At 41.6% G+C, this 72,089-nt stretch overlaps 2 protein-coding genes across 2 annotated transcripts in view; both read right to left on the bottom strand.

Annotated features, from left to right (window-relative positions):
- The window catches only part of LOC311117037 (NLR family CARD domain-containing protein 3-like), a gene marked incomplete at its 3' end in the record, with an annotated part of 3,092 nt that extends 2,979 nt beyond the window's left edge, over nucleotides 1-113 (bottom strand). The window contains exon 1 of the mRNA XM_084192032.1: nucleotides 58-113. The remainder of the gene's footprint in view (nucleotides 1-57) is intronic.
- Nucleotides 114-26,959: 26,846 nt separating this feature from the next.
- Nucleotides 26,960-68,202, bottom strand: LOC311117035 (NACHT, LRR and PYD domains-containing protein 12-like). Its single transcript, XM_084192031.1, has 16 exons — nucleotides 68,096-68,202; nucleotides 58,292-58,396; nucleotides 55,872-55,970; nucleotides 51,112-51,228; nucleotides 45,430-45,546; nucleotides 45,070-45,154; nucleotides 44,712-44,940; nucleotides 42,460-44,243; nucleotides 41,899-42,183; nucleotides 34,352-34,533; nucleotides 33,170-33,343; nucleotides 31,678-31,851; nucleotides 30,185-30,358; nucleotides 28,688-28,861; nucleotides 28,302-28,348; nucleotides 26,960-27,739 (listed from the first exon to the last, which is right to left on the bottom strand). Exons 3-16 carry the CDS (start codon nucleotides 55,952-55,954, stop codon nucleotides 27,183-27,185), a joined length of 4,182 nt encoding a protein of 1,393 aa, XP_084048157.1. The 5' UTR covers nucleotides 55,955-55,970; nucleotides 58,292-58,396; nucleotides 68,096-68,202; the 3' UTR covers nucleotides 26,960-27,182.
- Between the last annotated feature and the right edge of the window lie 3,887 nt (nucleotides 68,203-72,089).

Below are 72,089 nucleotides of genomic sequence, written 5' to 3'. Positions count from 1 at the left end.
ACAGATCAACTTTACTTGAGGTAAACAAAAACAAATGTACATAACAGGACCACATACACTGAATATGGAGGCCAGGTCTGTTTGATGACTCTGGGAAGACTGACCACTGAGAATCTCTGACTCTGATCTCTCCTGTTGGTTTCTGTGGACAAAACACGAGATTACATCTCCTCATCCAGGGAGTGCACACACACACACACACACAGACACACACACACACACACACACACACACACACACACACACACACACACACACACACAGGGAGGGAATGTTGTGTTTGTTTAATATTGTTTCAGGACTATGAAAATGGAAAAAAGGATTAGCCTATGGATTATGAAAACAACAAAAATTAATTGTAAAATGGGAGAGGAGAAATTAGTAGAGACAGTGTTGTTTAACTCACTGACCATGACCCATGAGTTCTTCTTACCTTTGTTCAGTAGAAGAGTCTCCCTCTCTAAAGTTTATAGGTGGATCCATAGACCAGTCACTCTTCATGGACACACAGCTGGGTACAGGGGAGGCTGGTCTCTCCTGCTTGATTGGACTTCAACACAACAGAGACAAACATTACGTCTCTCATCTACTCTGAGCTCAGATGGGGAAACATAAGATGAGTTTCATTCCAAAATGCTTTATATCCATTTTCAGAAACACTGAAATGGTAAATTAGCTTTTATTGTTTAAAGAAATTATGAAAAAGATTGGTGTTTTCATGGTATGTGATTGTTCAATGACAGACATGTATTTGTTTAAATCTATCACTTGATGGTTTCATTTCAGAGAGACAAATAATCATGTTTTTTTGCACAATGCTATATATCTGCCTCACTCTCAGAGAAATAAGTAGTACTGCTAGGTTTTACACAGTAAAAATATATATCTGCCTCACTATCAGAGAAATAAGTAGTACTGCTAGGTTTTACACAGTAATAATATATATCTGCCTCACTCTCAGAGAAATAAGTAGTACTGCTAGGTTTTACACAGTAATAATATACATCTCCCTCACTCTCTGAGAAATAAGTAGTACTGGTAGGTTTTACACAGTCAAATGTGACCGACCAGCTCGATTCGGTCTTATGTAGAAAAATTTGAAATTGTGTTTTTTTTACATTGGATAAAAGTAGAGACTCAGATAGAAAAAGGTATATCATACACTATAGATGAGGAACAATGGGAAAGTAATTTTGCTTTGAAAGATGATAAACTTGTAACCTCACTTTTGAGAAAATGGCCTTTAAATGTTTTGGTACACCTACTGGAGAGCTCTTCTTTATCTACAGTGGTGTTACTTTGGCAGATAAGGTCACCCATCTAAATAAATAGTAAAAAAAAAAAAAGTTTTATAATTAACTAAATGTATGTTGTTTATGTCAGTTTCATTGTTTGTTATGCTATAAATGGTTATTTTATGGTTGTAAGTGGTACAATGAACTAGAAAATGTCATATTTTGCAATTCTGAGTAATTACTACTTTAGTAAGGATATACACGTTATTCAGTACTACTGCAGTTACTAAATAATTCCAATAGATGGCAGCGTAAGACCATGAATGACATTTCAGAAGCTCAGTTTAGTTTTCTCCCTGGATACACCACCACTCCACCTCACAGGAAAACTCCTGCCCACGCTTTTTACTGTCCCTTTCCACACTGCTAACGCAAGAGGAACGACTGAAAAAGCATTTAACAGATTACTGTGAAGTAATATAATAATCTTGAAAAAGAGGACAGTTACATGCGTTTTGTTTAGATCGTACACTTTTTTCTGACCAGAAAATGTTTAATGTTTGATGGCTATGTGCCAGCCATCTCATCTTCGAATGTGGCTCACAACAACATATACTCAGGTGAAAAGTGAGCGCGCTCATCAAGTAGCCGTAACCTTGTTAATAATAAGTTACCTGAGGTAAACCTACAGGGTTAACGCTCACCAAGTAGCCGTAACCTTGTTAATAATAAGTTACCTGAGGTAAACCTACAGGGTTAACGCTCACCAAGTAGCCGTAACCTTGTCAATAATAAGTTACCTGAGGTAAACCTACAGGGTTAACGCTCACCAAGTAGCCGTAACCTTGTCAATAATAAGTTACCTGAGGTAAACCTACAGGGTTAACGCTCACCAAGTAGCCGTGACCTTGTTAATAATAAGTTACCTGAGGTAAACCTACAGGGTTAACGCAGGCAGGTCTCATTGATAACAATAGTGAAGCTGGCATTGTGACGCAGAACAATGGGCTGGGAATAGAACGTTCTGAAGGCGAGTCGGTGTCACGGAGCTCAATAGAACTAATTGTAGCTGGTAGGGTGAAAAATTACCTAAAATAAGGCCTGTTTTTTCGCGATTACGTCATAACCAGGGACAGAAGGTAATATTATGAAACTGGGCTCCATGGCGGATGCAATGAACTAATTTTATCAGAAATAAACGTTGTAAAAAATGTCACTTGAGGCGCCCCGAAAATAATATTCAGAAGTTCAGTCCTTGGACACAGAAGGGTTAAACACTAAAGTTACCGTCCATCTAGTGAAGAGAGGAGAACCGGACAGAGGGATGGTAGGTAGCCAGCATCCATCAACGAGAGAGGGAGAAGCCCTCCACGGTATTTAACAGGTGGAAGAAACAACCAGGGAGCTCCATCGGTCCACAAGAGATGCAGGCAGCCGGTGATGATGTAGTGGTAGCTAGGATAACTAGGATGCTGCTGGTAGAGTAGCTAGCTTAGCTAGCTGTACCGACTAGCTTGGCTAGCTAGCAGGTCGTTCGTCTGTCCCTCGAGGATGATGACGAATCCGGTGAACCCCACAATTAAACAAGAATAGCGAGTGAAAAGGATCTGGCTACACTCATACTGTCTCTGACCATTACGCAAAAAAGCAAATTGAACAATAAACTTCGGTGTCTCAACACTGTAACGAACCACTGACCTCCGTCGTTGTTCCCCAAGATCACCTCAGACCACTCTGCGCGTAACTGGACAATATGCTTGGCGCCAAACCGTACGTGGACGCGGACAGTTCCAGAACGCGGACATGAGCAGAGCAACACAATAAACTAAAAGCAGTCTTTAAAGTCGGGTACATTAGTAATATTCATTTTTTATTATGTCAAACAAAAAAAAATTGTTTTTTAAAATAAGATTTTGAGATCTGGGCATGTTTCCAAAAAGCGTCTCAGAGTAGAAAAATTGGTCCTCTCTCTCCCCAGAGAGACTCATTTAATACTGGGTCGTTACAATATTTTGAGATCTGGGCCCATATCCAAAATGTGTCGTATAAGTGCTGAGAATAAAGACTTCTACTCTTATGGGTATAAATTAAAGCTATGCATGAAGCCTCGTTATTCATAGGTGTCCCACCTAGTTGGCAGATATTTAGGACACCTCATGAGCTGTACTAACCAGTTAAGAGGTACCAGCAGGTGTCTTGATAATAGAAACATGCAGCGAGTCAGTGGTTCCTGTGCAACATGTAATTGCTTTGGAGCAGTGGTGACCTGTCATTCAGGGCAGAGCCCCACCTGTTTAGCAGATGCTCTTACCCAGAGCTATTTACAGTAAGTGCATTCATCTTAAGATAGCTAGGTGAGACAACCAGATAATACAGTCAAATATACAGGATACGAACATTCAATTTCAGCTAAACAATGGATATATAGCGTTTTGCAATAAAAATAATAATAATGATATACATCTAAAATCTATTCATTAAACATTTGAGAACAGTAATATTGAAGGTACCCATAAGCAACCATTTCTGATTAAAAAACACATTACAAATTGTGGAAATAGCATTTAGGAAATAAACTCTTAATAATTCTTAAACAAAATTGTCATTTCACCTCTTAGCTTTGGTGTCATGTTCCCCAGAGAGACTCATTTTAGAGGCAGGGCCCCACTCCTCTCTCTCCCCAGAGAGACTCATTTTAGAGGCAGGGCCCCCCTCCTCTCTCTCCCCAGAGAGACTCATTTTAGACCACTGACCCCTAAACAGAGATCCAACATGTTGGTTGTAGTTAACACAGTAATTCTTGAATGTGAATTGTTATCATTTATTAATTATCTCTTACAAAACATTTACTAACAGACATATCGAAACAGTCAGGTGATTTAATGCAATCACATGAATATGTAGTTGTGACATCTCTTCACCATGGCCATGTCACACACTTATTTGTATTCATTAAAAGTCGGCCATTTATTATTTTTGAATCTGTTCTTTTCTAAACATATCTGAGAATGTAGACAGAAGGGCTAAAACAGGCTTGATTGATCTGGGGGGGATCAGTGATCTATACAGAAAGTTTTTTGCAACAATTAAGATATTTTATATTATTTAAAGTAGGCTAGGTTATAATGTATAACAGTTTTTTTGTTGTTGTGTAAAGCAGATCAAGGTCTATACCTCAGCAAGTGGCGACCCGTCATTCAGGGCAGGTGGCCTTTCCTGTTTTGCATGTTATTGTGGCATTAATACATGTCACATATCAGTTTGCTAACAATGTAAAAAATATATACACTACCGGTCAAAAGTTTTAGAACACATACTCATTCAAGGGTTTTTCTTTATTTTGTACTATTTTCTACATTGTAGAATAATAGTGAAGACATCAAAACTATGAAATAACACATATGGTATCATGTAGTAACCAAAAAAGTGTTAAACAAATCAAAATATATTTTATATTTGAGATTCTTCATATAGCCACCCTTTGCCTTGATGACAGCTTTGCACACTCTTGGCATTCTCTCAACCAGCGACCCGTTATTCAGGGCAGGTGGCCTTTCCTGTTTTGCATGTTATTTTGGCATTAATACGTGTCACATATCAGTTTGCAAAAATTGCAACAAAAAAAAAAAATATCATTGAGTTAATATAGCCGCATACAAACATGGTCTCTTTTTTGTTTTCTTGAGTAAGGCAGCTCCAAAATGCAGGTGTTTCAGCCTAGCTCAGTGCTTTCTGTGGTGGTGGGGCAAGCCAGAAGAAAAGCAGAGCGTTGCTTCGTGATTGGCTCAGTGTTCTGTCACTCATGGGGACACTACGTCACTGCCAAGTCTAAGGGTAGAGCTAGAAAATTCAAGCCCCTTGGGTGCTGCCACAGAGTTACATTAGAAGTGCCCATCCAAGAAGGTCATTGGCCACAGATAAAATGACGTCAAATCACATTATATCTACAGTAGCTTTGATTGGACTGATCATGTCAACATCATACTTTCAAAATCTTAGCCAGCAGTCATCATCACGAATCAGGTCGACAATCTACAGGCAAATCCTTTTTAATCCTTGTCATATGAAGAGAAATAATGAAGAGAAATTATAGGACAGCTGTTGGGACTCTGCTGTTGGGACTCTGCTGTTGGGACTCTGCTGTTGGGACTCTGCTGTTGGGACTCTGCTGTTGGGACTCTGCTTTATGTAAGCCCTAACAGTTTGTGGGCACCGTTTCTCACCGTTATAGTGCAATGAATGTATTGTTTAGTGTTGTGTTGTGGAGTGGCTTTGCTGGCATGCATCCCCCTTTATTTATGTTTTGCCCCACCAAGATTGACATGCTAAAATCACCACTGACCTCAGCTATAGCCTAGATGACCAGCCTAAACCTGTTCAGATCAGTTCCCATAACGTTATAACAGTAACAGTAGCAGGAGCCTAGTCCTGATACAGATGGAGGTCTATACCTCAGCTATAGCCTACATATCCTAGATGACCAGCCTAAACCTGTTCAGATCAGTTCCCATAACGTTATAGACCTAACAGTAGCAGGACAGAGCTTGTAGCCTAGGCATGGTATTTTACACACCATTTCAAACGGAGACCATCAGGTTGGTCAGCATGATAAGTGATCATAGCTCAAACCTACTCTGACTATTGAATGTCTGACGTCGACCTTATAATAGTTTGTAGTTTAGCCTAGACCTACGAGAGTCTGCCCGTCTTTCCTACATATCAACACATTTATCCGACTTCTAATGTTACCGAGAAATACGTGCCACAGTTTCAACAGCCATTGTGTAACTGCGTAGGCTACACACTTACTTTCACGTTCATATGAGGAAATCACATAACTTCTTACAGTCGCTGGTGCAGCCGCCTGTTCTCTTGCAGATGAAGTAGCTTTTATAGGCGACTCATTCAACCAGCCTAAACAACAGTAAATAAAAGATGTCAAATGGTCAAAAGTCAATCCTGATATAGCCATGTACATCAAAGAGAGGTGTATTGCTACAGATGTAGGATCTTAATTTTAGCCAGTTTGCTACAGCAGGAAAATAATCCTGCAGCAACAGGACATTTTAATTATTATGTGGATTATAATTAATGAACAATTCTTTTAATAGAAAAGTGGAATTGATCATCTTCAGAAACCTTTTTTAAAGCTTAAATACACTCAAATACACTACAAGTTTTAGTTATCCTGCAACAGGGTGATCAAATTAAGATCCTACATCTGTAGAGAGATTATGTTTTTCTCTAAATAAGGCAGTTTGAGTTATTAGCAATAACGTTGCAACTGTCAGCTGCTGTAAACCTATGTGATTGGATGTTATAGACCCCCATCTGAACAGTTTCTTTCCCCATGCTGTAGCCCTCACCAACTGGTCATCTGGCCCATAGAGACTAAAGGACTATACACTCTATGCTGCACACCACATCAAGCCATCTCTGAACTGTACACTACCATCTGGTCCATAGAGACTAAAGGACTATACACTCTATGCTGCACACCACATCAAGCCATCTCTGAACTGTACACTACCATCTGGCCCATAGAGACTAAAGGACTATACACTCTATGCTGCACACCACATCAAGCCATCTCTGAACTGTACACTAAATAACTGAATTATACTGCATTAGCACTCTGTTCATCTCTCTTAGATATATTTATACTGGTACTGTATATGTGGACATCCACTGTATATCAACTGTATTCCCACTGTACTGTATATCTGTATATCAACTGTATTCCCACTGTACTGTATATCTGTATATCAACTGTATTCCCACTGTACTGTATATCTGTATATCAACTGTATACCCACTGTACTGTATATCTGTATATCCACTGTATTCCCACTGTACTGTATATCTGTATACCAACTGTATTCCCACTGTACTGTATATCTGTATACCAACTGTATTCCCACTGTACTGTATATCTGTATACCAACTGTATTCCCACTGTACTGTATATCTGTATATCAACTGTATACCCACTGTACTGTATATCTGTATATCAACTGTATTCCCACTGTACTGTATATCTGTATATCAACTGTATTCCCACTGTACTGTATATCTGTATACCAACTGTATTCCCACTGTACTGTATATCTGTATACCAACTGTATTCCCACTGTACTGTATATCTGTATACCAACTGTATTCCCACTGTACTGTATATCTGTATATCAACTGTATTCCCACTGTACTGTATATCTGTATACCCACTGTATACCCACTGTACTGTATATCTGTATACCAACTGTATTCCCACTGTACTGTATATCTGTATATCACTGTTCATTATCTTATAGCTCTATGCTCACTCTTCCTAGTTGTGTATAATGTTGTACAGACATTTGTTTAAACTCTTCTGTCTGTATTCTGTCTCTAAATGTTGTCTGTCACTATCACCATGTAGAATTATGTGTACAGATGTAGGATCTTAATTTGATCACCCCCCACTGCAGAATAACTTTCCAGCAATGCAGGAAATGTAAAACTTGTAGTGTATTTGAGGTTTTAAAAGGCTTCTGAAGTTTGTAATTTCCACTTAGAAATGTCAGACTTGAGTTTCCCTTAATAGAAATGTATCAACCGCTACAAAAATGTCCATTAATTATAATTCACATAATAATTCACATTTCCTGTTGCTGCAGGAATATTTTCCTGCTGTAGCAAACTGGCTCAAATTAAGATCCTACATATGTATGTGCAAATGTACTTGGCGAATAAAGGTGATTCTGATTCTGCAAAGGTTGAGTCTCTAGATTCCCTTGCTGCTCTGGGGAAATAAAAATGGACACCATGGGCGATTTAAACTGGGACTGATTATCTCCAAACTCTGAGGTCATGTCATTTGTTATATTTCACCCTATTGGTAAAGGAAGCTAGAAGGCTGAACCCAGAAGACAACTCTAAATAAACACTAACTGATATTATCCTAAAATCCTTCCACTCATATTGTTGTGTCTCTTTGTTCAACGGACGTCGGGTAGCCTGTGATATTAATATTGTAGCAAACAGCGGGGCAGGGCAGTGAACCCAGGTCGCTGGCCAAAACTAGGTTAACCCTATTGCTGCGATGGGAATTGTAACCTGTCTCACACTGCCCCCTATAAAAGCAAGTCTCGTGCTTCGACTACTCAGACCCCTCACACATCCGGGCCGTGCAATCTGATGGCCTCACAGACACCATACTACTTCTGACACCAATGTAGCAAACAGCGGGGCAGGGAAGTGAACCCAGGTTGCACTTGTAAAAAGGCAAACAACCTACGCATCGCGCCATTGGCGCCAATTGGGTTACTTGGTTGGAATTGCATCATAGTACATGGGAATAATGATGCATTTTATTTAGTAAAGTGGTTTCTTGCATCAAACACAACAACATTTTCAGTCACCTCCTCCTTGTGTGAAGGACAAGTAGATAAACAGGTTAATGTCAAGCTCTTCATGTTTTTTGGAATGTCTCATGGAATGTAGGCTTACATTGAACACCACACATTGGCTGCTACTGTAGGCTGAATGATAGAACAGCCAGTTCCATGTTAAATGTTATTGGAGGCCTTTTTTACATTATGATCAAATAGCCTACTTGGTCTCTGTCTAAACTATAACTTAAAGTGGGTACAGCCTCAGTGTTCACAGTAAACTCACGCCGGAAGTTGCACAGATCGCTACACTATAGTAGAACTATGATACAATTACATGTATCATACGAAATGGGAAATGTAGAACTATGATGAATGACTATTGATATATTGAATTCACAGGAGGTTGGTGGCACCTTAATTGGGGAGGACGGGCTTGTGGTAATGGCTGGAGCGGAATAGGTGAAATGGTATCATTAATATGAGCCGTCCTCCCCTCAGCAACCTCCACTGATTGAATTTGACTTGCCCACGTCCAGTTAGCACCATTTTGTATGATTAAACTTTCAAGTCATTATATATTTTCCGTTCTGCTGAGAGAGCACCTTCCTGATGACTAACGCTCTGTACATTCCTATGGATGAGGCCTGAGCTGGAATGTGAAGCTAACTGAAGCTAACTTTAGAAAACCAGTATATCTAGCTTGCATCATAGTACACCCCTCATGCTAAGTTCAGGTTTCAGCATGAGGCAGGCATCAACAGCCGAGTTGTAGGCTACTACCTGGGTCGTGTTCATCAGTTTACTCCGCAGCCAACAGTTTTAAAATGTTGCATAAACAGTTTACTCCAAACGCTGTACAACGTGACCTAAACGGTTTCTGTTGCCAAACGTTTTGCTACGGTGGGCACTAATGAACACACACAACCTGTTTTGAGGAAGTGTAAGTTGTTGTTAGTCTTTCCACAGTATTTATTAGTCTCTCTTTCACACAACATACCTTCCTGAGTGAAAAGAGTTAACAGTAGATTAGAAAGAGAAAATGTTGTTGCTTGTTGTGTTTTAAGCCTGTTTTGAGAAGACAAGTCTATAGACCTATGATACAGTACACTCTTAGAAAAAAGAGTTCCAAAAGGGTCCTCTGGCTGTCCCCATAGGAGAACGCTTTTGGGTTCCAGGTAAAACCCTTCTGGCTTCCATGTAGAACCCTCTGTGGAAAGGATTATTCATGGAACCCAAAAGGGTTCTACCTACGACCAAAAATGGTTCTACAAAGGGTTCTCCTATGGGGACAGCCAAAGAACCCTTTTAGATTCTAGATAGTGTAGGAGCGATCACCCTGGGGCACTCAGATGGAAACAGAACGAATTCATCCCACGCATCTAATTTATATCCAAAACATTTTAAGGAGAGTAGGCCTATTATAACACTATAACAATATCATCAACTATATTAATACACATAACAATATCATCAACTATATGAATACACATAACAATATCATCAACTATATGAATACACATAACAATATCATCAACTATATTAATACACATAACAATATCATCAACTATATTAATACACATAACAATATCATCAACTATATTAATACACATAACAATGTCATCAACAATTTGAATACACATAACAATCGTCGTCTTACCTTTTATATGTCTCTCAATAGAAGTAGAGTCTGGAATGATCATTCGGTGGTGGAAAGTCCCTTTAGTTTGTTCGGCTCATTTCCATATCAGGTTCTACCTGTTCTCTCTCCCACTCCCTGTCTCTTTATAGCTCTTCCAATGTGCCTTGGCAAACATTCTACAAGTGTCTGGAACTCCAAATGTAGTTCTGATTTAGTGTTCTAAAAGAAAACAATTTGATTAAACTGGTTAATATGGTTAAAATACATTAAGACTGAGTAATGCTGTGATTGTTTTTATTATTTTGTATTGAAATGTTTGACTTTATTTTCCCTATGTCCTTTCAATATAGGAACAATTTGTGAAATGACAGCCTTCTGTAAATATGGACAAAAGTCTATGGATTAATTTGATGGTATGTGTCTTGCAACATTATGTAAAATGACAGGTTGAGAAACACTGCATCTTCCTAGGTGCATATGTGATGAGGAACGCAAACTGTCTCCCTATGTGTGTGCCATCCCTAAACATCAAGTGTTTGTGGTTCATTAAAATGTTTATTGTCAAGGTAAAAAAAAATAAAAAAAATATGGTGAATGAGACGGCCATGGCATATTGTGAAACATCAGCAAGTTCAGCAGTTTTCATCACTGAAGCTCCTGCCAAACGTGCCCCAACAATCACCAATCGATAAGCTCTTCCCGAGCAGGGTTGCAGTCTCTCTTCGTAACAGCTCCTCTCTCCCCAGGGGTAGCAGCTCCTCTCTCCCCAGGGGTAGCAGCTCCTCTCTCCCCAGGGGTAGCAGCTCCTCTCTCCCCAGGGGTAGCAGCTCCTCTCTCCCCAGGGGTATCAGCTCCTCTCTCCCCAGGGGTAGCAGCTCCTCTCTCCCCAGGGGTAGCAGCTCCTCTCTCCCCAGGGGTAACAGCTCCTCTCTCCCCAGGGGTAACAGCTCCTCTCTCCCCAGGGGTAGCAGCTCCTCTCTCCTCTAGGATTTGAAGACATCGGTGGCTTAGCCCATAGCAGTAGGGGGGTCCGGGAAGGAATTTCAACAGCTAAATCCATGAATACATCTACAGTGTATTGCCAAAAACCACTCAACATATTCAAACATAGACTCTGACCTGTCCAATGAGCCAAACTGATTAAAGAATCCCACAGTACCTTAACTCTCTCTCTCTCTCTCTCTCTCTCTCTCTCTCTCTCTCTCTCTCTCTCTCTCTCTCTCTCTCTCTCTCTCTCTCTCTCTCTCTCTCTCTCTCTCTCTCTCTCTCTCTCTCTCTCTCTCTCTCTCTCTCTCTCTCTCTCTCTCTCTCTCTCTCTCTCTCTCTGTGTCATGAGATATTTTTGTCAGATGTTACTATGGTATACTGAAGTATAATTACAAGCATTCCATAAGTGTCAAAGGCTTTTATTGACAATTACATTAAGTTTATGCAAAGAGTCAATATTTGCAGTGTTGACCCTTCTTTTTCAAGACCTCTGCAATCCGCCCTGGCATGCTGTCAATTAACTTCTGGGTCACATCCTGACTGATGGCAGCCCATTCTTGCATAATCAATGCTTGGAGTTTGTCAGAATTTGTGTGTTTTTGTTTGTCCACCCGCCTCTTGAGGATTGACCACAAGTTCTCAATGGGATTAAGGTCTGGGGAGTTTCCTGGCCATGGACCCAACATCTCGATGTTTTGTTCCACGAGCCACTTAGTTATCACTTTTGCCTTATGGCAAGGTGCTCCATCATGCTGGAAAAGGCATTGGTCGTCACCAAACTGTTCTTGGATGGTTGGGAGAAGTTGCTGTCGGAGGATGTGTTGGTACCATTCTTTATTCATGGCTGTGTTCTTAGGGAAAATTGTGAGTGAGCCCACTCCCTTGGCTGAGAAGCAACCCCACACATGAATGATCTCAGGATGCTTTACTGTTGGCATGACACAGGACTGATGGTAGCGCTCACCTTGTCTTCTCCGGACAAGCTTTTTTCCGGAAGCCCCAAACAATCGGAAAGGGGATTCATCAGAGAAAAAGACTTTACCCCAGTCCTCAGCAGTCCAATCCCTGTACCTTTTGCAGAATATCAGTCTGTCCCTGATGTTTTTCCTGGAGAGAAGTGGCTTCCTCGCTGCCCTTCTTGACACCAAGCCATCCTCCAAAAGTATTTGCCTCACTGTGCGTGCAGATGCACTCACAACTGCCTGCTGCCATTCCTGAGCAAGCTCTGCACTGGTGGTGCCCCGATCCCGCAGCTGAATCAACTTTAGGAGACGGTCCTGGTGCTTGCTGGACTTTCTTGGGCGCCCTGAAGCCTTCTTCACAACAATTGAACCTCTCTCCTTGAAGTTCTTGATGATCTGATAAATGGTTGATTTAGGTGCAATCTTACTAGCAGCAATATCCTTGCCTGTGAAGCCCTTTTTGTGCAAAGCAATGATGACGGCACGTGTTTCCTTGCAGGTAACCATGGTTAACAGAGGAAGAACAATGATTTCAAGCACCCCCCTCCTTTTAAAGCTTCCAGTCTGTTATTCTAACTCAATCAGCATGACAGAGTGATCTCCAGCCTTGTCCTCGTCAACACACACCTGTGTTAATGAGAGAATCACTGACATGATGTCAGCTGGTCCTTTTGTGGCAGGGCTGAAATGCAGTGGAAATGTTTTTTTTGGGATTAAGTTCATTTTCATGGCAAAGAGGGACTTTGCAATTAATTGCAATTCATCTGATCACTCTTCATTCTGGAGTATATACAAATTGCCATTATAAAAACTGAGGCAGCAGACTTTGTGAAAATGAATATTTGTGTCATTCTCAAAACTTTTGACCACGACTGTATACACACACTTAGAAATATGGGTACAGTATAGTTCCCTGGAGTACAAAAATATCAAAATACACAATGTACCTTCAGAGATATGTAATGTATTGTCAAATACTTTATGATGATAGACTTTATGATGATAATATATGCCTAGGAACTAACTTGGTTAAGGCCACAGGACTGAAAATGAACGAATTCAACGACCATGTCTCTGTCACTAACAAGTACAGTCAGTGGTAACGTTACAATTCACTATAAAAGGCAAGACACACTGGGAAATGATTTAGGAGGCGTGGCTTAGTGGGCGCAAGGCTTTCACATTACCTGGAGTGGGAGATGTACCGTGCTACAGACAAGCCCCCTTTATGAGAGTCACAAGTACGCATCAGGCACTGAAGGAGGCAGTGTCATGGTGCGTTTGTTACCAAGTGGGAAGTGGGAATTTACTACATAACACTGGGAAAAATCCACTTGAACGGCCCTCCAACTGGTAATTACTAGTGGGAAACTGGTCTATCATCCTGAGCGCCCACTTCTCCCACATGGTGACCTCTGACCTCACCTACTGAGGAAATGGTTTCTATAACAGCATTTTTGGCAGTTAAATGCAACAACAAAACATTATTTATAAAAATCTATCTGTTTTTGAACTCTATAATTTGGTTACAAACATGATAACTGTACTTTTAGTTCATGGTTGACGAAGTTGTTGGCCATTAGCCAACCACCGTTTATCAATGAGTTCAAATTAAATGAATGCATCCAACTGCTTTTTACGACTTCAGAACTGGTAAAATTCCCAACTTCCACATGGTTACAAACGCAGCATCAGAGTGGAAACTTGAGAGACCAAACATAACAATCCTGTCACAACAGAAAATGCCATTGTGAATGCTGAACAATAGGAATGTTCTTTTAAAGCACATATGTCAGAGTCAAGGCCCGCGGGCCACATCCGGCCCGCGAGAAGGTTTTTTACGGCCCCTGGGATGATCTTGATTTATTATTAGAACCGGCCCGCAGACCGCAGCAAGCCGGCAGCCCGCAGATCTTTTACACGCACCAATACTACATTTCCCACAATGCAACGGTGACGCACCGAGCAGTAGGCTGCTTCATTTCAATATTTATTGGCACAGCAGTCGTCAGCATCACAGTAAAATTAACTTTCAGATACCCATCAAAAATGGCAAAACGGAAGGTGGACACTGAGAACCGGGGGTTTCAAACAAGGTGGGAGTCGGAGTATATGTTCACGGAGGTAGCTGGAAAACCTGTGTGTCTTCTGTGTGGAGAAAGTGTGGCGGTACTGAAAGAGTATAATCTGAGACGACATTATGAAACGAAACACGCGGACAAAAACAAGAATATGGACATGGAACAAAGGCTACAAAAGGCAGAGGAATTAAATCCAGGCTGCTCAAACGTTGTCTATGTTTGGCAGCACATACCTGTGTGAACAACTGTTTTCTTTGATGAACCTGAACAAAACATCACACAGAAGTCGACTTACTGCTGAACACCTCCACTCAATTCTGAGGATTTCCTCAGCTCAGAGCCTTACCCCGAACATTGATGAACTTGTGGAAAAGATGGGACACCACCAAGTATCACCCTCAACCTCAAACAAGTGAACATTACTGTGCAATCACATATTTAGAGTTTTTACTCAGTTCAAGTTTAAAAGTTAAAGTTTAATATTTGTTTTCACTGCATGTTACTTCTCCTTAAACAAAGTGTTGTTTTTGATTAATAGATTTTTGCACTTTATTTTATTGTATTTCAATCCAATTATATTTTAAAAATATTTCAGTTGAGTGGATGATAGAAAATTGCTATTATTGTTTTTTTCTTTGAAGTAAATTTAGCCCACTTTTGCTAAAATAGAAAATATAGGCTACTGATGGTGCCTTGAATACCGGTTTCTTTCATTTAATGTTCATGTTATGGGGATTTTTATATAAAGGAAATTTGTCTTTTGTGTCTGTTGAAAATTAAAGATTACTGACAGAGCCATAAGAAAATATTGCTTTATTTATCTGATCATATTGGAATATATTTGTTAGGTTTTCAGTAGGTTCAATTAGGTTCACTAGACTATATGCGTCATTTAAAAATTTTTCAATGAACATTCGAACAGTCCGGCCCTCGGCTTGTAGCTAAATTTTTTATTTGGCCCTCCGTCCATTTGACTTTGACACCCCTGTTTTAAAGAGTCCTTGGCAGTTTGCACAGTGCAAGAAATCTTTCGGATTTCCATTTGGGAAACTGCTTTGTTTACAAGGAACTATAACACCTTTGCCTTCTCTTATGATTTGCCTGTTGTGTGCTCTGTCCCCACGTTGTCTCAGTATGGTCAGTGGGAGCTTCCAGTCTTTGGAGTTCTTTGGGAAAGAAAGGGCCTTTTGCCACTTCAGCTTCACCTTTATGAATCATTTCCAGATGCCGGGCAATTTTTGATTGTGGTTTCTCACAAAAGAGACAGTAATGTTTTGATCAATCTTTAGTCTTTGTAACGTGCATGATTTCAAGTGAACTTGCGGATTCTTGCACAGAGGTGTCAGACTCAGTATTTCTGTGTCCCTTATAGGCCTTTGTTCTTCCATACAGTAAAGCTCTAAACTGCTCTCGTTGCCACGTTCTGTTCCTGGCACATATTCATCTTCTGTTGTTTCTATGGTGCTGATTGAGTCTTCAGAATCATATCCAAGCATTTGTTTGTTGAGCTGAAATCATAAAAACAATCAGAATTCATACAGTTGTTTTACTGAATACATTGTCTGGTCACTGAAAACATGAACTGTTTTACTCCAACATATCAACTCTTATTTACTAAACCAATAACTGTTCAATCATGTCCTGATTTTTCTGAAAAGGGTTATTTCATATAATCAAGAAAGAAAAACTGTAATCATTCCATTACCTATTTTGTAGGCTAATACACAGAATAGTACACACCCCAAATCCTATGGGGACAGCCAAAGAACCCTTTTAGGTTCTAGATAGCACTTTTCTTTCCTAAGAGTGTAGAAAGATGATATCCACAGTATTTTGGCCTGAGCTCATGGTCTTCATCTACCTCTTCTGTGACAGCCAGGGGGAGCAGGGAGCTGACTAGTGGTGGTTATTCAGCATGAAACGTCCATTGGGGTGGGGGCACGGTAAGACGTCTGTAGCATCCACAGTGTTTAGAAAACAACACAATACATTATCTAGCATTCATTTCAATTCGGCACAAAATAATCAGAAACGACCTGAACAAACTGCAAATGCATCCATCGAGTTTGAAGAGTCACAAGCTTGATGTATCCATTGCGTGCTATGAATATGGGACACATACTAAACTTTGGAATTGAAACAAGCCCCAAAATGGCTACTGCACAAGTATCCCAAAAACATTTCCCTAACACAAGTGGTTAGTACCTGTGCAAGAATGAAATAATCACAGCCATTTTGTGTTGAGATATAAGGGGTTGGGGTCAATTCCATTTAAATTCAATTCAATTAAAAAAGTTAACCAAATTCCAATTCCACATTTTCCTAATTGAAAACTATTGAAGAGAATTGGAATTTCAGTGTACTTCTTGAATTGACTGGAATTGAAATGGAATTGACCCCAACCCTGTGTGATATACTGTACATTGATATTTATAAATACACTCTCTGTTCTGTCCAGTTGCGGAACCACTTCTCTGGTTGAAACAGATGTATTGTCCATTTTTGGCTCGACTGAAAAATAAATCAAATAAGAACCATTTCAAGTAACGAAATGACAATCCTCATGTCAGTGACTTGGATCTTATGAGAGGTTGAATTGACTGGCTTCCAAAATAAAAACAGAAGGAAGCAGAGCTCTAGCAACACATTTCTACACATCTAGGTCAGGGCTATTCAACTGGCAGCCCACAGCCAAGATCCATACCATTTATCAATTTAGAATGGCCCTTTGATAAATGCTGAACATTAATTAAAAATAATCTGCAAAACAATCCCAGTAAAAATTGAATGTTTAGGGCCAAAATGAGCCCTCGTTCAATATTCTCCAATGGGAGAATCTGTTTTCCTATAGTCTTAGGAAAACAGCCCATTAAGTGCTGTCAATCAATATAAGTAACATACCAGTTGCAGCCAATCAGAGCTGCTAACAGGGGTACAGGGACTGTCTGCCCGCCTACTGGCTCTTTCGCCACTGATAAGACTACACTGCCAGAGCGTGCTTTGGCTAAACTCAGCATTGACTTAAAAAACAATGGACTCAGTTATGGCTATCATAAACTTTATCCGATCAACATGTATCCTTCAACATTGATGTTTCGTGGTCTGCTGAGCATCATGATATACTTTTACATAATGAGGTTCGGTAGCTAAGTAAGGGTAGGCCTAATTCTCTCAAGAGAGTATGGGAGTTTAGGGAGGAGATCATTGCTTTGCTGTAATGACAGTGGTGAATTATCATTAAGTGATAACAGTCTGGGGGAACAAGGTATGAGAATACCTCTTTCCAAAACATGTCCCCTGGTCACTCCCAGTACATATGATTAAAGGAGCCCAAGGCACCTTGATTACATAGATCACACAGAGGAGCGGTTGTGATTTCTATTAAACAATGTTTTCTAGGTGGAAGGTTTACCCTGTGTGTGAGATTAAAATGTATCAGCTGGTGATTAGGATTGTTAGATGAACCCACTAAGTTCCTGATGAACTCAACTGGTGAGCCTCTTTAGCAGCTAGTTCCATGGACACACTGATTCCAATGTCCTTTGCCAAGGTCAGATGACTTTCAGTCAACAGTCTGTTTGTGTAGCTTCACTCCGTAGCCCACAGAGCTCACACCCAGTGGCTCTCCAGGACCAGGTTCAGAGAACACCTGACTCACTGATAATAGTCTAACACCTGGAAGGACAAGGGATTCACTAAAATTATATTTAGTGGGTTTTAATGAAGGGTTTTAATTGAAGATATTGTTTAAAGATATTGTCCATCATGTTGTGTGCAGAAGAGGCTTTGGCCTTCTGGGCTTGTTCAATGACAAGGCCATTATGGAAAGAGTTGTTCAGCTGTAGAGACATATCACCACAGTAATTCAGTATATCTGGTCCTCCATAATGGAAAGAGTTGTTCAGCTGTATAGACACAACAACACAGTAATTCAGTATATCTGGTCCTCCATCATGGAAAGAGTTGTTCAGCTGTAGAGACACATCAACACAGTAATTCAGTATATCTGGTCCTCCATTATGGAAAGAGTTGTTCAGCTGTATAGACTCAACAACACAGTAATTCAGTATATCTGGTCCTCCATTATGGAAAGAGTTGTTCAGCTGTATAGACACATCAACACAGTAATTCAGTATATCTGGTCCTCCATTATGGAAAGAGTTGTTCAGCTGTAGAGACACATCAACACAGTAATTCAGTATATCTGGTCCACCATTATGGAAAGAGTTGTTCAGCTGTATAGACACATCAACACAGTAATTCAGTATATCTGGTCCTCCATTATGGAAAGAGTTGTTCAGCTGTAGAGACACATCAACACAGTAATTCAGTATATCTGGTCCTCCATTATGGAAAGAGTTGTTCAGCTGTATAGACTCAACAACACAGTAATTCAGTATATCTGGTCCTCCATTATGGAAAGAGTTGTTCAGCTGTAGAGACACATCAACACAGTAATTCAGTATATCTGGTCCACCATTATGGAAAGAGTTGTTCAGCTGTATAGACACATCAACACAGTAATTCAGTATATCTGGTCCTCCATTATGGAAAGAGTTGTTCAGCTGTATAGACTCAACAACACAGTAATTCAGTATATCTGGTCCTCCATTATGGAAAGAGTTGTTCAGCTGTAGAGACACAACAACACAGTAATTCAGTATATCTGGTCCTCCATTATGGAAAGAGTTGTTCAGCTGTATAGACACAACAACACAGTAATTCAGTATATCTGGTCCTCCATTATGGAAAGAGTTGTTCAGCTGTATAGACACATCAACACAGTAATTCAGTATATCTGGTCCTGGTTGCCATAGTTACAGTAGGAGCCCATGTTGATGAGCTACAGGGATTTAGAATTTTAACCCAAAAGCTTAAATGAAGAGAAAAGTTTCCTGTTTCAGGTCAGGGGCCGTATCCACAAATCATCTCAGAGTAGGAGTACTGATCTGGGATCAGTTTAGCCTTTTAGATCATAATGAATAAGATTATATGGGCAGATCCCTGATCAGCACTCCTACTATGAGGCCCAGTATCCTGTTTCAGGTCAGTTCTACCTTTCTGTCTGAAAATGGAATGTTCTGAACATCCTGAAATCATAGCTTCATACTAGACTTGGGTAAAGGATTCATAATGTTAGGTACTGTATTTTAGATGAACTTGATTTCCACTGATCTTTGCACCTTTGGGACTATTCCATTCCATTTAAACAATAACTCGTAGTTGTGGTAAGAATAAATTGTGGTGTGACAGTGACACTCTGACTCCACCTAGTGGTGTCCCCACAGAGTTATATATGGGGATCCCTCTCCACATGCCATGTCATATCAACAAATATGGTTGAGGGTTTGCATCACTGGGTTGACTCAGGTGCTGTAGTACAGGACGTGTTCTGGATCTCTTTCTACACTGAGGACAGTCATAGTCTCCTGAAGGAGCAGGTTTCTCCCAGTATCTGGTGATGCACTGTCTGCAGAACCCGTGTCCACAGGTGATAGAGACTGGATCCCTCAGCACCTGCTGACACACTGCACACTTGGACTGATCCTCTGGCAGAGAGCTGAAGGAACATTATAAAAACATAAGGACATTGAGATTGTTCACTGCTATTTCTCAATGAATGTGATGTCATGATGAACTTTATAACAGAGCAGAGTAAGCAACAGGTACTGATATATAGTTCTGTCCCTTTCTCGCCGACCCAGGAAGTGAACTCAAAACCCTCTGAACAATAAAAGGTACTGTTGAAAGTGCTGTCTCTCTCATATTACCTTTGATCAAATGGCGTAGTTCTGCTGATAAAATGTGGAGATTGTCCATGGACCAGTCACTCTTCATAGAGACAGCTGGGTACTGGAGACTCTACTCTCTGGGTCTGGTTGGAGTCTCTGACAGCTGGGTACTGGAGACTCTACTCTCTGGGTCTGGTTGGAGTCTCTGACAGCTGGGTACTGGAGACTCTACTCTCTGGGTCTGGTTGGAGTCTCTGACAGCTGGGTACTGGAGACTCTACTCTCTGGGTCTGGTTGGAGTCTCTGACAGCTGGGTACTGGAGACTCTACTCTCTGGGTCTGGTTGGAGTCTCTGACAGCTGGGTACTGGAGACTCTACTCTCTGGGTCTGGTTGGAGTCTCTGACAGCTGGGTACTGGAGACTCTACTCTCTGGGTCTGGTTGGAGTCTCTGACAGCTGGGTACTGGAGACTCTACTCTCTGGGTCTGGTTGGAGTCTGACAGCTGGGTACCGGAGACTCTACTCTCTGGGTCTGGTTGGAGTCTCTGACAGCTGGGTACTGGAGATTCTACTCTCTGGGTCTGGTTGGAGTTTGACAGCTGGGTACTGGAGACTCTACTCTCTGGGTCTGGTTGGAGTCTCTGACAGCTGGGTACTGGAGACTCTACTCTCTGGGTCTGGTTGGAGTCTCTGACAGCTGGGTACTGGAGACTCTACTCTCTGGGTCTGGTTGGAGTCTCTGACAGCTGGGTACTGGAGACTCTACTCTCTGGGTCTGGTTGGAGTTTCTGACAGCTGGGTACTGGAGACTCTACTCTCTGGGTCTGGTTGGAGTCTCTGACAGCTGAGTACTGGAGACTACTCTCTGGGTCTGGTTGGAGTCTCTGACAGCTGGGTACTGGAGACTCTACTCTCTGGGTCTGGTTGGAGTCTCTGACAGCTGGGTACTGGAGACTCTACTCTCTGGGTCTGTTTGGAGTCTCTGACAGCTGGGTACTGGAGACTCTACTCTCTGGGTCTGGTTGGAGTCTCTGACAGCTGGGCACTGGAGACTCTACTCTCTGGGTCTGGTTGGAGTCTCTGACAGCTGGGTTCTGGAGACTCTACTCTCTGTGTCTGGTTGGAGTCTCTGACAGCTGGGTACTGGAGACTCTACTCTCTGGGTCTGGTTGGAGTCTCTGACAGCTGGGTACTGGAGACTCTACTCTCTGGGTCTGGTTGGAGTCTCTGACAGCTGGGTACTGGAGGCTCTACTCTCTGGGTCTGGTTGGAGTCTCTGACAGCTGGGTACTGGAGACTCTACCCTCTGGGTCTGGTTGATGTCTCTGACAGCTGGGTACTAAAGACTCTACTCTCTGGGTCTGGTTGGAGTCTCTGACAGCTGGGTACTGGAGACTCTACTCTCTGGGTCTGGTTGGAGTCTCTGACAGCTGGGTACTGGATACTCTACTCTCTGGGTCTGGTTGGAGTCTGACAGCTGGGTACTAGAGACTCTACTCTCTGGATCTGGTTGAAGTCTCTGACAGCTGGGTACTGGAGACTATACTCTCTGGGTCTGGTTGGAGTCTCTGACAGCTGGGTACTGGAGACTCTACTCTCTGGGTCTGGTTGGAGTCTCTGATAGCTGGGTACTGGAGACTCTACTCTCTGGGTCTGTTTGGAGTCTCTGACAGCTGGGTACTGGAGACTCTACTCTCTGGGTCTGGTTGGAGTCTCTGACAGCTGGGCACTGGAGACTCTACTCTCTGGGTCTGGTTGGAGTCTCTGACAGCTGGGTTCTGGAGACTCTAATCTCTGGGTCTGGTTGGAGTCTCTGACAGCTGGGTACTGGAGACTCTACTCTCTGGGTCTGGTTGGAGTCTCTGACAGCTGGGTACTGGAGACACTACTCTCTGGGTCTGGTTGGAGTCTCTGACAGCTTAGTACTGGAGGCTCTACTCTCTGGGTCTGGTTGGAGTCTCTGACAGCTGGGTACTGGAGACTCTACCCTCTGGGTCTGGTTGATGTCTCTGACAGCTGGGTACTAGAGACTCTACTCTCTGGGTCTGGTTGGAGTCTCTGACAGCTGGGTACTGGAGACTCTACTCTCTGGGTCTGGTTGGAGTCTCTGACAGCTGGGTACTGGATACTCTACTCTCTGGGTCTGGTTGGAGTCTGACAGCTGGGTACTGGAGACTCTACTCTCTGGGTCTGGTTGAAGTCTCTGACAGCTGGGTACTGGAGACTATACTCTCTGGGTCTGGTTGGAGTCTCTGACAGCTGGGTACTGGAGACTCTACTCTCTGGGTCTGGTTGGAGTCTCTGACAGCTGGGTACTGGAGACTCTACTCTCTGGGTCTGGTTGGAGTCTCTGACAGCTGGGTACTGGAGACTCTACTCTCTGGGCCTGGTTGGAGTCTCTGACAGCTGGGTACTGTAGACTCTACTCTCTGGGTCTGGTTGGAGTCTCTGACAGCTGGGTACTGGAGACTCTACTCTCTGGGTCTGGTTGGAGTCTCTGACAGCTGGGTACTAGAGACTCTACTCTCTGGGTCTGGTTGGAGTCTCTGACAGCTGGGTAATGGAGACTCTACACTCTGGGTCTGGTTGGAGTCTCTGACAGCTGGGTACTGGAGACTCTACTCTCTGGATCTGGTTGGAGTCTCTGACAGCTGGGTACTGGAGACTCTACTCTCTGGGTTTGGTTGGAGTCTAACAATTTACAAGTACAATATTTCCACAACGTATTTTTGTTTGTTATTAAACCCCATAGTATTTCAAACAGTAATGTTGATCAGTAGTATCAGAAATCACCCTGCATCATTCATCATGTCAGACATTTCCCTCTATTTCTCCCCACATGGAACTGCTGATGTAAAAGGGCTTTATAAATAAATGATTGATATAACGTTGAACTCCCAACCTCCCAACCAGACTACAGTCTGTTACATTCTCACATTATCCACAGATCTTTGAGGATTTCCCTTTTATAGTGTACACTATACAGTGCATTTGGAAAGTATTCAGACCCCTTGACTTGTTCCACATGTTGTTACGTTACAGCCTTATTCTGAAATGGATTACATTGGTTTTTTTCCCTACATCAATCTACACACAATACCCCATAATGGCAAAGCAAAAACAGGTTTTTTGACATTTTTGCGAATTTATTAAAAATAAAAAACATAAATACCTTATTCACATAAGTATTCAGACCCTTTGCTATGAGACTCGAGATTGAGCTCAGGTGCATCCTGTTTCCATTCTTCATCGTTGAGATGTTTCTACAACTTGATTGGAGTCCACCTGTGGTAAATTCAATTGATTGGACATGATTTGGAAAGGCACACACTTGTCTATATAAGGTCCCACAGTTGACAGTGCATGTCAGAGCAAAAACCAAGCCATGAGGTCGAGGCAATTTTCCGTAGAACTCCGAGAAAGGATTGTGTCGAGGCACAGATCTGGGGAAAACCTTTCTGCAGCATTGAAGGTCCCCAAGAACACAATGGCCTCCATCATTCTTAAATGGAAGAAGTTTGGAACCACTAAAACACTTCCTAGAGCTGGCTGCTTGACCAAACTGAGCAAATCAAGGAGAAGGGCCTTGGTCAGGGCAAACTGTTAGCTGATGTCTCTCTCAGTCTCTGTATGGCTCTGGCTGGGCCGCTCAAGGACATTCAGAGACTTTTCCAGAAGCCACTCCTGCGTTGTCTTGGCTGTGTGCATAGGGTCGTTGTCCTGTTGGAAGGTGAAACTTCGCCCCAGTCTGAGGTCCTGAGCAGGTTTTCATCAAGGATCTGTATTTCGCTCTGTTCATCTTTGCCTCGATCCTGACTAGTCTCCTAGTCCCTGCCGCTGAAAAATATCCCCACTGCATGATGCTGCCACCACCATGCTTCATTGTAGAGATGGTGACAGGTTTCCACCAGACGTGACGCTTGGCATTCAGGCCAAAGAGTTCAATCTTGGTTTCATCAGACCAGAGAATCTTGTTTCTCATGGTCTGAGAGTCTAGGTGCCTTTTGGAAAACTCCAAGCGGGCTGTCATGTGCCTTTTACTGAGGAGTGGCTTCCGTCTGGCCACTCTACCATAAAGGGCTGATTGGTGGAGTGCTGAAGAGATGATTGTCCTTCTGGAAGGTTCTCCCATCTCCATAGAGGACCTCTAGAGCTCTGTCAGAGTGACCATCGGGTTCTTGGTCACCTCCCTGACCAAGGCCCTTCTCCCCCGATTGCTCAGTTTGGCCAGACAGCCAGCTCTAGGAAGAGTCTTGGTGGTTCCAAACTTCTTCAATTTCAGAATGATGGAGGTCACTGTGTTCTTGGGGACCTTCAATGCTGCAGAAATTTTTTGGTACCCTTCCCTAGATCTGTGCCTCGACACAATTCTGTCTCGGAGCTCTACGGACAATTCCTTCGACCTCATGCACTGTCAACTGTGGGACCTTATATAGACAGGTGTGTGCCTTTCCAAATCATATCCAATCAATTGAATTTACCACAGGTGGACTCCAATGTAGAAACATCTCAAGGATGATCAATGTAAACAGGATGCACCTGAGCTCAATTTCGAGTGTCATAGCAAAGGGTTGAATAATTACGTAAATTAGGTATGTTTTTATTTTTAATAAATTTGGCCAAAAAAATAACTTATTTTTGCTTTGTCATTATGGGGTATTGTGTGTAGATTGCTTAGGATATTTAAAAAATATATATTTTAGAAAATGTCTGTAATGTAACAAAACGTGGAAAAAGTCAAGGGGTCTGAATACAGTACCAGTCAAAAGTTGACACACCTACTCATTCAAGGGTTTTTCTTAATTTTTACAATTTCTTTACATTGTAGAATAATAGTGAAGACATCAAAACTCTGAAATAACGCATATGGAATCATGTAGTAACCAAAAAAATGTTAAACAAATCAAAATATATTTTATTTGAGATTCTTCAAATAGCCACCCTTTGCCTTGATGACAGCTTTGCACACTCTTGGCATTCTCTCAACCAGCTTCACCTGGAATGCTTTTCCAACAGTCTTGAAGGAGTTCCCACATATGCTGAGCACTTGTTGGCTGCTTTTCCTTCACTCTGCCGTCCGACTCATCTCAAACCATCTCAATTGGGTTGAGGTCGGGAGATTGTGGAGGCCAGGTCATCTGATGCAGCACTCAATCACTCTCCTTCTTGGTCAAATAGCCCTTACACAGCCTGGAGGTGTGTTGAGTCATTGTCCTGTTGAAAAATTAATGATAGTCCCACTAAGCCCAAACCAGATGGGATGGCGTATCGCTGCAGAATGCTGTGGTAGCCATGCTGGTTAAATGTTCCTTGAATTCTAAACAAATCACAGACAGTGTCACCAGCAAAGCAACCCCACACCATAACACCTCCTCCTCCATGCTTTACGGTGGGAACTACACATGCAGAGATCATCCGCTCACCCACACCGCGTCTAAGAAAGACACAGCGGTTTGAACCAAAAATCTCTAATTTTGACTCCAGACCAAAGGACAAATTTCCACCGGTCCAATGTACATTTCTCGTGTTTTTTGGCCCAAGCAGGTCTTTTCTTCTTATTGGTGTCCTTTAGTAGTGATTTCTTTGTAGAACTTTGACCATGAAGGCCTGATTCGCACAGTCCCCTCTTAACAGTTGATGTTGAAATGTGTCTGTTACTTGAACTCTGTGAAGCATTTATTTGGTCTGCAACTTCTGAGGCTGGTAACTCTAATGAACTTATCCTCTGCAGCAGAGGTAACTCTGGGTCTTCCATTCCTGTGGCGGTCCTCATGAGAGCCAGTTTCATCATAGCGCTTTATGGTTTTTGCGACTGCACTTGAAGAAACTTTCAAAGTTCTTGAAATGTTCCGTATTGAATGACCTTCATGTCTTGAAGTAATGATGGACTGTCGTTTCTCTTTGCTTATTTGAGCTGTTCTTGCCATAATATGGACTTGGTCTTTTACCAAAAAGGGATATCTTCTGTATACCCCACCTACCTTGTCACAACACAACTGATTGGCTCAAAGACATTAAGAAGGAAATAAATTAACTTTTAAGAAGGCACACCTGTTATTTGAAATGCATTCGAGGTGACTTCCTCATGAAGCTGGTTGAGAGAATGCCAAGAATGTGCAAAGCAGTCATCAAGGCAAAGGGTGGCTATTTGAAGAATCTCAAATTTAAAATATATTTTGATTTGTTAAATACTTTTTTGGTTACTACATGATTCCATATGTGTTATTTCATTGTTTTGATGTCTTCACTATTATTCTACAATGTAAAAAAAATGTAAAAAATGAGTAGGTGTGTTGAATGAGTAGGTGTGTTGAAACTTTTGACTGGCAGTACTAGTCAAATGTTGGCATTCTCTCAACCAGCTTCATGAGGTAGTCACCTGGAATGCACTTCAATTAACAGGCTCTGGTTGGATGACGTCCTCCGGACGTTGTCATAATTACTGTGTAAGTCTATGGAAGGGGGTAAGAACCATTAGCCTCCTAGGTTTTGTATTGAAGTCAATGTACCCAGAGGAGGACGGAAGCTAGCTGTCCTCCGGCTACACCCTGGTGCTACACTACAGAGTGCTATTGAGGCTACTGTAGACCTTCATTGTGATTTAATCAATTATTTGGTGACATTTATATATTTAGTATAGTTTGATCTAAAAAGGCTAACTTTTAAAATGTTTTACCATTTTTATGAAGTTCACTGAGGAGGATGGTCCTCCCCTTCCTCCTCTGAGGAGCCTCCACTGATTTAAATGTAATATTCTTATAAAAAAGAAAACATTTAGAACTGCTCTTCTTCCATCTGTTTTATTAACCTTCATTAGTCAAATCTGTGACATGTAACTTCCATTCAGTGTAATTGTGTTTATTGTTTGGTCAACAACTTGACAAATAAACATTTTACAGACAGGAATATTTACAAACATGAAAAAGCAATAACAACAAGATCAATGATTTCTAAACGAGAACCTTTAACAACAGTGGTGATTCATTCTATTAATTACTATTTTACAATGTCTATCAACTTCAGTGGTGTATAATCATGACTATTTAGATATTATTATTATTATTATTATTATTATTATTATTATTATTATAAGTTAACTCGTGACTAGAGAGTTCATATCAATTCTTGTTCCAGTGTGTCTTACTGAACATGACCATGATTAGAGTGAAACATCATGTGTTTGGCACAGGGACCACATGACACAGAGACATTGAAGAGGAGTCATCCCAAAGCTGAAACCCTGGATAGAGGGGCTCAGTGAATGTGGAGTGGAATGTGTTCAGGTAGGTCAGTGTGTCAGAGGAGACTCTGTAGAAGGACAGAGTGCCGGCTGGCCAGTCCAGATACACTCCTACTCTGTGGGAGCTGGAGGAGGGGACGTCTATGGTAGTGGACTTATTATTGTGCCTGGCAGAGTAACTGTTGTCAGAGCAGATCAGACTCCAGGACTTGTCATTCTGTCCAAGCACACAGTCATCATCACCCCATCCTCTCCTGCTGATTCCTTTATATGCCACTCCTATAACAGCCTCTCTCCCACTCCACTCTACCTCCCAGTAACAGAGCCCAGTCAGACCCTCTCTACACAGCACCTGTCCATAGCCCTCAAATCTCTCTGGGTGATCAGGATACGGCTGCTCCTCTCTCCTACGTGTCACCTTTCTGTTCTCCTCAGACAGAGAGAGGAATCTGTATGCTGTGTTTGGGTCCAGTGTGAGATCACAGACATCTGATGGATGAAACCAGACACAATATTAGAAATCATCATCATTCACATTAGAATGTTAACTCACTTTTCACTAATTCATTTAATGTAGATGTTTCTAGGAATCAAAAGGAGAAGTTAAAGGTAACTTGAGATTTGTTGAATGATCATATGTTATACTGTATGGTAATATAAAACACACTTATTCCCATTAATTACACACACACACACAAACACACACACACACACACACACACACACACACACACACACACACACACACACACACACACACACACACACACACAGACATCCTGAACAAACACAAACACACACACACACACTGGACACACATACACATCCTGAACACACACACACACACACTTACACTGATCACACACATACACAGACACACACATTGTCAAAGCAACTCTTTGTAAACTTTGGTGTCCCTGATTTGTGCTTCTGTAGAACTACAGCTGATATTTAATATGGCCAAGTAAGTAATGATGGTGGTCTTTGATTTTGACTTCACTTGAATTAAGACTTATTCTTAGTCATATTCTTCACAGCAGTCAACACTCACATTTTCTAACTCCAGGTTTCATTCTGTTCTCTCCACCATGTTCCAAACTGTAGCGGTAAGCAGAAGAACAGACAGTCATTGAGGGATACACCTGAACTCTCACCCACACACACACACACACACACACACACACACACACACACACACACACACACACACACACACATACACACACACACACACACACACACACACACACACACACACACACACACACACACACACATACACACACACACACACACACACACACACACACACACACACACACACACACACACAGTCTTTATATAACTTAGTCCAAGTGGTGGTCAGAATGTTTGTCTTAACTAGCCTGATAACTCCAACATGTCTGATATGAACATTGACATAAACCCTCTACATACTTGAGTTTCTCCAGTCTGCAGTGTGGATCCTCCAGTCCAGCAGAGAGCAGTCTGACTCCTGAGTCTCCTGGGTGATTGTAGCTCAGGTCCAGCTCTCTCAGGTGTGAGGGGTTTGACTTCAGAGCTGAGACCAGAGAAGCACAGCCTTCCTCTGTGACTAGACAGCCTGACAGCCTGCAAAGAGTCAAATCATATTAAAACCTCACTGCTATTCTTTGGTGGTCAAAATAGTGGCAGTATATTTTTTCTACATATTAAGATATATCAGTGTCCTGAAACCTGCCATATCTATTAATAAATGAATGAATGTTTCATTATTAGAAATGACAAATTATCATAATATTGCTTGTAGAGAGAAAAATGTATATGACAAATATTTGAGTAGACTGACCAGAGCAGTTTAAAAAGCAGTATCGGTCAAAAGACAGACAGTGAGGTATCAGATTTAGATTGTATTGAGTATACAGTCCACACCACATCTATTTTGACAGTGAAGATAACATTTTAAATGTGGCTCTATACTCCAGCATTTTGGATTTGAGATCAAATGTTTCATATGAGGTGACAGTATATAATGTCACCTTTTATTTGAGGGTATTTTAATACATATCTGTTTCACCATTTAGAAAAATCTAAGCCCTTTATGTATCTAGTCCCCCTATTTGAAGAAGTCATAAGTATTCTGACCAATTCACTTATAGTGTATTAAAGTAGTCAAAAGTTTAGTATTTGGTCCCATATTCTTTGAATGCAATGACTAAATCAAGCCTGTGACTGCCATGATTGAGAAAGATCATGAATGAATCATGAATAATAATGAACGAGAAAGTCACAGAGGCTACAACAAAACATGCTAACCTCTCACCATTACCAATAACAGAGGGGGTATGATCCTTGTTCCTCTGTAACTTTCTCATTCATCATCATTCACGATTCATTCATGATTATTCATAATCATGGTAGCATCCACATGAATGTAGAAGTGTTCAGAAACATCTTCTATTCTTACTGACAATACAAGTGAAGTGACTCCAAAATGACAGGACATTATTCACCATTCAGTTTCTATTGGGAAAAACATCATCCAAAACACAACCAAGACAAACTGCAAATGTATTCAACAAGTTTGTAGAATCACAAGCTTGATGTAATCAGTGTGGGTAAGGAATATGGGACCAAATACTAAACTTTGGACTAAATGAATTTGTCCAAATAATTATGACTTCTTCAAATGGGAGAACTAGACACATAAAGTGCTTTCGTATCTAAACGGTAAAACAGATATGTATGAAAAACCTCAAATAAAAGGTGATATTCTGTACTGTCGCCTAATATGAAGCATTCTACCTCAAATCCCAAATGCTGGAGCATAGCACCAAATGTAAAACTGTAAGCTTCACTGTCCAAACACATATGGTGTGGACTATGTGTGCCTAGTAAACACATGTGGATCTGGTGAACAGTTATCACTTGTTGACCAACTACAGGAATACTGACCTCAGAGTCTCCAGTTTACAGTGGGGATTCCCCAGTCCAGCAGAGAGCAGCTTCACTCCTGAATCCTTCAGGTCATTGTTACTCAGATCTATCTCTCTCAGGTGTGAGGGGTTTGACTTCAGAGCTGAGACCAGAGAAGCAAAGCCTTCCTCTGTGACTAGACAGCCTGACAGCCTGCAAAGAGAAAAATCATATTAAAACCTCACTGCTATTCTTTGGTGGTGAAAATAGTGGCAGTATATTTTTTCAACATTTTCAGATACATCAGTGTCCTGAAACCTGCCATATCTATTCATTAATGAATGTATCATTATTAGAAATGATACATTATCAAAGTATTACTTGTAGATGGAAAAATGCATATGACAAATATTTGAGTAGACTGACCAGACCATTTTAAAAAGCAGTTTCAGTCAAAAGACAGACAGTGAGGTATCAGATTTAGATTGTATTGAGTATACAGTCCACACCATATATATTTTGACAGTGAAGATAACATTTTAAATGTGGCTCTATACTCCAGCATTTTGGATTTCAGATGAAATGTTTCATATGAGGTGACAGTATATAATGTCACCTTTTATTTGAGGGTATTTTAATACATATCTGTTTCACCATTTAGAAAAATAAAAGCCCTTTATGTATCTAGTCCCCCTATTTGAAGAAGTCATAAGTATTCTGACCAATTCACTTATAGTGTATTAAAGTAGTCAAAAGTTTAGTATTTGGTCCCATATTCTTTGAATGCTATGACTAAATCAAGCCTGTGACTGCCATGATTGAGAAAGATCATGAATGAATCATGAATAATAATGAGTGAGAAAGTTACAGAGGCTACAACAAAACATGCTAACCTCTCACCATTACCAATAACAGAGGGGGTATGATCCTTGTTCCTCTGTAACTTTCTCATTCATCATCATTCACGATTCATTCATGATTATTCATAATCATGGTAGCATCCACATGAATGTAGAAGTGTTCAGAAACATCTTCTCTTCTTACTGACAATACAAGTGAAGTGACTCCAAAATGACAGGACATTATTCACCATTCAGTTTCTATTGGGAAAAACATCATCCAAAACACAACCAAGACAAACTGCAAATGCATTCAACAAGTTTGTAGAATCACAAGCTTGATGTAATCAGTGTGGGTAAGGAATATGGGACCAAATACTAAACTTTGGACTAAATGAATTTGTCCAAATAATTATGACTTCTTCAAATGGGAGAACTAGACACATAAAGTGCTTTCGTATCTAAACGGTAAAACAGATATGTATGAAAAACCTCAAATAAAAGGTGACATTCTGTACTGTCGCCTAATATGAAGCATTCTACCTCAAATCCAAAATGCTGGAGCATAGCACCAAATGTAAAACTAAAAGCTTCACTGTCCAAACACATATGGTGTGGACTATGTGTGCCTGGTAAACACATGTGGATCTGGTGAACAGTTATCACTTGTTGACCAACTACAGGAATACTGACCTCAGAGTCTCCAGTTTACAGTGGGGATTCCCCAGTCCAGCAGAGAGCAGCTTCACTCCTGAATCCTTCAGGTCATTGTTACTCAGATCCAGCTCTCTCAGGTGTGAGGGGTTTGACTTCAGAGCTGAGACCAGAGAAGCACAGCCTTCCTCTGTGACTAGACAGCCTGACAGCCTGCAAAGAGAAAAATCATATTAAAATCACACTGCTATTCTTTGGTGGTGAAAATAGTGGCAGTATATTTTTTCAACATATTCAGATATATCAGTGTCCTGAAACCTGCCATATCTATTCATAAATGAATGTATCATTATTATAAATTATAAATTATCAAAGTATACTTGTAGATGGAAAAATGCATATGACAAATATTTGAGTAGACTGACCAGACCATTTTAAAAAGCAGTTTCAGTCAAAAGACAGACAGTGAGGTATCAGATTTAGATTGTATTGAGTATACAGTCCACACCATATATATTTTGACAGTGAAGATAACATTTTAAATGTGGCTCTATACTCCAGCATTTTGGATTTCAGATGAAATGTTTCATATGAGGTGACAGTATATAATGTCACCTTTTATTTGAGGATATTTTAATAAATATCTGTTTCACCATTTAGAAAAATATAAGCCCTTTATGTATCTAGTCCCCCTATTTGAAGAAGTCATAAGTATTCTGACCAATTCACTTATAGTGTATTAAAGTAGTCAAAAGTTTAGTATTTGGTCCCATATTCTTTGAATGCAATGACTAAATCAAGCCTGTGACTGCCATGATTGAGAAAGATCATGAATGAATCATGAATAATAATGAGTGAGAAAGTTACAGAGGCTACAACAAAACATGCTAACCTCTCACCATTACCAATAACAGAGGGGGTATGATCCTTGTTCCTCTGTAACTTTCTCATTCATCATCATTCACGATTCATTAATGATTATTCATAATCATGGTAGCATCCACATGAATGTAGAATTGTTCAGAAACATCTTCTCTTCTTACTGACAATACAAGTGAAGTGACTCCAAAATGACAGGACATTATTCACCATTCAGTTTCTATTGGGAAAAACATCATCCAGAACACAACCAAGACAAACTGCAAATGTATTCAACAAGTTTGTAGAATCACAAGCTTGATGTAATCAGTGTGGGTAAGGAATATGGGAAAAAATACTAAACTTTGGACTAAATGAATTTGTCCAAATAATTATGACTTCTTCAAATGGGAGAACTAGACACATAAAGTGCTTTCGTATCTAAACGGTAAAACAGATATGTATGAAAAACCTCAAATAAAAGGTGACATTCTGTACTGTCGCCTAATATGAAGCATTCTACCTCAAATCCAAAATGCTGGAGCAAAGCACCAAATGTAAAACTAAAAGCTTCACTGTCCAAACACATATGGTGTGGACTATGTGTGCCTGGTAAACACATGTGGATCTGGTGAACAGTTATCACTTGTTGACCAACTACAGGAATACTGACCTCAGTGTCTCCAGTTTACAGTGGGGATTCCCCAGTCCAGCAGAGAGCAGCTTCACTCCTGAATCCTTCAGGTCATTGTTACTCAGATCCAGCTCTCTCAGGTGTGAGGGGTTTGACTTCAGAGCTGAGACCAGAGAAGCACAGCCTTCCTCTGTGACTAGACAGCGTGACAGCCTGCAAAGAGAAAAATCATATTAAAATCACACTGCTATTCTTTGGTGGTGAAAATAGTGGCAGTATATTTTTTTCAACATTTTCAGATACATCAGTGTCCTGAAACCTGCTATATCTATTCATAAATCAATGTATAATTATTAGAAATGATACATTATCAAAGTATTACTTGTAGATGGAAAAATGCATATGACAAATATTTGAGTAGACTGACCAGACCATTTTAAAAAGCAGTTCCAGTCAAAAGACAGACAGTGAGGTATCAGATTTAGATTGTATTGAGTATACAGTCCACACCATATATATTTTGACAGTGAAGCTAACATTTTAGATGTGGCTCTATACTCCAGCATTTTGGATTTCAGATGAAATCTTTCATATGAGGTGACAGTATATAATGTCACCTTTTATTTGAGGGTATTTTAATACATATCTGTTTCACCATTTAGAAAAATATAAGCCCTTTATGTATCTAGTCCCCCTATTTGAAGAAGTCATAAGTATTCTGACCAATTCTTATAGTGTATTAAAGTAGTCAAAAGTTGAGTATTTGGTTCCAAACTCGTTGGTTGCATTTGCAGTTTGTTTTGGTTGTGTTTTGGGTTATGTTTTGTCCAATAGTAACTGAATGGTGGATGATGACTGGAGTAATTTTCTGTCTAAGTGAGTAGATAACATGTTTCTAAACACTACTAAATTAATCCTGATGATGACATGATTAAGAAAAATAATGAATGAATCATGAATAATAATGAGTGAGAAAGTTACAGAGGCTACAACAAAACATGCTAATCTCTCACCATTAACCTCAAATAAAAGGTGACATTCTGTTCTGTTGCCTAATATAAAAAGTTTTATCTCAAATCCAAAATGATGGAGCATAGCACCAAATGTAAAACTGTAAGCTTCACTGTCCAAACACATATGGTGTGGACTATGTGGGCCTGGTAAACACATGTGGATCTGGTGAACAGTTATCACTTGTTGACCAACTACAGGAATACTGACCTCAGAGTCTCCAGTTTACAGTGGGGATTCCCCAGTCCAGCAGAGAGCAGCTTCACTCCTGAATCCTTCAGGTCATTGTTACTCAGGTCCAGCTCTCTCAGGTGTGAGGGGTTTGACTTCAGAGCTGAGACCAGAGAAGCACAGCCTTCCTCTGTGACTAGACAGCCTGACAGCCTGCAAGAGTAAAATCATATTAAAACCACACTGCTATTCTTTGGTGGTGAAAATATATTTTTAAAACATTTTCAGATACATCAGAGTCCTGAAACCTGCCATATCTATTCATATATGTATATATACACTATCAGTCAAAAGTTTGAACACACCTACTCATTCAAATTTGTAAAAAAAAACAACAACTAATTTTTACATTTTAGAATAATAGTGAAGACATTAAAACTATGAAATAACACATATGGAATCATGTAGTAACCAAATAAGTGTTAAACAAATTAAAATATATGTTATATTTGAGATTCTTCAAATAGCCACCCTTTGCCTTGATGACAGCTTTGCACACACTTGTCATTCTTTCAACCAGCTTCATGAGGTAGTCACCTGGAATGCATTTCAATTAACTGGTGTGCCTTCTTAAAAGTTAATTTGTGGAATCTCTTTCCTTCTCAATGTAGTTGAACCAATCAGTTGTGCTGTGACAAGGTAGGGGGGTATACAGAAGACAGCCCTATTTGGTAAAAGACCAAGTACATATTATGGCAAGAACAGCTCAAATAAGCAAAGAGAAACGACAGTCCATCATTACTTTGAGACATGAAGGTCATTCAATAAGGAACATTTCAAGAACTTTTAAAGTTTCTTCAAGTGCAGTCGCAGAAATATCAAGCACTATGATGAAACTGGCTCTCATGAGGACCCCCACAGGAATGGAAGACCCAAAGTTACCTCTGCTGCAGAGGATAAGTTCATTAGAGTTAACAGCCTCAGAAATTACAGCCCAAATAAATGCTTCACAGTGTTCAAGTCACAGACACATCTCAACATCAACTGTTCAGAGGGGACTGTGTGAATCAGGCCTTCATGGTCGAATTGCTGCAAATAAATCACTACTAAAGTACACCAATAAGAAGAAGAGACCTGCTTGGGTCAAGAAACACGGGCAATGGACATTACACCGGTGGACATTTGTCCTTTGGTCTGGTCCAAATTAGAGATTTTTGGTTCAAACCGCGGTGTCTTTGTTAGACGCGGTGTGGGTGAACGGATGATCTCTGCATGTGTATTTCCCACCGTAAAGCATGGAGGAGGAGGTGTTATGGTGTGGGGGTGCTTTGCTGGTGACACTGTCCGTGATTTATTTAGAATTCAAGGCACACTTAACCAGCATGGCTACCACAGCATTCTGCAGCGATACGCCATCCCATCTGGTTTGGGCTTAGTGGGACTATCATTTGTTTTTCAACAGGACAATGATCCAACACATTCTGTTCTGTCGCCTAATATGAAACATTCTATCTCAAATCCAAAATGCTGGAGCATAGCACCAAATTTAAAACTGTAAGCTTCACTGTCCAAACACATATGGTGTGGACTATATGTGCCTGGTCAAATGTCACGATTTCCGCCGAAGTTGGTGCCTCTCCTTGTTTTTTTTTTTCTTTAGTCATTTAGCAGACGCTCTTATCCAGAGTGACTTACAAGAGCAATTAGGATTAAGTGCCTTGCTCAAGTGCACATCGACAAGATTTTTCACCTAGTTGGCTCGGGGATTAGAACCAGCAACCATTCGGTTACTGGCGCAACGCTCTTAACCACTAAGCTACCTGCCGCCTTGTGCGGGCGGCTATCGGCGGTCGTCGTCACTGGCTTTCTAACTGCCACCGATCTATGTTTCTTTATCTATTTGTTTTGTCTTGATTGTACACACGTGGTTCCCATCACGTTATGATTATTTCCCTGTTTAACCCTCTGCTTCCCTCATGGTTTTGTGCGTGATTGTTCTTTGTTTGGTTTTGTATACTGCTGTGAGCTGTTATGTTTCCCTGCGTGGAAATTAGATTTGTTGTTTTTCAGAGTAAAGTTCATTATTTACTCAGTTCTGTGTCCTGCGCCTGACTCTGTCCTACCGCTGCACACTGACACCTGACATCAAATAAGCAAAGAGAAACGACAGTCCATCATTACTTTAAGACATGAAGGTCAGTCAATACGGAACATTTCAAGAACTTTGAAAGTTTCTTCTGCTGCAGAGGATAAGTTCATTAGTTACCAGCCTCAGAAATTGCAGCCCAAATAAATGCTTCACAGAGTTCAAGTCACAGACACAACTCTACATCAACTTTTCAGAGGGGACTGTGTGAATCAGGCCTTCATGGTCGAATTGCTGTAAAGAAATCACTACTAAAGGACACCAATAAGAAGAAGAGACCTGCTTGAGCCAAAAAACATGAGCAATGGACATTACACCGGTGAACATTTGTCCTTTGGTCTAGAGTCCAAATTTGAGATTTTTGGTTCCAACCGCCATGTCTTTGTGAGAAGCGGTGTGGGTGAATGGATGATCTCTGCATGTGTAGTTCCCACCCTAGAGGTTGTCGGGAGAGGTCGTGTTTTTCTATAGCTGGAGGTAAGAAGGAGGTAAGCTTCTCATATGGTGTTGAGTAAAGCTTAACCATGTATTAGATCGTAGGTAGGTAGTTAGCTGTAGTTAGGTATTGTATTTATTATAGGTTAGTATTGTTGTTATTGTAGGTTTCCGTAGGTAATTGTAGGTTAGTATCGAAGCACGAGGCTAGCTAGCTAGCGGGTAGCTACTGGTATCGATTAGCAACGCTGGAGAGCTGTTTCCAATGTTAATGTAGTGCTAGCCAACGTTTAATTTTTGCTGCGTTATGAAAGGAACTAGACACGGACTTGAATTATCTGTTTAGTGTGCTAACACACTCTTGGCAGTTTGTTGTAACCAAGTATTGATGCTAAATTGTGTGTTAATGGATGCTAGCTTGCAAGTTAGCTACGGCGTCATAGCTAGGCATCGTGGGTTGTTGTGGGTAGTTACTGTGTCTTGGCAGTGCCGGCTGTAGCACGAAGCGAGCTACCTAGCCGTTTTTTCCAACAGAGTCAGAGTCAACACAATAGCCATTGTGTGCCGGGTGTAGCACGAAGCTAGCTAGCTAGCCGTTCTTCAAACAAAGTCAACACAGTGGCCATTGCTAGCTACCCAACACGACCAGCTAACTGTACGGTAGTAGCTAAATACAATATACTTGTCCTAGCTAGCCAACGTCTAATCATTGCTGCGTCATGAAAGGAACTTGACACAGACACGAATGATCTGTTTAGTGTGTTATCACACTATTGGTGGTTTGTTGTGACCAAGTGTTGGTGCTAAACGGTGTGTTATTGTTATTGGATGCTAGCTTGCTAGTTAGCTATGGTGTCATAGTTGAATAAAGTGGGTTGAGTCTATTCCTTTAAACATTGAACCGCTGTGGTTCACAACAATTCTGATTTCTAAAGGTGGAAGTTGGGAGAGTTTTTGTTCGGGTGGTTCAGTGAAACAATTTTAGTTTCTGAGGTAGAAGTTTTTGGTGAGGGAGGCCCTGCTCTCTCCGCTCCCAGATGCTTAGCTCATTTCATTCCGATCTCCTCTGCATTTTTGTAGCCATTTGCTACAGCCTGTCAACTATGCCTCTGCCTATCCCTGTTCTCTCCTCTCTGCACAGGCTACACAAACGCACCACACCGCGTGGCTGCTGCCTCTCTAACCTGGTGGTCCCTGCACGCACCACCCACGTGGAGTTCCAGGTCGCAGGCAGCCTCTGGAACTGCCGTTCTGCTGCCAACAAAGCTGACTTCATCCCAGCCTATGCCAACCTCCAGTCCCTCGACTTCCTGGCGCTGACGGAAACATGGATCACCACTGAAAACACTGCTACTCCTACTGCTCTCTCCTCGTCTGACCATGTGTTCTTGCATACCCCGAGAGCATCTGGTCAGAGGGGTGGTGGTACAGGAATCCTCATCTCTCCCAAGTGGACATTCTCAATTTTTCCCCTAACCCATCTGTCTATCTCCTCATTTGAATTCCATGCTGTCACAGTCACTAGCCCATTTAAGCTTAATATCCTTGTCATCTATCGCCCTCCAGGTTCCCTTGGAGAGTTCATCAATGAGCTTGACGCCTTGATAAGTTCCTTCCCTGAGGATGGCTCACCCCTCACAGTTTTGGGGGATTTCAACCTCCCTATGTCCACATTTGACTCATTTCTCTCTGCCTCCTTCTTTCCACTCCTCTCCTCTTTTGACCTCACCCTCTCACCGTCCCCCCCTACTCACAAGGCAGGCAATACGCTTGACCTCATCTTCACTAGATGCTGCTCCTCTACTAATCTCACTGCAACTCCCCTCCATGTCTCCGACCACTACTTTGTTTCCTTTTCTCTCTCGCTCTCCTCCCACACTACTCACTCTGCCCCTACACAGATGGTAATGCGCCGCCGCAACCTTCGCTCTCTCTCTCCCACTACTCTCTCCTCTTCCATCCTATCATCTCTTCCCTCTGCTCAATCCTTCTCCCTCCAATCTCCTGATTCTGCCTCCTCAACCCTCCTCTCCTCCCTTTCGGCATCCTTTGACTCTCTGTGTCCCCTATCCTCCCGGCCGGCTCGGTCCTCCCCTCCAGCTCCGTGGCTTGATGACTCATTGCGAGCTCACAGAACAGAGCTCCGGGCAGCGGAGCGGAAATGGAAGAAAACTAAACTCCCTGCCGACCTGGCATCTTTTCACTCCCTCCTCTCTACATTTTCTTCATCTGTTTCTGCTGCTAAGGCCACCTTCTACCACTCTAAATTCCAAGCATCTGCCTCTAACCCTAGGAAGCTCTTTGCCACATTTTCCTCCCTCCTGAATCCCCCCCCCCCCCCTCCTCTCTCTCTGTGGATGACTTCGTCAACCATTTTGAAAAGAAGGTTGACGACATCCGATCCTCGTTTGTTAAGTCTAATGACACTGCTGGTCCCGCTCACACTGCCCTACCCTATGCTTTGACTTCTTTCTCCCCTCTCTCTCCAGATAAAATCCTGCGACTTGTGACTGCAGGCCGCCCAACAACCTGCCCGCTTGACCCCATCCCCTCCTCCCTTCTCCAGACCATCTCCGGTGACCTTCTCCCCTACCTCACCTCACTGATCAACTCATCCTTGACCGCTGGCCATGTCCCTTCCGTCTTCAAGAGAGCGAGAGTTGCTCCCCTTCTCAAAAAACCAACACTCGACCCCACTGATGTCAACAACTACAGACCAGTATCCCTTCTTTCTTTTCTTTCCAAAACTATTGAGCGTGCCGTCTTTAGCCAACTCTCTTGCTATCTCTCTCAGAATGACCTTCTTGATCCAAACCAATCAGGTTTCAGGACTGGTCATTCAACTGAGACTGCTCTTCTCTGTGTCACGGAGACTCTCCGCACTGCTAAAGCTAACTCTCTCTCCTCTGCTCTTGTCCTTCTAGACCTGTCTGCTGCCTTTGATACTGTGAACCATCAGATCCTCCTCTCCACCCTCTCCGAGCTGGGCATCTCCGGCGCGGCTCACTCCTGGATTGCGTCCTACCTGACCGGTCGCTCCAACCAAGTGGCGTGGCGAGAAGCTGTCTCCGCACCACGTGCTCTCACCACTGGTGTCCCCCAGGGCTCAGTTCTAGGCCCTCTCCTTTTCTCCCTATACACCAAGTCACTTGGCTCTGTCATATCCTCACATGGCCTTTCATATCATTGCTACGCTGACGATACACAACTAATCTTCTCCTTTCCCCCTTCTGATAACCAGGTGGCGAATCGCATCTCTGCATGTCTGGCAGACATATCAGTATGGATGACGGATCACCACCTCAAGCTGAACCCTGGCAAGACGGAGCTGCTCTTCCTCCCGGGGAAGGACTGCCCGTTCCATGATCTCGCCATCACGGTTGACAACTCCGCTGTGTCCTCCTCCCAGAGTGCGAAGAGCCTAGGCGTGACCCTGGACAACACCCTGTCGTTCTCCGCCAACATCAAGGCGGTGACCCGCTCCTGCAGGTTCATGCTCTACAACATTCGGAGAGTACGACCCTGCCTTACACAGGAAGCGGCACAGGTCCTAATCCAGGCACTTGTCATCTCCCGTCTGGACTACTGCAACTCGCTGTTGGCTGGCCTCCCTGCCTGTGCCATTAAACCCCTACAACTCATCCAGAATGCCGCAGCCCGTCTGGTGTTCAACCTTCCCAAGTTCTCTCACGTCACCCCCCTCCTCCGCACACTCCACTGGCTTCCAGTTGAAGCTCGCATCCGCTACAAGACCATGGTGCTTGCCTATGGAGCAGTGAGGGGAACGGCACCTCTGTACCTTCAGGCTCTGATCAGTCCCTACACCCAAACGAGGGCATTGCGTTCATCCACCTCTGGCCAGCTGGCTCCCCTTCCTCTGCGGAAGCATAGCTCCCGCTCAGCCCAGTCAAAACTGTTCGCTGCTCTGGCTCCCCAATGATGGAACAAGGTCCCTCACGACGCCAGGACAGCAGAGTCACTCACCACCTTCCGGAGACATTTGAAACCCCACCTCTTTAAGGAATACCTGGGATAGGATAAAGTAATCCTTCTAACCCCCCCCCCCCCCCCCCAAATTGTATAGTGGTTATCCCACTGGCTATAGGGTGAACGCACCAATTTGTGAGTCGCTCTGGCTAAGAGCGTCTGCTAAATGACGTTAATGTGCCCTTGAGCAAGGCACTTAACCCTAATTGCTCCTGTAAGTCGCTCTGGATAAGAGCGTTTGCTAAATGACTAAAATGTAAATGTAAATGTAAAGCATGGAGGAGGAGGTGTTATGGTGTGGGGGTGCTTTGCTGGTGACACTGTCCGTGATTTATTTAGAATTTAACCACACTTAACCAGCATGGCTACCACAGCATTCTGAAGCGTCACGCCATCCCATCTGGTTTGGCTTAGTGGGACTATCATTTGTTTTTTAACAGGACAATGACTCAACACACCTCTATTTGACCAAGAAGGAGAGTGATTGAGTGCTGCGTCAGATGACCTGGCCTCCACAATCACCCAACCTCAACCCAATTGAGATGGTTTGGGATGAGTTGGATCGCAGAGTGAAGGAAAAGCAGCCAACAAGTGCTCAGCATATGTGGGAACTCCTTCAAGACTGTTGGAAAAGCATTCCAGGTGAAGCTGGTTGAGAAAATGCCAAGAGTGTGCAAAGCTGTCATCAAGGCAAAGGGTGGCTATTTGAAGATTTGTTTAACACTTTTTTGGCTACTGCATGATTCCATATGTGATATTTCATAGTTTTGATGTCTTCACTATTATTCTACAATGTAAAAAATAGTAAAAATAAAGAAAAACTCTTGAATGAGTAGGTGTGTCCAAACTTTTGACTGGTACTGCATATAAATGAATGAATTTCTCATTATTAACAGTAGATAACATGTTTCTAAACACTACTAAATTAATATTTGTGTGTGTGTGTGTGTCCAGTGTGTGTGTGTGTCCAGTGTGTGTTTGTGTGTGTGTCAAGTGTGTGTGTGTGTGTTGTCCAGGTTGTGTGTCTAGTGTGTGTGTGTCCAGTGTGTGTGTGTATAGTATGTGTGTCCTGTGTGTGTGTGTGTGTCCAGTGTGTGTCCAGTGTATGTGTGTTCATTGAGTGATACAGGAATACTGACCTCAGAGTCTCCAGTTTACAGTGGGGATTCCCCAGGACAGCAGAGAGCAGCTTCACTCCTGAATCCTTCAGGTCATTGTAGCTCAGATCCAGCTCTCTCAGGTGCGAGGGGTTTGACTTCAGAGCTGAGACCAGAGAAGAACAGCCTTCCTCTGTGACTCCACAGCCTGACAGCCTGACAAAGAGATCATCATGATTTCACAAACTGTTAATTTAACACCAGTAGTGTAGTAGGACAATGGCAGATGCATTTGGTTTATTCTCTTAAACAACATATAGATTCATCTTCCGTCTCCTAGAATTGTATGGTCATATTGTTATACTAATGTGAACATCAATGCAGTGATTCAATCTGTTTTTCAATAATACATATATTTCTCTAAACTGAATATTTCTTCCTGATGATTAGTACTTAAATGTCATGTTATGTACTCACAGAGCAGCTCTGGAGGCTTTGACCACTGGCAGCAGCCTCAGAAGACCTTCCTCTGATCTGGAGTATTTCTTCAGGTCAAACACATCCAGCTCATTTTCTGAAGTCAGCAACACAAATACCAGAGCTGACCACTGTGCAGGGGACAGTTTGGCTTCTGAGAGACTTCCTGATCTCAGGTATCTTTGGATCTCCTCCACTAGAGAATGGTCATTCAGTTCATTCAGACAGTGGAACAGATTGATGCACCTCTCTGGAGAGGGATTCTCCCTGATCTTCTCCTTGATGTACTTGACTGTTTCTTCATGGCTCTGTAAGCTGCTTCTTGTCTTTGTCAGTAGACCTCGTAAGTGCTTCTGATTGGACTCCAGTGAGAGGCCCAGAAGGAAGCGGAGGAACAGGTCCAGGTTTCCCGTCTCACTTTGTAAGGCTTTATCCACAGCACTCTTGTACAAAGTAACTTCAGGCTTGTCTCTGAACAGTGCAAAAAAGTTCCTGGTTGATTGAGGTTTTGCCATTAGATTCTCATTGTTCTTGATGAATGAGAGGAACACATATACAGCAGCCAGAAACTCCTGAATGCTCAGATGCACGAAGCAGTACACCTTTTCCTGGTACAGCCCACATTCCTCTTTAAAGAGCTGTGTGCACAATCCTGAGTACACTGTGGCTTCATTGACATCAATGCCAGCCTCTTTCAGGTCTTCTTCATAGAAAATCAGATTGCCATTCACAAGCTGTTGAAAAGCCAGTTTTCCTAGTGACAGAATGCTCTCTTTATTCCAGTGTGGACCTGTCTCTTCTTTCCCAAGATACTTTTCATTCTTCTGTTTGGTATGAAACACCACAAGGTGTATGAACATCTCAGTCAGAGTCTTGGGCATCTCTTCTCTCTTATGTTTCAGCATGTGTTCAAGGACGATTGCAGAAATCCAACAGAAGACTGGAATGTGGCACATGATGTGGAGGCTCCTTGATGTCTTTATGTGTGAGATGATTCTGTTGGCCAGGTCCTGATCACTGAATCTCTTCCTGAAGTATTCCTCCTTCTGTGGGTCATTGAACCCTCGTACCTCTGTCACCTGGTCAACACACCCTGAAGGGATCTGATTGGCTGCTGCAGGTCGGGTAGTTATCCAGAGGAGAGCAGAGGGAAGCAGATTTCCCTTGATGAGATTTGTCAGCAGAACATCCACTGAGGTTGACTCTGTGACGTCACAACAGATCTTGTTCTTCTGGAAGTCTAGGGGCAGTCGGCACTCATCCAGACCATCAAAGATGAACAGAACTTTGTACTTGTCGTAGTTGGAGATTCTTGATTCTTTGGTTTCCATTGAGAAATGATTGAGAAGTTTAATCAAAGTGTGTTTATCCCCGTTCATCAAATTCAGCTCCCGAAAAGGGAATGAAAATACAAATTGGACATCCTGATTTGCCTTTCCTTCAGCCCAGTCCAGAATGAACTTCTGCACAGAGACTGTTTTTCCAATGCCAGCGACTCCCTTTGTCAGCACAGTTCTGATACGTTTGTCTTGTCCAGTTAAGGGTCTGAAGATGTCGTTACATTTGATTGCAGTCTCTGGTCTTGCTTGTTTCCTGGTTGTTGTCTCAATCAGTCTCAGCTCATGTTCATTATTGACCTCTCCTGTTCCACCCTCTGTGATGTAGAGCTCTGTGTAGATCTTATTGAGAAGTGTTGGGTTTCCTTGTTTAGCGATCCCCTCAAATACACATTGAAACTTCTTCTTTAGATTAGATTTGAGTTCACGTTGGCAAATTACAGCAAGCTCATCTGAATGAAGAAATAACACAGAGGATATTAATATTACGTCTGTTTTAATGCCTACAGTATTCTAGGACTGTTATAAAATTTTAAATTATAAAAATGTATTTGCTTAACTGACTGTATAAATGTGTAAATGTTTTCATAATGCATTACAGACTGGTGTGACTGATTATATTATTATTGGTATTATCTCTCTCTCTCTCTCTCTCTCTCTCTCCCTCTCTCTCTCTCTCTCTCTCTCTCTCTCTCTCTCTCTCTCTCTCTCTCTCTCTCTCCCTCTCTCCTCTGTCTCTCCTCTTCTCTCTGTCTAAATGAATCCACACAACACATCCCTGCTGCTACTTGATGAGGTCACTAGGTGTTGTGTTAAGGCTGCTACAATATCATTGAGTTACACAGCTACTTTAGCTGTACTTTAGCTACAGCTTTTAAATGTTCTAAATCAGCATTCAACATGAGGCAGACAGATCTTACTTTTCTCCAGTGTGGCAGCAAGCTCCTTCTGGTTCATTTTCCTCAGGACGTGCAGTGTGATCTTCAGAGCCCCCTCTCTGGCACTGCTCTCCTGCTTCTCATCTTCAGCATCCACCACTTCCTTATCCTGCTTCTGACTCTCAAAGCCTTCTGGGAGTTCTGGACTAAGAATCCTCTTGAACCTCTTCAGCTCGTTCTTCACAAATGTCATAATATTCTCTTCAAGGAACTGAAATAAATCAAGTAAATCAGTTAAGCAAGAGAGTAAATGCTTTCTCATTAACACATTAATGAATGATTGACAGAACAACTTTACTTGAGGTAAACAAAAACAAATGTACATAACAGGACCACATACACTGAATATGGAGGCCAGGTCTGTTTGATGACTCTGGGAAGACTGATCACTGAGAATCTCTGACTCTGATCTCTCCTGTTGGTTTCTGTGGACAAAACATGAGATTACATCTCCTCATCCAGGGAGTACACACACACACACACACACACACACACACACACACACACACACACACACACACACACACACAGGGAGGGAATGTTGTGTTTGTTTAATATTGTTTCAGGACTATGAAAATGGAAAAAAGGATTAGCCTATGGATTATGACAACAACAAAAAGAAATGGGAAAATGGGAGAGGAGAAATGACTAGAGACAGTGTTGTTTAACTCACTGACCATGACCCATGAGTTCTTCTTACCTTTGTTCACTAGAAAAGTCTCCCTCTCTAAACTTTATAGGAGGTTTCATAGACCAGTCACTCTTCATGGACACACAGCTGGGTACAGGGGAGGCTGGTCTCTCCTTCTTGATTGGGCTTCAACACAACAGAGACAAACATTACATCTCTCATCTACTCTGAGCTCAGATGAGGAAACAAGAGTTTCATTCCAAAACGCTATATATCCATTTTCAGAAATGTTCATAAATTAGCTTTTATAGTTTAAAGAAATTCTGAAAGAGATTGGTGTGTTTTTTCACTATCTAATCATGGTATGGGGTTGTTCAATGACAGACATGTATTTGTTTAAAATCTATCACTTGATGGTTTCATTTCAGAGACAAATAATGTGTTTCTTTTGTAAAATGCTATATATCTGCCTCACTCTCAGAGAAATCAGAAGTATTGCTAGGTTTTACACAGTAATAAATGTAACAAATAACCACATTTGTAATAAAGTACTGTACACATGTACAACATTCAATACAGTAATATGAGATCTGTATGTAAAACATTTACATTTTACATTTTAGTCATTTAGCAGATGTTCTTATCCAGGACTGGTTTCCCAAAAGCATCTTAAGGCTAAGTTCATTGTTAGAATCTTCCTATTAGCATCATAGATGCTTTTTTGCCCTTCCGCATTACTTTATACACAGAAGATCTCTAGTAAACATAGAATCACATGGTTTATCCGTCTCTTTGTGACCGCAGATAAATTCAGAACAAAGTTGAGTACAAATACAAAGTTGCCAATGTCTTTGCAATTGATTCAAACATGGGACGTATACAAATTTGTTTCAAATGAACACCAAGATGACTGCATTAAAATATAAACAGTAGGCTATAGGCCTATTTCAATCAAATTGAAATACATTTAATGTTCAATCAATTGAGTTCTATTTTTCTACTTGTAGACTACGGTCTGTAATTTGTCTCAATATATTTCATGATGTGTAGCCTAACATGTGCCCAATGATGTGCCAAATCTGTGATTTAGAATTAGCAGCCTCAATACTTGCAGCCGTAGGTGGTAATATCTCTCTAGGAGCTGATCTGTCATCAGTATTGGGAAATAATTATAAGATAAGATTTTAATGGGGAAAACTGATCCGAGAGCAGCGCTCCCCTTCTTTCGATCCTATCAGTATCGATACATGCTCCACCGGACGTGATACCTTGTCATGCTGCTTATCCAGTTTCTACTGGTCTGCCTGCGGATATGGAACTCTGACCTGTTCACCGGACGTGCGACCTTGTCCCGAACCTGCTGTTTCGCCCCTCTCTCTCCTTCTCTCTCTCTCTCTACCACACCTGCTGTCTCAACCTCTGAATGCTCGGCTATGAACAGCCAACTGACATTTACTCCTGAGGTGCTGACGTGTTGCACCCTCTATAACCACAGTGATTATTATTTGAACCTGCTGGTCATCTATGAACATTTGAAAATGTTGAAGAACGATCTGGCCTTAATGGCCATATCCTCTTATAATCTCCTCCCAGCACAGCCAGAAGAGGACTGGCCACCCCTCAGAGCCTGGTTCCTCTCTAGGTTTCTTCCTAGGTTCCTGCCTTTCTAGGGAGTTTTTCCTAGCCACCGTGCTTCTACATCTGCATTGCTATCTCTTTGTGGTTTTAGACTGGGTTTCTATATAAGCACTTTGTGGCAACTGCTGATGTACAAAATGTCTTCTGGGAATACATATGAATCAGACAAGGCCAGGGTTTGGGGTTTGAGAAGTCAATGAGAGGTAAAAATCACTTCCTTAGTTGTTCATTTTGAAAATGTTCTGTCTTAAGTAGTTAAACAAACGGACACATTTTCATGTTAGTCAAAAACAACTTTTTATCGAAGGAGTGCCTTTGATTTGACATCCAGCACATGTGCAGTTCGGCACAAGACGACCATTAGACTCAATGACGTATTTCTGCGCATGAGCTTCAAATCAAATCAAATTGTATTTCTCACATGCGCCGAATACAACAGTGGTACACTTTACCGTGAAATGCTTACTTATGAGCCCTTTCCCAACAATGCAGAGTTCAAAAGTCACAAAAATTCACTAAATAAAAAAAGGAAATAGTAACATAATAAAATAATAATAATGAGGCTATAAGGAGTACCAGTACTGAGTCAATGTGCAGGGGTACCAGGTAGTTGAGGTAATAACTAGACTATATACAAGGAGTACCAGTACTGAGTCAATGTGCAGGGGTACCAGGTAGTTGAGGTAATAACTAGACTATATACAAGGAGTACCAGTACTGAGTCAATGTGCAGGGGTACCAGGTAGTTGAGGTAATAACTAGACTATATATAAGGAGTACCAGTAATGAGTCAATGTGCAGGGGTACCAGGTAGTTGAGGTAGTAATGAGGCTATATACAAGGAGTACCAGTACTGAGTCTATGTCCAGGGGTACCAGGTAGTTGAGGTAATAACTAGACTATATACAAGGTGTACCAGTACTGAGTCAATGTGCAGGGGTACCAGGTAGTTGAGGTAATAACTATACTATATATAAGGAGTACCAGTACTGAGTCAATGTGCAGGGTACCAGGTAGTTGAGGTAATAACTAGACTATATACAAGGAGTACCAGTACTGAGTCAATGTGCAGGGGTACCAGGTAGTTGAGGTAATAACTAGACTATATATGAGGAGTACCAGTACTGAGTCAATGTGCAGGGTACCAGGTAGTTGAGGTAATAACTAGACTATATACAAGGAGTACCAGTACTGAGTCAATGTGCAGGGTACCAGGTAGTTGAGGTAATAACTAGACTATATACAAGGAGTACCAGTACTGAGTCAATGTGCAGGGGTACCAGGAAGTTGAGGTAATAACTAGACTATATACAAGGAGTACCAGTACTGAGTTAATGTGCAGGGGTACCAGGTAGTTGAGGTAATAACTAGACTATATACAAGGAGTACCAGTACTGAGTCAATGTGCAGGGGTACCAGGTAGTTGAGGTAATAACTAGACTATATACAAGGAGTACCAGTACTGAGTCAATGTGCAGGGGTACCAGGTAGTTGATGTAATAACTAGACTATATACAAGGAGTACCAGTACTGAGTCAATGTGCAGGGTACCAGGTAGTTGAGGTAATAACTAGACTATATACAAGGAGTACCAGTACTGAGTCAATGTGCAGGGGTACCAGATAGTTGAGGTAATAACTAGATTATATACAAGGAGTACCAGTACTGAGTCAATGTGCAGGGGTACCAGGTAGTTGAGGTAATAACTAGACTATATACAAGGAGTACCAGTACTGAGTCAATGTGCAGGGGTACCAGGTAGTTGAGGTAATAACTAGACTATATACAAGGAGTACCAGTACTGAATCAATGTCCAGGGGTACCAGGTAGTTGAGGTAATAACTAGACTATATACAAGGAGTACCAGTACTGAGTCAATGTGCAGGGGTACAAGGTAGTTGAGGTAATAACTAGACTATATACAAGGAGTACCAGTACTGAGTCAATGTGCAGGGGTACCAGGTAGTTGATGTAATAACTAGACTAAATACAAGGAGTACCAGTATTGAGTCAATGTGCAGGGTACCAGGTAGTTGAGGTAATAACTAGACTATATACAAGGAGTACCAGTACTGAGTCAATGTGCAGGGTACCAGGTAGTTGAGGTAATAACTAGACTATATACCAGGAGTACCAGTACTGAGTCAATGTGCAGGGTACCAGGTAGTTGAGGTAATAACTAGACTATATACAAGGAGTACCAGTACTGAGTCAATGTGCAGGGGTACCAGGAAGTTGAGGTAATAACTAGACTATATACAAGGAGTACCAGTACTGAGTCAATGTGCAGGGGTACCAGGTAGTTGAGGTAATAACTAGACTATATACAAGGAGTACCAGTACTGAGTCAATGTGCAGGTTACCAGGTAGTTGAGGTAATAACTAGACTATATACCAGGAGTACCAGTACTGAGTCAATGTGCAGGGTACCAGGTAGTTGAGGTAATAACTAGACTATATACAAGGAGTACCAGTACTGAGTCAATGTGCAGGGGTACCAGGAAGTTGAGGTAATAACTAGACTATATCCAAGGAGTACCAGTACTGAGTCAATGTGCAGGGTACCAGGTAGTTGATGTAATAACTAGACTATATACAAGGAGTACCAGTACCGAGTCAATGTCCAGGGGTACCAGGTAGTTGAGGTAATAACTAGAATATATACAAGGAGTACCAGTACTGAATCAATGTGCAGGGTACCAGGTAGTTGAGGTAATAACTAGACTATATACAAGGAGTACCAGTACTGAGTCAATGTGCAGGGGTACCAGGTAGTTGATGTAATAACTAGACTATATACAAGGAGTACCAGTACTGAGTCAATGTGCAGGGTACCAGGTAGTTGAGGTAATAACTAGACTATATATAAGGAGTACCAGTACTGAGTCAATGTGCAGGGTACCAGGTAGTTGAGGTAATAACTAGACTATATACAAGGAGTACCAGTACTGAGTCAATGTGCAGGGTACCAGGTAGTTGAGGTAATAACTAGACTATATACAAGGAGTACCAGTACTGAGTCAATGTGCAGGGGTACCAGGTAGTTGAGGTAATAACTAGACTATATACAAGGAGTACCAGTACTGAGTCAATGTGCAGGGGTACCAGGTAGTTGAGGTAATAACTAGACTATATACAAGGAGTACCAGTACTGAGTCAATGTGCAGGGTACCAGGTAGTTGAGGTAATAACTAGACTATATACAAAGAGTACCAGTACTGAGTCAATGTGCAGGGGTACCAGATAGTTGAGGTAATAACTAGACTATATACAAGGAGTACCAGTACTGAGTCAATGTACAGGGGTACCAGGTAGTTGAGGTAATAACTAGACTATATACAAGGAGTACCCGTACTCAGTCAATGTGCAGGGGTACCAGGTAGTTGTGGTAATAACTAGACTTTATACAAGGAGTACCAGTACTGAGTCAATGTCCAGTGTACCAGGTAGTTGAGGTAATAACTAGACTATATACAAGGAGTACCATTACTGAGTCAATGTGCAGGGGTACAAGGTAGTTGAGGTAATAACTAGACTATATACAAGGAGTACCAGTACTGAGTCAATGTGCAGGGGTACCAGGTAGTTGATGTAATAACTAGACTATATACAAGGAGTACCAGTACTGAGTCAATGTGCAGGGGTACCAGGAAGTTGAGGTAATAACTAGACTATATACAAGGAGTACCAGTACTGAGTCAATGTGCAGGGGTACCAGGTAGTTGAGGTAATAACTAGACTATATACAAGGAGTACCAGTACTGAGTCAACGTGCAGGGGTACCAGGTAGTTGAGGTAATTTAGGAAATATGTACATGTAGGTAGGGGTAAAAGTGACTAGGCAATCAGGATAGAGATTACATCGCCTCATCCAGGGAGTGCACACACACACACACACTCACACACACACACACACACACACACACTCACACACACACACACACACAGGGAATGTTGTGTTTGTTTAATATTGTTTCAGGACTATGAAAATGGAAAAAATATTTAGCATATGGATTATGAAAACAACAAAAAGAAATGGGAAAATGGGAGAGGAGAAATGACTAGAGACAGTGTTGTTTAACTCACTGACCATGACCCATGAGATCTTCTTACCTTTGTTCACTAGAAAGGTCTCCCTCTCTGAAGAATATAGGTAGATCCATAGACTTGTCACTCTTCATGGACACACAGCTGGGTACAGGGGAGGCTGGTCTCTCCTGCTTGATTGGGCTTCAACACAACAGAGACAAACATTACGTCTCTCATCTACTCTGAGCTCAGATGGGGAAACAAGAGTTTCATTCCAAAACGCTATATATCCATTTTCAGAAATGTTGGTAAATTAGCCTTTATTGTTTAAAGAAATTATTAAAGAGATTGGTGTGTTTTTTCAGTAGCTAATCATGGCATGGGGTTGTTCGATGACAGACATGTATTTGTTTAAAATCTATCACTTGATGGTTTCACTTCAGAGAGACAAATAATCATGTTTTTTTGCACAATGCTATATATCTGCCTCACTCTCAGAGAAATAAGTAGTACTGCTAGGTTTTACACAGTAATAATATATCTGCCTCACTCTCAGAGAAATAAGTAGTACTGCTAGGTTTTACACAGTAATAATATATATATATCTGCCTCACTCTCAGAGAAATAAGTAGTACTGCTAGGTTTTACACAGTAATAATATATATCTGTCTCACTCTCAGAGAAATAAGTAGTATTGCTAGGTTTTACACAGTAATAATATATATCTGCCTCAGTAGTACTGCTAAGTTTTACATAGTCAAATGTGACCGATCAGCTCAATTTTATGTAGCAAAATTTGACATTTGTGTTTTTGACATTGGATAAAAGTAGAGACTCAGCTAGAAAAAGGTATATCATACACTACAGTTGAGGAACAATGGGAAAGTAATTCTGCTTTGAAAGATGATAAACTTGTAACCTCAATTTTGAGAAAATGGTCTTTGAAAGTTTTGGTTCACCTACTGGAGAGCTCTTCTTTATCTACAGTGGTGTTACTTTGGCAGATAATGTCACCCATCTAAATAAATAGTATATAACTAAACTTATGGTGTTTTTGGTTTATGTCAGTTTCATTGTTTGTTCTGCTATAAATTGTTATGTTATGGTCGTAAGTGGTAAAATGAACTTGAAAATGTCATATTTTGCAATTCTGAGTAATTACTACTTTAGTAAGGATATACTTTATTCAGTACTACTGCAGTTACTAAATAATTCCAAAAGATGGAGGCATAAGATCACGAATGACATTTCAGAAGGTTAGTTTAGTTTTCTCCCTGGATACACCACCACTCCTCCTCACAGGAAAACTCCTGCACATGCATTTTACTGTTCCTTTCCACACTGCTAACGCAAGAGGAACGACTGAAAAAGCATTTAACAGATTTCTGTGAAATAATATAATGATGATTCATGTTTATTATTACCTGTTTTTATACTCATGTTTTGAAATTATACTTCATTACTATAATTATTATCAATAAGCCTGAACATTAATTTAGTCACCTCTGGTCGAGAAAAACGTATTTTCCTAGTACATTCATTGTCAGATTCATCAACTAGCAGCGAGCACTCTGCCTTCTAGCACAAGCGAGGGGGATGTTGAGGTACATTTGCTAACCGCAAGGGTTGCATGATGTAATTTATTGGTGGGCTGGAAGACGCACTCTTGTCTTTTCTATTCCGAGGTTGTTTAATCGCAATATTAGATATTTAAAAATGCATGTATACTAGGGTTGAGGTTGGAGCATCTGACTAGTGATTATTTACCAGGGGTTCAACACCTGCTATAGTCACTATTTAATTGCTCTTCCAAAAGCATCACAGGCCTAATACGAGATATATAGCTAACTAAAGTAATGAGTGACCATTTCAGAAAATCATGGGACACATAGTATTTGGTTGCATGCGGGTGGCAGGTAGCTTAGTGGTTAAGAGCGTTGTGCCAGTAACCGAAAGGTTGCTGGTTCTAATCCCCGAGCCGACTAGGTGAAAAATCTGTCGATGTGCCCTTGAGCAAGGCACTTAACCCTAATTGCTCCTGTAAGTCGCTCTGGATAAGAGCGTCTGCTAAATAACCTATTATATATTTATATATGCTATTTTATGTCAATCATATTGCTGCTTGTAGCCTATAACTGATGCTTCGTGGTCTTATGCTGCCATCTATTGGAAATATTTAGCTATTAAAAGTTATTAATTCACGTTCAGACGTTGGTGAGGCAGCTGAGAAATAAAGTGTATTAGATCAGTCTCAAACCTGCCCCACGCCAATTGCTGGTCACCCAATTCAACCACATTTGAAAAATAAAACAAATGTGTCTTATTTATCAAGTGTTCTGTCTTGCTATTATACATATAATAAAATAACAACAAAATAATTAAAACACTATTTAATACTATAATTGTATTTATTAAGATAATATTATTACTAAAATAGTTTCTAAAAGTGTTCTAGGCTACCCTACCCTAGAATTAGGGGTTAGGGTTACGGCTAAAATAGGTTATAAGTAGGGTAAGAGTTTCTGTATAGCACTTTGTGACATCTGCTGGTGTAAAAAGGGCTTTATAAATACATTTGATTGATTGTTAGGTTTAGGGTTTATATGGCAAAAAACAGTATGGGTTTATAGCTCTTCCTCTTTATGCGCCTCCCTTTGGCCATCTGTGGGTACTACATAACTCATTCATTAAATTTTTTACATTTACATTTTACATATTTAGCAGACGCTCTTATCCAGAGCGACTTACAGTTAGTGAGTGCATACATTTTCATACTGGCCCCCCGTGGGAAACGAACCCACAACCCTGGCGTTGCAAGCGCCATGCTGTACCAACTGAGCTATATGACACTTGCTAGGCTCATAATCTGAGGTAGCAACTGTGTCAGATCTACAAATCCATTAGCTAGACCACCCAATTAGCAAACAATCACCCCATTATACCCATTTGGTTTGCAACTCAGTGAACCTGCGCAGCATTCGCTCAATTTGATGCCTATGAACGAAGATTTCGATGCATATCAAATTACCCAGCAGCCATTTAGAAACAACAAGTCATCAGAATTTTTTTTATTTCTTCATAAAAAAATGTATTCTGGCTGTTTAAATCTGCCACATCTTGAAAAAGAGGACAGGGACATGAGTTTTGTTTAGATTGTACACTTTTTTCTTAAAACAAATATGTTTAACCATGACCAGAAAATGTTTAACGTTTGATGGCTTTGCGCCAGACAACACCTCTTAGACTGTGGCTCACCACAACATGTACTCAGGTTAACATTGAGCGCGCTCGCCAAGTAACCGTAACCTTGTTAATAATAAGTTACCTGAGGTAAACCTACAGTAGAACTAATAGGAGCTGGCAGGGTGAAAAATGCCTAAATCTAATGCCTGTTTTTTCGCGATTACTTCATAACCAGGGACAGAAGGTAATATTATGAAACTGGGCTCCATGGCGGATGCAATTAACTAATTTTATCAGAAATAAACTTCGTAAAAAATGTAACTTGAGGCACACCGAAAATAATATTCAAAAAGTTCAGTCCTTGGACACAGAGGGGTTAAACACTAAAGTTACCGTCCATCTAGTGAAGAGAGGAGAACCGGACAGAGGGATGGTAGGTAGCCAGCATCCGTCAACGAGAGAGGGAGAAGCCCTCCACCGTATTTAACAGGTGGAAGAAACAACCAGGGAGCTCCATCGGTCCACAAGAAATGCAGGCAGCCGGTGATGATGTAGTGGTAGCTAGGATAACTAGGATGCTGCTGGTAAAGAGTAGCTAGCTTAGCTAGCTGTACCGACTAGCTTGGATAGCTAGCAGGTCGTTCGTCTGTCCCTCGAGGATGATGACGAACCCGTTGAACCACAAGATGAAACAAGGATAGCGAGTGAAAAGGATCTGGCTACACTCATACTGTCACTGACCATTACGCAAAAAAGCAAATTGAACAATAAACTTCGGTGTCTCAGCACTGTAACGAACTCCGTCGTTATTTCCCAACATCACCTCAGCCCACTCTGCGCGTAACTGGACAATATCCTTGGCACCAAACCGTACGTGGACGCGGACAGTTCTGTACGGGGACGCGGACAGTATCAGAACGCGGACATGAGCAGAGCCACACAATAAACTAAACCCAGTCTTTACAGTGGCTTACATTAGTAATATTCATTTTTAATTATGTAAAACAAAATGATTCGTTTTTTAAAACAATGTTTTGAGATCTGGGCTCATATCCAAAAAGCGTCTCAGAGTAGAAAATGTGTCGTATAAGTGCTGACAATAAAGCCATTTTAGTCCTACTCTTATGGGTATAAATTAAAGCTATGCATGAAGCCTCTTTATTCATAAGTGTCCCACCTAGTTGGCAGATATTTAGGACACCTCATGAGCTGTACTAACCAGTTAAGAGGTACCAGCAGGTGTCTTGATAATAGAAACATGCAGCGAGTCAGTGGTTCCTGTGCAACATGTAGTTGCTTTGGAGCAGTGGCGACCTGTCATTCAGGGCAGAGCCCCACCTGTTTAGCAGATGCTCTTACCCAGAGCGATTTACAGTAAGTGCATTCATCTTAAGATAGCTAGGTGAGACAACCAGATAATACAGTCAAATATACAGGATACGAACATTCAATTTCAGCTAAACAATGGATATATAGCGTTTTGCAATAAAAATAATAATAATGATATACATCTAAAATCTATTAATTAAACATCTGAGAACAGTAATATTGAAGGTACCCATAAGCAACCATTTCTGATTAAAAAACACATGTGAAAAATTGTGGAAATAGCATTTAGGAAATAAACTCGTAATAATTCTTAAACAAAATTGTCATCTCACCTCTTAGCTTTGGTGTCATGTTCCCCAGAGAGACTCATTTTAGAGGCAGGGCCCCCCTCCTCTCTCTCCCCAGAGAGACTCATTTTAGACCACTGACCCCTAAACAGAGATCCAACATGTTGGTTGTAGTTAACACAGTAATTCTTGAATGTGAATTGTTATCATTTATTAATTATCTCTTACAAAACATTTACTAACAGACATATCGAAACAGTCAGGTGATTTAATGCAATCACATGAATATGTAGTTGTGACATCTCTTCACCATGGCCATGTCACACACTTATTTGTATTCATTAAAAGTCGGGCATTTATTTATTTTTTTGAATCTGTTCTTTTCTAAACATATCTGAGAATGTAGACAGAAGGGCTAAAACAGGCTTGATTGATCTGGGGGGGATCAGTGATCTATACAGAAAGGTTTCTTGCAACAATTAAGAGATTTTATATTATTTAAAGTAGGCTAGGTTATAATGTATAACAGTTTTTTGTTGTTGTTGTGTAAAGCAGATCAAGGTCTATACCTCAGCAAGTGGCGACCCGTCATTCAGGGCAGGTGGCCTTTCCTGTTTTGCATGTTATTGTGGCATTAATACGTGTCACATATCAGTTTGCTAACAATGTAAAACATATATACACTACCGGTCAATAGTTTTGGAACACATACTCATTCAAGGGTTTTTCTCATTTTTTTTTTACTATTTTCTACATTGTAGAATAATAGTGAAGACATCAACACTATGGAATAACGCATATGGAATCATGTAGTAACCAAAAAAGTGTTAAATAAATCAAAATATATTTTATATTTGAGATTCTTCAAATAGCCACCCTTTTTCCTTGATGACAGCTTTGCACACTCTTGGCATTCTCTCAACCAGCGACCCGTCATTAAGGGCAGGTGGCCTTTCCTGTTTTGCATGTTATTTTGGCATTAATACGTGTCACATATCAGTTTGCAAAAAATACAAAAAAATATATATATCATTGAGTTAATATAGCCGCATACAAACATGGTCTCTTTTTTGTTTTCTTGAGTAAGGCAGCTCCAAAATGCAGGTGTTTCAGCCTAGCTCAGTGCTTTCTGTGGTGGTGGGGCAAGCCAGAAGAAAATACGGAGCGCTGCGCCGTGATTGGCTCAGTGTTCTGTCACTCATGGGGACACTACGTCACTGCCAAGTCTAAGGGTAGAGCAAGAAAATTCAAGCCCCTTGGGTGCTGCCACAGAGTTACATTAGAAGTGCCCATCCTAGAAGGTCATTGGCCACAGATAAAATGACGTCAAATCACATTATATCTACAGTAGCTTTGATTGGACTGATCATGTCAACATCATACTTTCAAAATCTTAGCCAGCAGTCATCATCATGAATCAGGTCGACAATCTACAGGCAAATCCTTTTTATTCCTTGTCATATGAAGAGAAATAATGGAGAGAAATGATAGGGCAGCTGTTGGGACTCTGCTGTTGGGACTCTGCTGTTGGGACTCTGCTGTTGGGACTCTGCTGTTGGGACTCTGCTGTCGGGAGTCTGCTGTTGGGACTCTGCTGTTGGGACTCTGCTGTTGGGACTCTGCTGTCGGGACTCTGCTGTTGGGACTCTGCTGTCGGGACTCTGCTGTCGGGACTCTGCTGTCGGGACTCTGCTGTCGGGACTCTGCGGTTGGGACTCTGCTTTATGTAGGCCCTAACAGTTTGTGGCCACCGTTTCTCACCATTATAGTGCAATGAATGTATTGTTTAGTGTTGTGTTGTGGAGTGGCTTTGCTGGCATGCATCCCCCTTTATTTATGTTTTGCCCCACCAAGATTGACATGCTAAAATCGCCACTGACCTCAGCTATAGCCTAGATGACCAGCCTAAACCTGTTCAGATCAGTTCCCATAACGTTCTAACAGTAACAGTAGCAGGAGCCTAGTCCTGATACAGATGGAGGTCTATACCTCAGCTATAGCCTACATATCCTAGATGACCAGCCTAAACCTGTTCAGATCAGTTCCCATAACGTTATAGACCTACCAGTAGCAGGAGCCTAGTCCTGATACAGATGGAGGTCTATACCTCAGCTATAGCCTACATATCCTAGATGACAAGCCTAAACCTGTTCAGATCAGTTCCCATAACGTTATAGACCTACCAGTAGCAGGACAGAGCTTGTAGCCTAGGCATGGTATTTTACACACCATTTCCAACGGAGACTATCAGGTTTGTCAGCATGATATGTGATCATAGCTCAAACCTACTCTGACTATTGAATGTCTGAAGTCGACCTAACCTTATAATAGTTTGTAGTTTAGCCTTACCAGGGTCTGCCCGTCTTTCCTACATATCAACACATTTATCTGACTTCTAATGTTACCGAGAAATACATGCCACAGTTTCAACAGCCATTGTGTAACTGCGTAGGCTACACACTTACTTTCACGTTCATATGAGGAAATCACATAACTTCTTACAGTCGCTGGTTCAGCCGCCTGTTCTCTTGCAGATGAAGTAGCTTTTATAGGCGACTCATTCAACCAGCCTAAACAACAGTAAATAAAAGATGTCAAATGGTCAAAAGTCAATCCTGATATAGCCATGTACATCAAAGAGAGGTGTATTGCTACAGATGTAGGATCTTAATTTTAGCCAGTTTGCTACAGCAGGAAAATAATCCTGCAGCAACAGGACATTTGAATTATTATGTGGATTATAATTAATGAACATTTATTTTAATAGAAAAGTGGAATTGATCATCTTCAGAAACCTTTTTTAAAGCTTAAATATACTCAAATACACTACAAGTTTTAGTTCTCTTGCAACAGGGTGATCAAATTAAGATCCTACATCTGTACAGAGATTATGTTTTTATCTAAATAAGGCAGTTTGAGTTAGTAGCAATAACGTTGCAACTGTCAGCTGCTGTAAACCTATGTGATTGGATGTTATAGACCCCATCTGAACAGTTTCTTTCCCCATGCTGTAGCCCTCACCAACTGGCCATCTGGCCCATAGAGACTAAAGGACTATACACTCTATGCTGCACACCACATCAAGCCATCTCTGAACTGTACACTACCATCTGGCCCATAGAGACTAAAGGACTATACACTCTATGCTGCACACCACATCAAGCCATCTCTGAACTGTACACTACCATCTGGCCCATAGAGACTAAAGGACTATACACTCTATACTGCTCAACACATCAAGCCATCTCTGAACTGTACACTACCATCTGGTCCATAGAGACTAAAGGACTATACACTCTATGCTGCACACCACATCAACCCATCTCTGAACTGTACACTACCATCTGGTCCATAGAGACTAAAGGACTATACACTCTATGCTGCACACCACATCAAGCCATCTCTGAACTGTACACTACCATCTGGTCCATAGAGACTAAATGACTATACACTCTATGCTGCTCACCACATCAAGTCATCTCTGAAGTGTACACTAAATAACTGAACTATACGGCATTAGCACTCTGTTCATCTCTCTTAAATATATTTATACTGGTACTGTATATGTGGACATCCACTGTATATCAACTGTATATCCACTGTACTGTATATCTGTATATCAACTGTATTCCCAATGTACTATATATCTGTATATCAATTGTATTCCCACTGTACTGTATATCTGTATATCAACTGTATACCCACTGTACTGTATATCTGTATATCAACTGTATTCCCACTGTACTGTATATCTGTATATCAACTGTATTCCCACTGCACTGTATATCTATATACCAACTGTATACCCACTGTACTGTATATCTGTATATCAACTGTATACCCACTGTACTGTATATCTGTATATCAACTGTATTCCCACTGTACTGTATATCTGTATATCCACTGTATTCCCACTGTACTGTATATCTGTATATCAATTGTATTCCCACTGTACTGTATATCTGTATATCAACTGTATACCCACTGTACTGTATATCTGTATATCAACTGTATTCCCACTCTACTGTATATCTGTATACCAACTGTATTCCCACTGTACTGTATATCTGTATATCAACTGTATACCCACTGTACTGTATATCTGTATACCAACTGTATTCCCACTGTACTGTATATCTGTATACCAACTGTATTCCCACTGTACTGTATATCTGTATACCAACTGTATACCCACTGTACTAATTATGTGTACAGATGTAGGATCTTAATTTGAACACGGGTAGCCTGTGATATTAATATTGTAGAAAACAGGGGGGCAGGGCAGTGAACCCAGGTCGCTGGCGTAAAAGGCAAACACCCTAAGCATCGCAGCAGTAGGGTTAAACTTAATTATAACCTGTCTATAGGGTTAAACCTAATTATAACCTGTCTATAGGGTTGAACCTAATTATAATCTGTCTATAGGGTTAAACCTAATTATAACCTGTCTATAGGGTTGAACCTAATTATAACCTGTCTATAGGGTTGAACCTAATTATAACCTGTCTATAGGGTTAAACCTAATTATAACCTGTCTATAGGGTTGAACCTAATTATAATCTGTCTATAGGGTTAAACCTAATTATAACCTGTCTATAGGGTTGAACCTAATTATAATCTGTCTATAGGGTTAAACCTAATTATAACCTGTCTATAGGGTTAAACCTAATTATAACCTGTCTATAGGGTTGAACCTAATTATAACCTGTCTATAGGGTTAAACCTAATTATAACCTGTCTATAGGGTTAAACCTAATTATAACCTGTCTATAGGGTTAAACCTAATTATAACCTGTCTATAGGGTTAAACCTAATTATAACCTGTCTATAGGGTTAAACCTAATTATAACCTGTCTATAGGGTTACACCTAATTATAACCTGTCTATAGGGTTAAACCTAATTATAACCTGTCTATAGGGTTCAACCTAATTATAACCTGTCTATAGGGTTAAACCTAATTATAACCTGTCTATAGGGTTAAACCTAATTATAACCTGTCTATAGGGTTAAACCTAATTATAACCTGTCTATAGGGTTAAACCTAATTATAACCTGTCAATAGGGTTAAACCTAATTATAACCTGTCTACATGGTTAAACCTAATTATAACCTGTCTATAGGGTTAAACCTAATTATAACCTGTCTACAGGGTTAAACCTAATTATAACCTGTCTATAGGGTTAAACCTAATTATAACCTGTCTATAGGGTTAAACCTAATTATAACCTGTCTATAGGGTTAAACCTTATTATAACCTGTCTATAGGGTTAAACCTAATTATAACCTGTCTATAGGGTTAAACCTAATTATAACCTGTCTATAGGGTTAAACCTAATTATAACCTGTCTATAGGGTTAAACCTAATTATAACCTGTCTATAGGGTTAAACCTAATTATAACCTGTCTATAGGGTTAAACCTAATTATAACCTGTCTATAGGGTTAAACCTAATTATAACCTGTCTATAGGCTTAAACCTAATTATAACCTGTCTATAGGGTTAAACCTAATTATAACCTGTCTATAGGGTTAAACCTAATTATAACCTGTCTATAGGGTTAAACCTAATTATAACCTGTCTATAGGGTTAAACCTAATTATAACCTGTCTATAGGGTTAAACCTAATTATAACCTGTCTATAGGGTTAAACCTAATTGTAACCTGTCTATAGGGTTAAACCTAATTATAACCTGTCTATAGGGTTAAACCTAATTATAACCTGTCTATAGGGTTAAACCTAATTATAACCTGTCTATAGGGTTAAACCTAATTATAACCTGTCTATAGGGTTAAACCTAATTATAACCTGTCTATAGGGTTAAACCTAATTATAACCTGTCTATAGGGTTAAACCTAATTATAACCTGTCTATAGGGTTAAACCTAATTATAACCTGTCTATAGGGTTAAACCTAATTATAACCTGTCTATAGGGTTAAACCTAATTATAACCTGTCTATAGGGTTAAACCTAATTATAACCTGTCTATAGGGTTAAACCTAATTATAACCTGTCTATAGGGTTAAACCTAATTATAACCTGTCTATAGGGTTAAACCTAATTATAACCTGTCTATAGGGTTAAACCTAATTATAACCTGTCTATAGGGTTAAACCTAATTATAACCTGTCTATAGGGTTAAACCTATTGCTGCGATGGGAATTGTAACCTGGCTCACACTGCCCCCTATAAAAGCAAGTCCCGTGCTTCGACTACTCAGACCCCTCACACATCCGGGCCGTGCATTCTGATGGCCTCACAGACACCATACTACTTCTGACACCAATGTAGCAAACAGCGGGGCAGGGAAGCGAACCCAGGTTGCACGTGTAAAAGGCAAACAACCTACGCATCGCACCAATAGGGTTAACCCACATGGTGGGAATTGGAATGTGGCTCACACTGCCCCCTCCGACCAGGAAGTCGACTACTCACACGTCCGGGCCGTGCGTTCTGATGGCCTCACAGCCGCCATTCCACTTCTGACACCAATGTAATTCTCTGGCAACAGCTCTGGTGGACATTCCTGCAGTCAGCATGCCAATGGCACGCTCCCTCAAAACCTGAGACATCTGTGGCATTATGTTTTGTGACAAAACTGCACATTTTCGAGTGGCCTTTTATTGTCCCCAGCACAAGGTGTACCTGTGTAATGATCATGCTGTTTAATCAGCTTCTTGATATTCCACCCCTGTCAGGTGGATGGATTATCTTGCCAACGGATAAATGCTCACTAACAGGGATGTTAACAAATGTGTGCACAAAATCGGAGAGAAATATGCTTTTTGTGCATATGAAACATTTCTGGGATATTTTATTTCAGCTCATGAAACATGGGACCAACACTTTACATGTTGCGTTTATACACTGCTCAAAAAAAATTAAGGGAACACTAAAATAACACATCCTAGATCTGAATGAATGAAATAATCTTATTAAATACTTTTTTCTTTACTTAGTTGAATGTGCTGACAACAAAATCACACAAAAAATATCAATGGAAATCAAATTTATCAACCCATGGAGGTCAGGATTTGGAGTCACCCTCAAAATTAAAGTGGAAAACCACACTACAGGCTGATCCAACTTTGATGTAATGTCCTTAAAACAAGTCAAAATGAGGCTCAGTAGTGTGTGTGGCCTCCACGTGCCTGTATGACCTCCCTACAACGCCTGGGCATGCTCCTGATGAGGTGGCGGATGGTCTCCTGAGGGATCTCCTCCCAGACCTGGACTAAAGCATCCACCAACTCCTGGACAGTCTGTGGTGCAACGTGGCGTTGGTGGATGGAGTGAGACATGATGTCCCCAGATGTGCTCAATTGGATTCAGGTCTGGGGAACGGGCGGGCCAGTCCATAGCATCAATGCCTTCCTCTTGCAGGAACTGCTGACACACTCCAGCCACATGAGGTCTAGCATTGTAATAATAATATAATAAAATATGCCATTTAGCAGACGCTTTTATCCAAAGCGACTTACAGTCATGATTGTCTTGCATTAGGAGGAATCCAGGGCCAACCGCACCAGCATATGGTCTCACAAGGGGTCTGAGGATCTCATCTCGGTACCTAATGGCAGTCAGGCTACCTCTGGCGAGCACATGGAGGGCTGTGCGGCCCCCCAAAGAAATGCCACCCCACACCATGACTGACCCACCGCCAAACCGGTCATGCTGGAGGATGTTGCATGCAGCAGAACGTTTCCACAGCGTCTCCAGACTCTGTCACGTCTGTCACATGTGCTCAGTGTGAACCTGCTTTCATCTGAGAAGAGCACAGGGCGCCAGTGGCGAATTTGCCAATCTTGGTGTTCTCTGGCAAATGCCAAACGTCCTGCACGGTGTTGGGCTGTAAGCACAACCCCCACCTGTGGACGTCGGGCCCTCATACCACCCTCATGGAGTCTGTTTCTGACCGTTTGAGAAGACACATGCACATTTGTGGCCTGCTGGAGGTCATTTTGCAGGGCTCTGGCAGTGCTCCTCCTGCTCCTCCTAGCACAAAGGCGGAGGAAGCAGTCCTGCTGCTGGGTTGTTGCCCTCCTACGGCCTCCTCCACGTCTCCTTATGTACTGGCCTGTCTCCTGGTAGCGCCTCCATGCTTTGGACACTACGCTGACAGACACAGCAAACCTTCTTGCCACAGCTCGCATTGATGTGCCATCCTGGATGAGCTGCACTACCTGAGCCACTTGTGTGGGTTGTAGACTCCACTAGAGTGAAAGCACCGCCAGCATTCAAAAGTTACCAAAACATCAGCCAGGAAGCATAGGAACTGAGAAGTGGTCTGTGTTCACCACCTGCAAAACCAGTCCTTTATTGGGGGTGTCTTGCTAATTGCCTATAATTTCCACCTGTTGTGTATTCCATTTGCACAACAACATGTGAAATGTATTGTCAATCATTGTTGCTTCCTAAGTGGACAGTTTGATTTCACAGAAGTGTGATTGACTTGGAGTTACATTGTGTTGTTTAAGTGTTCCCTTTATTTTTTTGAGCAGTGTATTTTTGTTCAGTATAGATAAAAACACAAAGCTTCCAGCAGAGGTCAGTGCTCTTCTGACAGCTGTCAGATGGTAGTGTGATGTCCGAAGCGTCGACAGTCATCATCACGTAGTATTGTTACTTTGATACAAGCATTGATACGTTGTGTCGAATCAGTAGTGCTTTGAAAACTGCAACGGCACATCGGAGCTCCGGTATTAATCGTCCAATCCCTAGTGTCCACTGAATGTTGACTAGCAACAAGAAAGTGGTACCTAAAAGACACCCACCATGAGTGCCCATTGAAGTGGCTCCAGACGAGGACATCTGAAATAAAAACCCTCCAACTTACAATATGGAGTAAAAAAACAAGTGGAGCAAACCAGACCAAACCAAACCAAACCAGACCAAATCAGACCAGACCAAATCAGACCAGACCAGACCAGACCAAACCAAACCAGACCAAACCAAACCAGACCAAACCAGACCAAACCAGACCAGACCAAACCAGACCAAACCAAACCAGACCAGACCAAACCAAACCAGACCAAACCAAACCAGACCAAACCAGACTAAACCAGACCAAACCAAACCAAACCAAACCAGACCAAACCAGACCAAACCAGACCAAACCAAACCAGACCAAACCAGACCAAACCAGACCAAACCAAACCAAACCAAACCAAACCAGACCAAACCAGACCAAACCAAACCAAACCAGACCAAACCAGACCAAACCAAACCAAACCAAACCAGACCAAACCCTGGGAGATACAAGACAGAAAGACTTTGTTCATCAACTTAAAGAAGCAGAGCTACAAAGAGGTGCCAGTCTTCTAACATCTCTAAGGCCAACCAGAACACTGGACCAGCTGCTCTTCAATATCACATAACAGATGGAACCCTTCTGACTAAAGAGATGACAAGCCAGCACAGGCATAAGCATACTGTCTATTGAGGTGGCGCCAAGAGGTGCGGCCAACATGCTAACGTCCAACCTCAAAATATAAATGGAAATACCAAAGCCTGTAACAACATGTAGTCGTGACTGATATCTTTCACCTCATCTCCATGTTACTATTTGTTTAGGTAGTTATAGACAGTGCAGCAACACAAGGCCACATTCCTCTCAACCGTTTCACTCTCTCATGCTAGTGTATTTATTAAAAGTACACTATTTCTTTCAATCTGTTCTTTTCTAAACGTATCTGAGAATGTAGACAGAAGGGCTAAAACGGGCATGATTGATCTGAGGGGAAATCATTGATATATTCAGAAAGTATTTTTGCAACAAGTAGGAGATTTATATTATGTAAAGTAGGCTAGGATATAATATATAATAGCGGTTTGTTAGTGATATGCAGATGGAGGTCTAAGCCTCAGCTATAGCCTACATATCCTAGATGACCAGCCTAAACCGGTTCATATCAGTTCACATAGGCTATCAGTAGCAGGATTGATCACCTACAAATCGGTTTCCAGTCCAAATAACAGGGCATGTAGCCTAGGCCAAATATTTTCAAAACATTTCCTAAAGAGACCACCCGGGCCCGGTTTCCCTAAAGCACCTGAAGGCTAAGTTAATCGTTAGAACCTTTGTAGGAGTATTGTTAAATCTCCAAGCTGTTTCCCAAAACCATTGTTTCTTTATTTTTACTATTTTCTACATTGTAGAATAATAGTGAAGACATCAAAACTATGAAATAACACATATGGAATCATGTAGTAACCAAAAAAGTGTTAAACAAATCAAAATATATTTTATATTTGAGATTCTTTAAATAGCCACACTTTGCCTTGATGATAGCTTTGCACACTCTTGGCATTCTCTCAACCAGCTTCACCTGGAATGCTTTTCCAACAGTCTTGAAGGAGTTCCCACATATGCTGACCACTTGTTGGCTGCTTTTCCTTCACTCTGCCGTCCGACTCATCCCAAACCATCTCAATTTGGTTGAGGTCAGGGAATTGTTGAGGCCAGGTCATCTGATGCAGCACTCCATCACTCTCCTTCTTGGTAAAATAGCCCTTACACAGTCTGGAGGTGTGTTGGGTAATTGTCCTGCTGAAAAACCAATGATAGTCCCACTAAGCGCAAACCAGATGGGATGGCGTATCGCTGCAGAATGCAGTGGAAGCCATGCTGGTTAAGTGTGACTTGAATTCTAAATAAATCACAGACAGTGTCACCAGCAAAGCACCCCCACACCATAACACCTCCTCCTCCATGCTTTACGGTGGGAACTACACATGCCGAGATCATCCGTTCACCCACACCGCTTCTCACAAAGACACGGCGGTTGGAACCATAAATCTCAAATTTGGACTCTAGACCAAAGGACTAATTTTGACCGGTGTAATGTCCATTGCTCGTGTTTCTTGGCCCAAGCAAGTCTCTTCTTATTATTGGTGTCCTTTAGTAGTGGTTTCTTTGCAGCAATTCGACCATGAAGGCCTGATTCACACAGTCTCTTCTGAACAGTTGATGTTGAGATGTGTCTGTTACTTGAACTCTGTGAAGCATTTGTTTGGGCTGCAATTTCTGAGGCTGGTAACTCTAATGAACGTATCCTCTGCAGCAGAGGTAACTCTGGGTCTTCCATTCCTGGGGCAGTCCTTATGAGAGCCAGTTTCATCATAGCGCTTGATGGTTTTTGCGACTGCACTTGAAGAAACTCTCAAAGTTCTTGAAATGTTACGTATTGACTGACCTTCATGACTTAAAATAATGATGGACTTTCATTTCTTTTTGCTTTTTTGAGCTGTTCTTGCTATAATATGGACTTGGTCTTTTACCAAATAGGGTTATCTTCTGTATACCCCCCTACCTTGTCACAACACAACTGATTGGCTCAAAAGCATTAAGGAAAGAAATTCCACAAATTAACTTTTAAGAAGGCACACCTGTTAATTGAAATGCATTCCAGGTGACTACCTCATGAAGCTGGTTGAGAGAATGCCTAGAGTGTGCAAAGCTGTCATCAAGGCAAAGGGTGGCTATTTGAAGAATCTCAAATATAAAATATATTTTGATTTGTTTAACACTTTTTTGGTTACTACATTATTCCATATGTGTTATTTATAGTTTTAATGTCTTCACTATTATTCTACAATGTAAAAATTAGTAAAAATAAAGAAAAACCCTGGAATGAGTAGGTGTGTCCAAACGATGTCGGGAAGATTATGATATCAATAGTGTAGAAAACAGCGGGCAGGGCGGTAAACCCAGGTCGCTGGCGAAAAAAGGCAAACACCCTACGCATCGCAGAAATGGGAATTGTAACCTGACTCACACTGTCCCCTACAAAAGTCCTGTGCTTCGACTACTCAGACCCCTCACATGTCCGGGCCATATATTCTGATGGCCTCACAGACACCATACCACTTCTGACACCAATGTAGCAAACAGTGGAGCAGGGAAGCGAACCCAGGTTGCACGTGTAAAAGGCAAACAACCTACGCATCGCGCTGTTGGCGCCAATTGGGTTACTTGGTTGGAATTGTGACGTGGCTCACATAGCAAGGATCGCTACACTATAGTAAAACTATGATACAATTACAGTTATCATATGAAATATTAAATGTAGAACTATAATATATGTATATATTGAATTTGACTTGCCCACATTCAGTTAGCTCCATTTTGTATGATTAAACTGACACGTACCTGTCTCAGTAGAAGTCGACTGTTAGGTCTGAGTGTTTTACTTCCATTCAGTACTAAAATTACACCATACATTACATTTCTCTACACACTTTATAATAATCCCTGGAAAGATTCTCACCTTGTAGCCTGAATTCACAACCAGAACATGTCAAGTCATTGAGATATCTACTGTTCTGCTGAGAGAGCACCTTCCTGATGACTAGCACTCTGTGTATTCTTATGGGTGAAGTCTGATCTGGAATGTGAAGCTAACTGAAATGTAGATAAGCTTTGAAAAAACAGTATATCTAGCTTGCATCATAGTCCACCCCTTAGGCTACATACAGGTTACAGCATGAGGCAGGCATCAACAGCCGAGTTGTAGGCTACTACCTGGGTCGTGTTCATTAGTTTACTCTGCAGCCAACAGTTTTAAAATGTTGCATAAACAGTTTACTCCAAACGCTGTACAACGTGACCTAAACGGTTTCTGTTGCCAAACGTTTTGCTACGGTGGGCACTAATGAATAAACACAACCTGTTTTGAGGAAGTGTAAGTTGTTGTTAGTCTTTCCACAGTATTTATTTGTCTCTCTTTCACACAACATACCTTCCTGAGTGAAAAGCGTTAACAGTAGATTAGAAAGAGAAAATGTTGTTGCTTGTTGTGTTTTAAGCCTGTTTTGAGAAGACAAGTCTATAGACCTATGATACAGTACACTCTTAGAAAAAAGAGTTCCAAAAGGGTCCTCTGGCTGTCCCCATAGGAGAACGCTTTTGGGTTCCAGGTAAAACCCTTCTGGCTTCCATGTAGAACCCTCTGTGGAAAGGATTCTTCATGGAACCCAAAAGGGTTCTACCTAGGACCAAAAAGGGTTCTACAAAGGGTTCTCCTATGGGGACAGCAAAATAACCCTTTTAGATTCTAGATAGTGTAGGAGCGATCACCCTGGGGCACACAGATGGAAACAGAACGAATTCACCCCACGCATCTAATTTATATCCAAAACATTTTAAGGAGAGTAGGCCTATTATAACACTGTCCACAAAACATATAATCAACTATATGAATACACATAACAATATCATCAACTATATTAATACACATAACAATATCATCAACTATATTAATACACATAACAATATCATCAACTATATGAATACACATAACAATATCATCAACTATATTAATACACATAACAATATCATCAATATCAACAATCGTCGTCTTACCTTTTATATGTCTCTCAATAGAAGTAGAGTCTGGAATGATCATTCGGTGGTGGAAAGTTCCTTTAGTTTGTTCTGCTCATTTCCATATCAGGTTCTACCTGTTCTCTCTCCCACTCCCTGTCTCTTTATAGCTCTTACAATGTGCCTTGGCAAACATTCTACAAGGGTCTGGAACTCCAAATGTAGTTCTGATTTAGTGTTCCAAATGAAAACAATTTGATTAAACTGGTTAATATGGTTAAAATACATTAAGACTGAGTAATGCTGTGATTGTTTTTATTATTTTGTATTGAAATGTTTGACTTTATTTTCCCTATGTCCTTTCAATATAGGAACAATTTTTGAAATGACAGCCTTCTGTAAATATGGACAAAAGTCTATGGATTCATTTGATGGTATGTGTCTTGCAACATTATGTCCCGAGTGGCACAGTGGTCTAAGGCACTGCATCGCAGTGCTAGCTGTGCCACTAGAGATCCTGGTTTGAATCCAGGCTCTGTCGTAGCCGGCCGCGACCGGGAGACCCATGGGGCGGCGCACAATTGGCCCAGCGTCGTCCAGGGTACATTTACATTTACATTTTAGTCATTTAGCAGACGCTCTTATCCAGAGCGACTTACAGTTAGTGAATACATATTTTTTTATATATACTGGCCCCCCGTGGGAATTGAACCCACAACCCTGGCGTTGCAAACGCCATGCTCTATCAACTGAGCTACATCCCTGCCGGCCATTCCCTCCCCTACCCTGGACGACGCTGGGCCAATTGTGCGCCACCCATGAGTCTCCCGGTCGCGGCCGGCTGCGACAGAGCCTGGATTCGAACCAGGATCTCTAGTGGCACAGTTAGCACTGCGATGCAGTGCCTTAGACCACTGCGCCACTCAGGAGACGGGTTAGGGTTAGGGTTAGGGTTAGGGTTAGGGTTAGGGTTAGGGTTAGGGTTAGGGTTAGGGTTAGGGTTAGGGTTAGGGTTAGGGTTAGGGTTAGGGTTAGGGTTTGGCTGGCAGGAATGTAGCTCAGTTGGTAGAGCATGGCGTTTGCAACGCCAGGGTTGTGTGTTCGATTCCCACGGGGGGCTAGTATGAAAAATGAAAAATAAAATAATGTATGCACTCACTAACTGTAAGTTGCTCTGGATAAGAGCGTCTGCTAAATAACTAAAATGTAAATGTAAAATGACAGGTTGAGAAACACTGCATCTTCCTAGGTGCATATGTGAGAAGGAACGCAAACTGTCTCCCTATGTGTGTGCCATCCCTAAACATCAAGTGTTTGTGGTTCATTAAAATGTTTATTGTCAAGGTTGAAAAAAGAAAACAAAAGTGTTTTGAACTCTATTGGAGGGATGTGACATCATTCTTCCACAATAAATTCCATAATTTAGTGTTTTATTGATGGTTGTCTTCAATTGGGTTGAGACCTGGTGACTGAGACGGCCATGGCATATTGTGAAACATCAGCAAGTTCAGCAGTCTTCATCACTGAAGCTCCTGCCAAACGTGCCCCAACAATCACCAGTCGTTAAGCTCTTCCTGAGCAGGGTTGCAGTCTCTCTTCGTTGCAGCCCCTCTCTCCCCAGGGGTAACAGCTCCTCTCTCCCCAGGGGTAACAGCTCCTCTCTCCGCAGGGGTAACAGCTCCTCTCTCCCCAGGGGTAACAGCTCCTCTCTCCCCAGGGGTAGCAGCTCCTCTCTCCCCAGGGGTAGCAGCTTCTCTCTCTCCAGGGGTAGCAGCTCCTCTCTCCACATGGGTAGCAGCTCCTCTCTCCCCAGGGGTAACAGCTCCTCTCTCCCCAGGGGTATCAGCTTCTCTCTCCCCAGGGGTAGCAGCTCCTCTCTCCCCAGGGGTAACAGCTCCTCTCTCCCCTGGGGTAACAGCTCCTCTCTCCCCAGGGGTATCAGCTTCTCTCTCCCCAGGGGTAGCAGCTCCTCTCTCCCCAGGGGTAACAGCTCCTCTCTCCCCTGGGGTAACAGCTCCTCTCTCCCCAGGGGTAGCAGCTCCTCTCTCCCCAGGGGTAGCAGCTCCTCTCTCCCCAGGGGTAACAGCTCCTCTCTCCCCAGGGGTAACAGCTCCTCTCTCCCCAGGGTAGCAGCTCCTCTCTCCCCAGAGGTAGCAGCTCCTCTCTCCCCAGGGGTAACAGCTCCTCTCTCCCCAGGGGTAACAGCTCCTCTCTCCCCAGGGTAACAGCTCCTCTCTCCCCAGGGTAGCAGCTCCTCTCTCCCCAGAGGTAGCAGCTCCTGTCTCCCCAGGGGTAGCAGCTCCTGTCTCCCCAGGGGTAACAGCTCCTCTCTCCCCAGGGGTAACAGCTCCTCTCTACCCTAGGATGTGAAGACATCGGTGGCTTAGCCAATAGCCAGTAGGAGGGTCCGGGAAGGAATTTCAACAGGTAAATCCATGAATACGTCACCAATGTATTGCCAAAAACCACTCAAGAACTTCAAACATAGACTCTGACCTGTCCAATAGGCCAAACTGATTAAAGAATCCCACAGTACCTAAAAACACACTCTCTCTCTCTCTCTCTCTCTCTCTCTCTCTCTCTCTCTCTCTCTCTCTCTCTCTCTCTCTCTCTCTCTCTCTCTCTCTCTCACACATACACACACACAGTGCAGTAATTAGAATCCCTATATCAGCTTTAAGTGATAGTCTACTGTGTGTCTCCCCTCCTCTCTCTCTCTCCATCACTTTCTCTGTGTCGTCTATTGATGTCTCTCATCTTGTCTGGTGTCTCTCTCCATCATATCCTATTCTTCTGTTGCTGTCTCTGTGTCTTGTCTGGTGTCTCTCTCCATCATATCCTATTCTTCTGTTGCTGTCTCTGTGTCTTGTCTGGTGTCTTTCTCCATCACTTTCTCTGTGTCGTCTATTGATGTCTCTCATCTTGTCTGGTGTCCCTCT

The sequence above is a fragment of the Coregonus lavaretus genome, assembly GCF_964263955.1.
Source record: "Coregonus lavaretus genome assembly, contig: HAP1_SCAFFOLD_1347, whole genome shotgun sequence".
NCBI lineage: Eukaryota > Metazoa > Chordata > Actinopteri > Salmoniformes > Salmonidae > Coregonus > Coregonus lavaretus.
This window is presented reverse-complemented; position numbering and strand designations above follow the sequence as displayed.

What these genes read in the sequence shown, in the direction of transcription:
- LOC311117035 (XM_084192031.1), bottom strand. Translation starts at nt 55,954, where the DNA reads ATGAGTCTCTCTGGGGAGAGAGAGGAGGGGGGCCCTGCCTCTAAAATG. An exon ending in ACACACACACTAGACACACA is followed by an intron (nt 34,534 to 41,898) that starts ACCTGGACAACA and finishes ATATGATTTTAC; the next exon opens with TCTTGCAGGCTGTCAGGCTG. An exon ending in TGTAAACTGGAGACTCTGAG is followed by an intron (nt 33,344 to 34,351) that starts GTCAGTATTCCT and finishes TTCTCTTTGCAG; the next exon opens with GCTGTCACGCTGTCTAGTCA.